The sequence below is a fragment of the Cyclopterus lumpus genome, chromosome 13 (assembly GCF_009769545.1).
Source record: "Cyclopterus lumpus isolate fCycLum1 chromosome 13, fCycLum1.pri, whole genome shotgun sequence".
Lineage (NCBI taxonomy): Eukaryota > Metazoa > Chordata > Actinopteri > Perciformes > Cyclopteridae > Cyclopterus > Cyclopterus lumpus.
The window spans coordinates 7,597,390-7,669,478 of record NC_046978.1 but is presented as its reverse complement, the minus strand read 5'-3'; the positions used below and the strand labels follow the sequence as shown (position 1 = coordinate 7,669,478).

The following is a 72,089-nucleotide window of genomic DNA, read 5'->3' as shown; positions in this document are numbered from 1 at the left end:
CCACTGTGGCGTCATCAGAGAAATTAAACATCATAACAAACTGGGAGTTGGAAACACTGTCCTTTATTCACACTGAGTATAGGAGTGTGGACCCCCCCCCCCCCCCGAATAGTTTTGAGAGTGACCATGTACATGGATTTCCCTCCAAGTATTACCCACAATTCATTAAAGAGCATGAGCAGTTTTGTTTAGAAGGAGTGTTACATAAGTGAATTATTACATGTCAAAAACCAATCCTGAGGGAGCAGCAGTCTCAGCCACTCAACACGTATGAGTTTAAAAAAACCTTGGTTTCTCTGCGAGAAGAATACACACTATGGAAATTACACTATCAATATCTTACAGCAAACAGTTCTTTACTATATAAAAAATGCAGGAACTCACTGCCATTTCATTAGTTTGAGGTGGCCCTAAGAGTTTAAACATGCTTGAGATCTCTTTATAGTCACATTTGGCCATAAATCTGTCACTTACTTCCTCCTAGTAATATAGCTGCTTTTTATGACAGGATTGAATGGTGTTCATCATCCAGCTCTTGTTATCTGGCCTGAAATGTGAGTTTTTAACAAAAGGCTCGTAAGTAAATCAGTTGTTTATGAGCCAAAATGGAGTTATAAGGGATGTAACTGATATGAGCTTTACTTTCCCACCTTGGCTTACAATACACCTGTTATTGTGAGTCACCGTTATCAAATCAGCAGTCGTGACTGGTTTAGCGCATGTTTTCACTTTGAGGAGCACAAGTTTTCAGAGTAAAGGTTTGTGAGGTCACTGGATCCGGTGCAGTGTCTAGAAACGTGTTGCGGTGTTTGGTAGCTGCTCTCCCCGGGATTGTGTTATTTCCTTTTTTGCTTTTATATAGTGAAAACAAGTGAATTACATAAAATAATAAACCAATTAAACTGTGCTTCGGGATCACACAGCTGGTTATGTTGTTGTATTTATTAGCATTTCATTTACTCGTTTTGCCTACATTAAATAATAGAAATGATTTATGTTTGATAGAGTTGTGTTTGAGAACATGATCGCCACTGTGTGTGTTTCTGTCTGTGTTTGGTACGTGCTCCATTGACTGTCCCGGGGTCGCAGTGGGACGCCAGTGATTGAAGGGAACTTGAGAGAGGGGAGAGAGGGGACAGGCGAAGGGGATTGGGGGTGTGTGGACGTGACATCCCCAGCTGGCCTGTGACATCACTCCAGCGGGGACAGGAAGCAGGGGAGTTGAGAGGGTAGGGTACAGTAGGTGACATCAGGGCTCTGTCTGGGTCTCTTAGTCCTCCAGCTGGGTAAACTAGACAGAGAAAGACCCCCGCTCCCACCCACCCATCCGCCGACCGCTCCATCTCCGCCTTTGTCTGCAGCCCAGCACCCTTTCTTCTTGTCTGTGACTTCGTTTATGTTCACAGTCACTACCTGCCTCCTCTGAATCACAGACATATGATGCCATGTGTTTCCTCATGTCGTCTCCCCTTTATTGTGTGTGTGTGTGTGTGTGTATATTTATGTACTTTGTGTGTGTCTGCTTCTCATCCGCTCACTCTGACCTCGCATCTCTGTTGAATGTGATCAAACAAACCTCTTGCTGGCTTACACATAGACACACATATATGCAGTAGGCCTACATGTGCATACACTGGAAGAGTTTTAGTCTTCTTCAAGGACAGAGCTGATCCCCCCCAAGTGAACTAAGCATCTGTTTGGAGCACATATTTTAGATTTGCCTTTTCTTTCTTTTTTCAGGGAGGTGTACAAGAAATATGTTGGATTTGATTTACTTAAACAGCACATTTTGACACCACTTTACCAAATTTGGATTTTGTAAAAAATGTAATTTTACAATACCTACAATAAATAAAAGAGAACCTGGAGGGGTTACCATAACATGTTTGTGTATTATTAAGTTATAGATTACATTTTTTGGGTACTCTATCAACATATTTATATAATGATATATATTAAACAAATGATATATATTAAACAAATAAATCTTTTAACGCCAACACCTCAAGCTGAACTGAATCATTAGTGTCACTGACAGTGCAGTTGAGATACACAGTATGTTCCTTCCTGGTTAAAAGCTACCTAACAGACCATGAAAGCCAAATAAACAATCATGATGCAATGACTGTTTTCTGTTTACAATTTTTTGTACTGTTTTGTACTGAACTGAACGAAACCATTCAAATCAGCAACAGGCTGAACGTATGACTGAAGTCTGTGGTGGAACACAGACTCCAAGCAAGCAGGTTGAATCAGTGGTGCTAGCTTGAAGTTGGTTCAAGCTAGGTTGAATCATTGGTCAATCGATTGACCAAGGATTCTCCCGCAACAAACGACGGTGGTGACGAAGACCAACACCGGATTGGAGTATATCTTTGCTGGGGTAGGGGGGAGACAGGTATCTGATCTTCTAATTTAGCTATACATGGTGTATGTTAAGCTAACGTTCGATAGCTATCGTAAATCAAATGAGACAATTAGTGCCCAAAAAGTATCAGTTACCAGTATCCAGTAATGACTGGGTTGTTACTTTCGGTGGTGCATTAGTATTGATCATATTTTGATATTGGAGTCATTTTGTGGATGATCAGATCGAGTTATGATGGAAGCAGTCGCCCAACTGCAGATTCAGCTTAAGCAAAACCTTTTCCTATTGTGATCAAATCAGGCCCAGAGGAGTTTATAAGGCAGGTGTCTTTTCTCAAAACACTGACCTGATGCATCAAGTTGATATTTATAATGAACACAATATTATGCATTTGTCCTCTACGTCCTCTAATCGGAATGAGCATACTTATAAACACACCGTTACAACTCCTTCATAGTGTCATATTGCTTTTCGGAGAACTATGATGATAAGTTCATAGTAGATGCAAAAGTATTTTTTGCTTTTTTATTCACAGCATTTACTTATACTTGTACTTTCAATACAGTGCATTTAATATCAGAAAATTACTTTTGATACTTAAGTACAGTAAATATCAGATACTTTAAGACTATTATTCAAGTAGTATTCTCATAGGTGACTTTCACTTTTACTGGAGTCCTTTTCCAGTAAGGTATCTTTACTGCTTTTGGGTACTTTATACACCACGGTTAAGAACAATGATGTGTGTTTGAATTGTGATGCACCCAGTTAGCATAAAAAAAGATATAAACAACACTGCCAGTGCGTACAAATCTTTAACTGGACTGAACAAAACAATTGGAAGCAGCAAAGTGATTTGTAATGTTCACCATTACCACCTAGATTGCGTCAGTATACCCCAGCTGGGACCTGATTTTATAATTTTGGCACAGAATTGTGCAGTTTGATCTCATTTTTATGAAAAACTCAAACACTCACATAAAGCTAAAAAAAACCCATACTGCTCTGTAAGTTCATTTCTTTGACTACAGGGAGAGAAAGCAAGTGAGAGAGAGCGGGCTGCCAATCACACTGAGTGGTTGGCCGTTGGTTTGCACATCTCCGCTTTGAATGTGAAACACATGTCAATGTGTGGGTGGGAGTCAAGAGAATAGAGGAGAGGGTATCCATGTCTCAATATGAAAACGCCCTGTCTGTCCATCTGTGGGAACATTTAATAAGACTTGCACACAAGCAGACCTTTTTTCCATCCTCTCTCTCGCCCCATCTCTCCAGCCTCGTGCTCTCGTTATCTTTGATCTCCAAGCTCAGATTCTTTTCTTTGCAAATTAAGGAAACTGAAAAACAAGTGTGTTTCAGTGCCGTTTTTAGGGTTTGCGCCTGTGAAGTGTTTCGCTTTCCACTGTACCTTCTGTGTTTGTTTAGGTGTGTAAATGTTTTGCGTTATGAACTCTGCTATCTGACATGAGATTTCTCCTGTGTGTGCGTGTGTGTCTGTACCATGTATGTTCCACACCATGTGTTTGTTTGAGAGACATGTTATTACAGGGGCTGAATGTGCTCGAGGGGGACTGAGTGCGTGGCAGACCCTGGCCTGCCCCCCTCGGTGCTCTGGTGAGTGTCTCAGGGCTCTGCAGTGGGTTTATGATGTCTGGCACAGAGTGTGGAGAGTGCAGATGGCAGGAGTGAGAGAGAGAAAGAGGAGGGCGGGAGGGAGAGGTGTGTGGTTGCATTAATATGGTCTGCAATTGTCGTTAGCACTAATCAGGGGCTTCCTGTACTGAAAGGAGCATGAGTTCACCTTCCCAAGTACCCCAGAACCACACACACATATACACACATGAGACACATGCATGCACACACAATACACAACAGTAGGGCACTCACATGCACACATATTTGCACACTCCCCTTCAATCCTACGGGCTCCCTCCCATCTCTCACTTCCTACTCACTCTTGCTGAATACTGTAGGCCCATCACTGTGTCTCTGTTTCTGCCCCCTAACTCCGACCATGTAGCCCCCGCTGTTTGTTTAGTTCCTCGTGCTCTGAAACTGGTCATAAAATATGTTGGAAGGAACTGCAAGCAACTGAAAGTGGAGCTTTTTCCATATGCTCAGAGTCACGTGAGACCACAGCAAAGAGTTCACTCTCCCTCAGAAAGGCCCTCGTCCCAACGTGAACTCTGAGGGGTCGTGAACTTCAGCTGGAGTGCCGAGGACTCTGGGACAACTGACAAAGGCAACTAGTTGGCACAAAGGTAGCGCGGATGACATCCTGGAATGTGTAACACAATGACCCACTCGTGAGCAGTAAATCATTTGCTGACATTGGCATATTGCAGAAAATAAGCCCAGAAAACTGACAGGAATCAAGTCATCTGCATGGGCGCAAAGCCTATAATGCCATCTGCGACCGTTTAGCAGCCTGTGTGGCCATGATGGCATGTGGAATCTTTGGGCAATATATTGACCACAGAAACAATAGAAAGGAGATTCCACAATGAATATGTCATAAGTACCCTCGCCCTGTTCCCTCTCCCTCCTCCCATCCCTTCCTCTCTTTTCTCCTGAGTTTAAAAGAGCACTGGGGTAATATACATTAATGTATTTAAGATGTGGAAATCAGATATTGAAATCTTTGCCCTCACCATCCTCCCCCTCCTTCCCCTGCTTCTCCCTAAATCCCCAACCCCCCTTCTCCTTGCGCTGCTGCTCACTTTAATAGAGTTTAATAGTGCACAGGGAGACTGTGATAAATAGACTGAGAAAAACTGAAGAGATTTGGTTCAAACCTTTTTTTTCACAGTGCACATTTTGTGTCAAATCTTTTTTTTTGTTTTCTTTAACTGTGCCCTGGGCTTTGCAATTGATAGCCTCCTCAAAACTCAACCACCACCATCCTCCTCCTCCTTCTCCTCTTTTTCCCTCCACACCTTCCCACCCCACTGAACCCTGGCCAGCCACAGCTGCCTGGCCAGATGTGAAAGAGAAAGAAAAGGAGGAGGAGAAGAAGAGATGGAGGACAAGGAGAGGACAAGGAGAGGCCACCTCCTGCGGGGAATGAGGATTGAAACAGAGAGAGTGAGGAAGGTATGGAGAAAGGGAGGGAGAGGGAAAGTTGCAGGGAGAAATGAGGAGATAGAGAGAATGGGAAAGATGGAATAACATAGCTGTTAATCAAATATGAGAAGCATTCATATAGCATGAATTATTCTTATGTAGACAGTACATGGCCTTGTCATTAAAGACCACCTACCCAGACTACACCAGACCACAGTGTGGTATATATATAGCCAAAACTCAGCTTCACACCTCTTTTCACACTTATAATCATCACTGAAGACCAGCATAACAACAAGACCCTTCAAATCCAAATAGCAGACAACATGTTGCAGCTCAGTCGGTTGGTTAGAGGAGTCCACATGTATCCAGGCTTCTCCATGGGCAGAGCTGATTTATGTAGCAGCTCAGTGCTCTAAGCCCCGAGTCCGCGCTCACATACTCCTGGGGGCTGTCTGATTATAGATGGGGGAGAGAAACCATGCGCTCACACACCCCACCATTTGGTTCTCATTACACACATGGACATGCACACCCAGAACACACACACCCTCACACTTGAGAACTCACACACACACACACACATAAAGATGCAGATGCAAACATGTGCAATCTCAAAGATGTAGTGCCATTCCTAATTTACATGCATATTGTGAAATTGGGAATTGGTAGTTTGGCACTGGATGAAAACAGTAAAAGCAAAAGGAGTGGGAAGGCCAAAAAGAAAAAGTAGGTGCAGTACGATCAAGAAAAAGTCCAACACACTTCTCATAGACTATTTAGGATGCAAATGTAACTAAATAGTGTTCCCCTGATTTTCTTGGCTATACATGACAAGTAACAATGTTCAATTCCACTTTGAACTTGTCACACTTCCTTTTTTCCATCTCCTTCCTTTCTCTTTACAGCCCCTGTCCAACAAAAGCAATAATTTAAGTTAAATTGACCTCCCTACTATCTAATTTCAGTTATTTTCTACATGCTCTGAGAGTTGGGAAGGTGTCATTAAACTGGTGGCGTTAACCTATAACCAAATTCTGTCCAACATTTTTTTTTAAAGAACCTGGTTCAGGATGGTACCCCATGCTGTTTTAACACAAGTGTTAATATGAGAGGACTGTAAACACTCGGCTGTAATCACAGACCACAGCATGCGGTCGCTCTGAGATGAGGAGATGCATATGTTATAGGTAAAAATGAGAACGCTTGAGGGGCGCAAGGCTTTTGAAGCATGTCATTAAAACCTTGATAAATCTGTTCATCAAGCCCCCCAACTGTTAAACATACACTTTCTCCCACCAGGATGGCCTGTCCTGACTCTCAGTCCTGACTCAGGTTCTGCTGTCTCCTTCTCCGAGCTCTCACCTTGCTTCCAGCATCACAGACAGTCTTACGGTTCTCACTCCCACACCGACACCTCACTCCGAGTGACATCAGACTCCAGCAATTTGCGGAAAAACACACAACACACGCAGCTTCAGTGAGCTGTGCCACTCACCTGGTCAGGGACATGGCGCTGGAGCTCTGATGGGTTAACCAGATGCGCACATAGACAAACACACCCATACATACCAGACACACATTATGTTACGTGTTACAATAAAGTACATCACACAGCTGCAGTCCTGATGAATGAGCTCTTAACAGATGTCATGTATGTAATAATCAGGGTTGCAAAATTCCATGAATATGCAAAGTTGGAAACTTTCCACGGGAATTAATGGGAATAAACGGGAATAAACTGGAAATGTTGGGATAATTTAACTGTATGTACCTTGTCATAAGCAGACTTGCATGCAAACATTTATAATACAACTTTTAAAAATGACATTTTTGACTTTTTTAACATTTTGTGAGTAGAACTTTATTCTTTCATCGGACAACAAAAACATGAACGTTGAATAAAAAAGATGTATTCCCTATGATTACCACCCCAACCCACATTTTTGTTTGTGTTTTTCCCTGAATCCTTTCAGTTCCAAATGCTTTCTTCCTGGACCTCATCAACGTCCTCCTCACTGCTGTAGAAAGTTAGTCTACTGTATACAAATAAACTTGGTATTAAAATGAACATGGCTTCAGTTTACCAAGTAATCAATATGCTAGGTAATGACAAACAGTGTTGGGAAAGTTCTACATAGTTCATAATTCAAAATTTTGAACTAAGTTCACAGCTCCAAAAAAATTAACTAGTTCAGTTATTTTTTTCAATATGTTGCGAGCTGTAATTGAAATCTCTATCTGTCTGCAATACCGCTCTTGGCCTCTACTCAACTCAGCGCTCAGACAACACTGACGACAAAGACGTTCAAAAACAACAGAACGTTTTATGTTTATGTTTCTGGCAGAACAATGTTCCCAACCAGCTGCATTCAGGGTCCAGCTGAGCTAGGCGTGCATAGTCTTGTTCTCAACTACATTTAAGTTCCCTGTTATATGCTTTTGCATTCCCAAAATTCCCGAGACAAAATTCCCGTGGAAACTTTCCGGAAATTTACCGGAAACTTTCCGCCCCTTTGCAACCTTAGTAATAATTAATAATATTATTAATAATAATAATAATTCAAGAAATTCGTTCTATTTAGTGACACTTTTAGGTGACCAAATTGTCAATTAGAGCAGCGTAAGATCACCATTTGTGTAACAGCAGACAACAGCTCTGCACCTGGGATTGAGTGTTAATTTAAAAAATATTTTGTGAGAATGTAAATATTAAAAATAATCGAGAATTCATTGTATGAGTACCATGTTTTGTGAATTTATGTACTAATTTGATATGTTAACCCATTTAATTAAATATATTATTGTCATCATCATTACTTTTACTTCTTAATACGACCTCTTCTCACTCAGAAGGCGGCACAGGTCCTGGTCCAGGTTCTGGTCCAGGTTCTGGTCCAGGTTCTGGTCCAGGTTCTGGTCCAGGTTCTGGTCATCTCACGGCTAGACTACTGTAACTCCCTCCTGCCATTCGACCTCTACAGCTCATCCAGAATGCAGCTGCTCGACTGGTCTTCAACCTCCCGAAATTTACCCACACTACTCCGCTCCTCCGCGACCTTCACTGGTTACCGGTGGCCGCCCGCATCCGCTTCAAAACATTGGTACTTGCGTACCGTGCTGCGAACAGATCGGGTCCGGTCTACATTCAGGACATGGTCTAACCTCACACCCCAGCCCGTTCACTTCGCTCGGCTTCTGCCAATCGGCTTGAAGCTCCTTCACTTCGAGCTAAACACTCAACAAAATCACGACTGTTTGCTGTGCTGGCTCCTCATTGGTGGAACGAGCTCCCCATTGACATCAGGACAGCAGAAAGTCTCTACACCTTCCGTCGCAAACTAAAAACATATTTTTCACTATATCTTGAATAAAAAATTTAAAAAACACTTTAGTAGCACTTAAATGTCTCTTACTGATGGCACTTTGTAGTTTGGCTTTCTTGAAGAAATTGTACTTTCTTGATTCTTGTTGTTCGGAGTTTGTACTCATGGTTGAATGCACTTATTGTAAGTCGTTTTGGAAAGAAGCGTCAGCTAAATGACATGTAATGTAATGTAATATTATTTTACTTGGGGAAGAGGGAGAGGGGGCCGGGCCTTGATTTTTCATTAAAGTGGCAATAGACAAGGTTATTGCTTTAACTTATCATTATGAAGTCCAGACATGGACCTGTAACAATAATTGATTATGAATTATTATATTCATGGTATGTTTATACCTTAACCAGTGCAACTATCATAGCCTTAAGAGCACTAGAAACTCACAGATCATTGCATGTAAATCATCTCACGTGATGCTACTCAGTGCAGTCAAATATGTGCATTCTGATAAGCATTGAGACTCGAGTCATGAGTGTGATAGACACGCACACACACACACACACACGGAGGAGACAAGACCAGAGACAGTAGTCAAAGAAATTATTGCGTCAGAGAAAAGTAATTTCAAATGAGAAAGGTAGAAAGCAGAAATAGAGTTTTTAATCCAAATGGTATAACTCCTACATACTAATTCTTCCCACGGGCAGTTCAAAACCATTGTCTTACATGTTCCCAAAACTGTGGCCATTATTTAAAAGCGGCAATGTTAAGTGCCACCAAGAGACAAAGTACAAATCCTTTGAGCCAACTTACCTAATAAACACCGAAAATAAAGGCTCCATACTTCAATATACTTTATATGGCACTGAATCATAACGCAAGATACATTATGATGTTCCGGACCTTTGGATGAGGACATGTTCTCTAACTGGACATCTTTGAATTTATTTGAACACCCCTGCTGTAGATAAATGAAGGCTTGATTTACGACAAAAAGTAAGAACGTCAACCATTGCGCAACTAAAACAGGAAGAGGATAGCGCTTTTGTTTTCCCTGGTAGCTATCAGTAGCCATCCGTTAGCAAACAGTATCAATCTAAGTTCTTTGCAGTTACTGTCCCCAGTAGCAGAACGTGGTGTAGTAACAGGAGAAAACTAAATTATTTGACATTTATTGAATTTATTTACAGAGTCTGAGGATAACGAAAAGCGATCCGGTTGTCCTTGTGCAATTTTCTTTTAAATTATTATAATTTTTTTACTTTTACTTTACAAGTCTGTCAGTAAATCCTGCACACTTACTGTTGGTGTTGCCTCTCTGACAAAGTATGTGTGTTGTTTATGTAAAGATGCACCTGTTTAGGAGGCTGCCGTCTTTTCAGTCGTGGTCCCCGGGGATCATGTTCAAGTGTGAAAAGAACAATGAGGGAGACAGAAGTGGATGAGAGGATTCTACAGGGGACGTAGTGGAGACAGATCAGGCTCGCTTTCCAAGGGGGTGTCGCTGTCTGACAGGAAGTGTAGGTCAGTGCAGGACGTGTGTGTGTGTGTGTGTGTGTGTGTGTGTGTGTGTGTGTATGTTTGGCCACACTAGCAGGTCAAGCCTGTACAGCCAGAAGGAAATGACCTAAAACATGCACATGAAGTATTAACCCCATGTGTACCATGTCGTCTTCTCATCTGAAATTGTCGTCTAGATGATAACTATCATCACTTCTACACTCAGCAGAGAGTTCAATTAAGTATCAAACATGTCTCACAGTTGTCTCTGTTTTTGCAGATATCAAAAGTACAGTGGCTGTTTGAGTGTGTTTGAGGGTAGTATGAATGTATCCAAAGACAATTATTTGAATCAATGATGATCAGCTTGTGGCTGCACAATGATGTAATTAATGGAAGTGGATGAAGTAAGTGTATACGTGAGCATCCAAATACACATAAGAATATTTGGAATACTTGAGCCGAGGTGCTCTAAATTTAGCTTTGACTTTCCCTCGCCTCCTCCCAACACTTCTGCCTTCCAGTCTGAAACAATGGACCCCCTATGTCACTACTCCATCCTCCCCCCACACAGCACACACACACACACGCACGCACACACACACACACACACACACACACACACACACACACACACACACACACACAATAGGGAGAGGTAGAACATTTAATAATGGCACAAGAAGTGTGTGTGTGTGTGTGTGTGTGTGTGTGTGTGTGTGTGTGGGTGTGTGTGTGTGTGTGTGTGTGTCCGTGTGTGTGTGTATGAGAGTGCCTGGAGTCCATCTGGCCTCTGGAGTCCCATAAGGAAGAGCAGAATGTTTAGCGGCTCCTGTGCTCACTTCGCAATGTCGTTTCTGTGGGGATAAGGACACTCTGCCTTGCTGGACAGGAAGTGACTCTTTGGGGTGTAGGAATTCTCAGACGGATAGCTCTGTCTGACGTTATGAGGGTATAAATATGCCATTAGAATCGAGCGCATTATATTTTTAGATTTGGTTATCGCTGCCTATTAGCAGACACGTTTACATCAGTCTTGTCCACCTCTGATTGACGCATTACCTCATCAGGTTATGGAAGCAGCCCTCTGAACCACCAGAGACACTGTGCGTCAGTGTCGTGTGCCTATCTGTGCGTCTTCATCCTGCACCACTCTGCAAGGGCATGATTGTCTACAGTAGCACACAAACAGGAGTCGGTGGGGTGATCTAAGGTCCATCCTGTTTTGGTTGCAACCTTGAAACTTGTAATTTTTCTGGAGTGTCTTGGTAAAAACAGACGGTTGTTGTTATCATCGGGGTTTATGAGGAAGCCTCGCTGGCAGCTCATTAGTTCATCCTTTCTTTTTTCCCTACAGTCCTCTAAGGTTTGACATTTTGGGAAAATGTGCTAATTTGCTTTCTTGCAGAGAATAAGATAGGAAGATTGACATCGTGCTGAATGACACCAGAACCAGCACAAACACTTAAAACAGGGGAAACGTCTAGCCAAAGGTACAAAAATATATTTACTGCACGTCATAATACATCATGTTTGTTTAGTCCGTACAGATACCAAAGTGTACCTAGTAACCATCTTGCAATGGGATCACACCAGCCGTGGCGCTCTTTGGACTCAATGTTCAATTTTGAATGCTACACACCTGTAACATTTTCTTGCCCCTGGAAGTGCTGCTTGCTCATTGACTCCAGGGAAATTAAAAAGACTTTGGCTGGAATGCTATAATAGCCAGCATTAAACAGCAGCGGTGAACTGCAGTTAATGAGCCGCGGCTGCAAGGGCAACATGTTTGCTTGCTAAACTTCAAAGTATATCAATAGCGAATGTGTGCCGTGTTAAAATTGCACCTTTAACATCGTTGTTGGCTCCTCTGCAATACAGCCTTCAAGTGTGAAGTCGATCGGCTGAACAGTTCTCGAGACATGCGAAGGACACACACAGACAGAGCTCTCTGGTCAGATTCTTTCAAAATCTCGCCTGATATATTTTGTAACTTTGGGAACTTAAGGATCTCCCATTGTTATAAAATAAATGTTCACACAGCATGAGTTTGTAATGACTGACTTCTTTTTTAAAGGATGCCCTCCTCTGCACAACCCTCCTTGCATACACTCTCATTCCCTCTCACTTCCTCTTCCTCCATGTTCTGCACTGTACAAATGTGTGCATGTGTGTACGTGTGTCTAAAGCATGTGTGTCTGTGTCCATCTCTCCGTGGCAGCATTCCAGTAAAACTGAGCCAGATAGGGGTCTCTGTCTCACATCCCTCTTCAATCAAACACAAACACACACGTCCGGCCAGCCTGGCCCACGCTATCTTTCCCTGCCTCCTAGTGCCAGATGCACACACCCTGTGCTCTCCCTCTTCTCCTCCTCTTCGAACATTCCTCCTCTGCCTCCTCTCTCTCCTCTGCTTGCTTTTCCTCCCCCCCGTCCTCCCCTCCGGTTCAGAACCCCTGTGCATCACATTGTCTCCCGGCTCTTCATCTTTCTCGACTTCCTGTGTCCTGCTCCGTGTGCCCCTTACACCCCCTCCTCCTTCCTACCCCATTTCTCTGGGCTTCTCTCTCTCTTCGCGACGTGACTTCCAGCACAGACACTGGGGCCGCTGCCAGTAAACTGGGGCAGAACTGGCTGAAGATGTGCACTCGCTCGCTGTGGTGTCCATGTACAAGGCTCACTGTGACATACGCGAGGAGCCACAGAGACGGATGTAGTTCAGAACGATTCAGAGTTGGTGTCTTTGCTTCTGCCATCCCATGTACAGATGGCATGGGAGACAAATTTAAGGAATATGTCAATATTATTCACTTTCTTGCTGAAATACAGATTATTGCTTCTTAGTTTCTTAAGCTTAGCATAAAGACTGGAAACAAGGGGACATAGTGAGCCTGGTTGTCTGAAGGTGGCACAATCTGCATACCAGCACCTCTAAAGCTCACTAAGTAACAAGCTATTTCTTATGTGTTAAACTGAAGAATAAAGGTGGACATGTTCCACACAATTAATAATTAATTAACCTCCTGTAAAAGGTTAGCAGTTCCCCCATGTTTTCTAGCCTTATCCAGTCTTATCCTATCCAGTCTTATACTATCCAGTCTTACTATCCAGTCTTATACTATACAGCCTTATACTATCCAGCCTTATCCTATCCAGTCTTATGTTAAAGCTGCTGTCTGTTTCATAATAAACTGAAACTTTATTTAATTGTCACATACATATAGGGGCATATATAAAATGTGATCTCTGCATTTAATCCATCCTAAGTGCAGTGAACTACTGTAGATCCGGACAGAAACTTGGGGTTCAGTGTCTCACTCAAGGGCACTTCGACATGCAGATTGTAGGAACTGGGGATCAAACTACTAACTTTATGGTTCAGGGACGACCTGCTCTACCAGTGAGCCACAGCCACTCCAGTACATTACATGTGGCACTGATCTTCTTATACTCTGAGAAAGGTAAACAAAATAGTGCATTTCCCAAATTGTCAAACGATGTCTTTGAAGGAAAACCCTTTTTAAATGAGTGGAGAGACAGAATAAATGCAGATGCTTCCCGACAGGCAGAAGTGAGTTACTATGGTTACAGGCATCAGTGTCACCAGGTCAGTTTGTCGATGCTTAATGCTGAACGTTTTGAGCGTTTAAGTCAATGTAATATGTATAATGTTTGAATATGAGCTTAGTCCTGTCAAAATAAATGCAGGTCTCTAAACTGTGTGGGTCTAGAAGGTCAGCGCTGAGTGACACAGGTTACAAGGAGAAATGTACATCACAATTCACAATTTATCTGCAAAGTCCACAACAGTTTTAAGACATATATGTTACGTTGCATTTAATTAAGGTGCCAGAGTGCACAAAAAAGCATTAAATAGAGCTTGTTGATCAAAATAAAATTCCCAAGTGCTTTCGTAATGCTAAATATGTCAGCAAAATCCATCCATCAACTCCAGCTTATTCGGGGCAGCATGCTCCGGAGGGTATTCCCGATGTCTCTCTCTCCAGCAATGTTTTCCAGCTCTTCCTGGGCAACCCTGTGGTTAGCTAAATAAAATATAAACACATTATGCTTACATAACCCAATCTGCTTTCATCGTTCCACAAAAGGTTCACAACACTTCCAAACACGCAATGACCACACCCACTTGAGACAGGTAGTGTATTTCAAACCATTGGCAAAGATTGCGATGCTTCATCTTTGTTATCAAGAATCTTTTCCTAAACCATACTTGGACATGTTATGTTGTTTTTTTCTTTAGGTCTTCCTAATTTGTCCAACAAGCTTCACTGGACAACAACATGCTTTTGCTAATTCATTATATAAATGTATCTGCTTTGTCTTACAGCAGCTGCTTTTAGCTTTACTTACCAACCTAATGAGAGAAGAATACGATTTGCCTGAAGCAAGCAATAGAGGAAAAAAAAAAGACATAAAGAGGAGGGAAGACAAGCTGCAGCTGGTACAGGAAAAAAGAATGATGCCAGTGGAGGGCATGAGAGCAATCCACAGAGCGTTTTCACAAGAGACATCAGAGCTCAGTACACACACACACACACACACACACACACTCGTGGGATGGTGAAGCCTCACTGTCCAGACATGTTTTTGTGTCTGCGTGTGTGTAAGTGTGTGTCTTTTTTTGTGTTATCAGGAGGTTGAAGATGGAGAGAGAAGACGTCGAACCATCCCTCTCACTGTGTTTACACTCAGTCTAAACATCAGACCAGCCACTGAGGCTAATGGGGCTCTAATCTAGAGCTGGATGACACGCATATGTCGTCTTCTGAGCTTCCCAAAACAGACCAAGTAACCTCTCCGTGCCACATGTGCATTTACAACATACTCACTGTACATTTTATACAGTTTACTGTATGCAATGTAGTTAACGTACAGGGGAAATAAATATTTTTCAGTCTTACTTTTTTACACCCACATGGGCAGCAATTTGGTACTTTGTGCCTTGCTCAAGGATATTACTAACTTGTGACAGGAGGAGCCAGGGATTAAACCACCAACTTGAAAAATAGTAGACAACCTACTCAACCATCTGAGCGACAGCTTCCTCCTATTTGTTGCTTGTTTTGTATATATTTATATTTGTGTAAGATTAAATGTTTACACATAAATTTACAGATTCTCTCAAAGATGCACAAACATACAGAAACCTCGCCCTTGCTAACTTCTCACCTTTAAAGTGTTGGTATGTACACCCATCCACTGTGGTCAAATGCATGCATATACACACACACACACAAAGTGAAAGTGATGAAGCACTTGGTAATTTATTACCCTTGTCAAACTGTACAAAATGCTAATGGCCTGCTTTTAAGTGTGTAACTCCACACTAAGAAGGTAATGGGCACCCTGTTTTTCACAGCTCAGTGACTTTCTCTGTTATGTGACACACACACACACACACACACACACACACACACACGCACACACTGTGCCCAGGCTCAGTTTTTGCCTCAGAGTGCGTCACCAAACACAATAGAGTCGAAGTTCCAGCAACTGATCCGGCAGTCTCACCTTCACACTTTGTGTCACACACAGAACACATTCCCTGCCAACACTTTCACATGAAGTCATTCTCAATAAATGAAAGGTCACACAACTCCATAGACCTAACACACAGGGCCTATATGTGTATCTGACAGTAACACACACTCTCCCCTTCTGAACTGCAATGGTTAGCATGCCAGCTCATAACTTTTCCCCCTCCAGGCCTGAAGTATAAAGGCGCTCTCTACCTTCCCATGAATGATAAAGATCTCATTATTACTTCTAATGTTTGGGCTGCCTGAATTTATATGCGTATGTGTGTCACCCAGCCAGGCTGGCCGTCAGCCTCTCTCCCCCAGGGCCACGCAACTTTGTCCAGGCTTGCCTGGCCACTGCACTCCTCTGTGCTGGATTTGCAAACTTTATGGTGTGAAGTCCCTGTTTGTTTGACTGTGTGTGCTTCTCCTTGTTGCTTCCAGCAACCTATGAATGGCACATTTATGAACCTCCAACACCAGCTTCTATTATCACCATATGGGTTGGTATGAAACACCAATTTCTGGAAATTTTAGCTCATAGGTCAGTTTATTGGTGTTTTGGTGTCCTGGTGCTGTGCTGTTTTTACACTTTTATGTATGTTCTGTCTCCATGTATGTAATATTTTATTTGCATTTGTCTTGCCTGATAAAGTATGTGCAGTGTATACGCATTGTGTGAGCTGAAAGAAACAGGATGGGTGGATTTGTCAGGGCAGGTGCCCACATGTTAGTTAATCTGAAGGCAGGAAATTGCACTGGCATAGACACACAAACACACGCATTGGCCGCCATATAAACCCAATTTGTCACCCGGGCCCCTTCAGAAACTGAAGCAATACTTCCTTCTTGTATACCTCTCTTGACCCTGGTCTGCTTCTCACACTGTCAGTTCTCATGAAATCTGATTTCATCTTTGTGACACAGCCGAACCACCCAGCACCATCCAAATCCTCCTAACCACTCACAACAACAACAACAAGGCGCTCTGCAGTTGACTCCACTTGACTAAATTCCAAACTGTATGAGCCAAAATCATATGTGAGTTAACTAATCCTCTAAAGTTTTGGTTGCCAGCTAAGGTGAACCGACACTCCCTCCAGTCAAAAGCCCTCACATATTATAGTCACGTGACCTTTACTCTTTTATTAAGCATGATACTATGTACACTTTGAACTGTGGCCACAATGGCCACAATGGTCACAATAGCAATGGTCAGATGATGATACATTGAATTACCCTTAATTTCTCAAATAAGAGGCGTGTCATAAAATCAGTCATCACAGTTACACAGCAGCATCTTATGTTAGCTAATATTAATTTTGATTTGCTACTGTAAGCTACTGGTCATACCAGTGGGAGACTGACCATCTGTTACTTGGTCTGAACAACTTAGAGCTCAACGCTCTCAAGACAGTGGAGATGGTTGTGGATTTCAGGAAGAACGCAGCGCCACCCGCCCCCATCACCCTGTGTGACTCCCCCGTCGACGCTGTGGAGTCTTTCTGTTTCCTGGGCTCCATCATAACCCAGAACCTCAAGTGGGAGCTGAACATCAGCTCCATCACTAAGAAGGTGCAGCAGAGGATGAGGCAGCTGAAGAAATTCAACCTGCCAAAGACAATGATGGTGCACGTCTACACCTCCGTCATCGAGTCTATCCTCTGCTCCTCCATCACCGTCTGGTACTGCAGCCACTGTCAAGGACCAGGGCAGACTGCAGCGTTTCATTCGCTATGCTTAGAGGGTGATTGGCTGCAATCTGCCGTCCCTTCAGGACCTGTTCGCTTCCAGGTCCCTGAAGCGAGCAAGAAAGATTGTAGCTGACCGCTCTCACCCTGGACACAAACTATTTGAGTCCCTTCCCTCTGGCAGGAGGCTGCGGTCCATCAGGGCCAAGACCTCACACCACACTAACAGTTTCTTCCCGTCGGCAGTCGGTCTCATTAACAAAGCCCGGGTCCCCCACTGACTGACTCTGTCATCCCTAGGACAATTTCCTTCCGGTCACTCCCATGCACATCACTTAATTCTTCACATCACTTAATTCTTTACTTAAATACACGTAACTCTTCACTTTAAATACACTTGTCACTTTATACTTACTTACACTGGTTAAAGTACTGAAAGCTGCCTGTCTTAATTCTCGCACTGTGTTGTTTGTTGTTGATTGTTGTTAATGTTATTGTCTATTGTTGCCGGAGACACAGCTACGGGGAGCAATTCAGGGTTAAGTGTCTTGCTCATGGACACATCGACTAGGGCTAGCACAGCCGGGGATTGAATCCTCTGATTGAAATATTGACCCGCTAACCACTGACCCACAGTCATTGATTATTAGTTTTCATTCAATTTCATTATCCAAACCACTTATCCTATTTAGGGTCGCGGGGGCGCTGGAGCCGATCCCAGCTGACATTGGGTGAAGGTCACAGGTCACATATAGAAACAACCATGCACGCTCACATTCACACCTGCGGGCAGTTTAGAGTCCAATTAACCTGAGCTGCATGTCTTTGGACTGTGGGAGGAAGCCGGAGAACCCGGAGTGCAAACTGTACAAAGAAGGCCCCTCTTGCTCTGAGGTTACAGTGCTACCCACTACACTGCCGAGCAGCCAGATTATTATTTTACACTAATTCAATTAACTTCCCCAAAGTGTTTCGTATCATGTTAACATCTAACAGCAAAACATTTTTTACATTATTTTATTGTTTTCCAGTTAGCAAATCACTCACTTCCAGCCACAGAAGGTAACTGTTTTCAGCCCCCAAAAAGATACATATACTAAACACAGATTAACCCTCTGGCCTCTATTTGTTCAGCACCACAGATTGGTGGCCAAAGACACAGCTCTGCATGAATGCTAGCACTCCATCTCTGCTGGATGTGTACATGCTTGCCAACATATTTACTTTAGAACTGCATAAAGAGAAAATATGTCAATGTTTCCGGCTTGTTACACTGTTGTTATGTGGGCAAAACAATCTTTCAGCTTTAAACTTTAAAATAACGGGAAGATATTGTTTTTGCTTAAAAGCGCCATTGTTTCACTGTGGATACAAGCAGTATTGTTGTATTGCACCGAAACATATCTGCAGAAAAAACTCTACAGGGCAGTTTAATTGGACCTCATAAAATCTTTTTTGTTCCTTAGAAATTCAAACAGTTTTTATGGCTGCTTTTGTCTTGTCCAACAGATGAACAAGGTTGGGTTTGAGGGCAAAGTAATAACTCTAACACATTACTTAACTATATCCATACTTGGCTGTACAACTCAGCTGCATTATATCTCCACGTTTTTCAACTTGTCAAAAGCAGAACGAGCCATAACACCAGAGTGTCACCAGGGAGTAAGGTTGGGAAACAAATCTGCAGAAAGTGGGAGAGAGTACCATATGTGGGTGAGATGTTCTCATGCAGGCTGTTTCTTTTGTTTCAGCTGCGCGGCCCCACCTTAAATGAGGAAAGGGAGCGAGGAAGCACACTGGACAGGGGAGGAGAGGGGAGAGGTAGATGGGAATTCATTGAAGAATTGGGCATAATGTGCTCTGGCAATCGCTGGCCCAGCTGTTTTCCATTCAGTGGGAATCCAAGCAGGGAAATGTTGCTGGAGTGGGATAGACAGGCAGAGGAAGAAGAGGAGGGAGAGTGTAAAACATGGCATGAGACACAACATGTAAAGGTCACGAAGATAGCCTGGTGTGTCCTTTTCTTTCTGTCTATGTTTTCCTCTTACTCTCCCAAACTTAATTGAACTGTGGGCTTGCCCATTGCATCAAAACACACTCCCTTTAAAGGAATGAGTTGTTCTAAATGCTTGTACTTAGCGTATGCTTTTATTGATAACCTACATATTTTTACACATATTAAAGTATTATCATTGTGTAAGATACACACCAATTTGTCTGTGCAGTTTCACCTGCTCCTCTGGGTCCTGTGGCACCCTCTCATCCCAGCCTACATAAAATTATACAAACCCATTGCCTATCAAAATATATACGGTATCTTGTAGTAGTTACATGGTCACATTCATCCAAAAAACTAAAAATGTTGGACATATTGATATATATATATACATATAAATAGGTCAAGTAATGGTCAACAGTAACTATTGTGATAATCATAGAAGTTTTGAAAACCGCAAATTACATCAGCCAAGATAACCAGCCAGCTGCAGATCAAGCTGTGCTCATGAAAGCATCCATTAACACCAATTACATTCACACCATACAACACATGGGGGAAAGTTCTAATTTTCCACATAAATGTACAGTACATTTTGTGTTCACTCATATTGATTTTCACTGTTTTCAGAAAAACACCGTTGTTTGTTGCCCGTGTGAAACAAGGTGTGAACGTTGATTTAGTTGTCACGTAACTTGCGTACTTCAGTAACGACAGTGGACACATGTAACGAGCAGAAATGAACACATGTTGATGGCTTTTTTAGGGGAAACAATCATATGACATCATTTGAACTGTTTTATGAAGATACGTTGCTTTAATGCTTTATTTTCAAAGGCCCCATTTTTTCTGAAGAAATGCAGCAAAGTAATTGTGTAAAATCTATTTGTACTTGGAGAGGAGTTGTTAAAGTACAAATACAGGCACAAAGCTAAATAATGCAGGAATTGTTTCTTTAACAAAGATCCACATGTTTTTTTGACTTAGCGTTTCACACACAGACATAAATGAACAAAACATTCCTGAATCTCTTTCCTGCTGACAGCAGTCACTGCAGGGTGTCCTGTGTGTGCAGACATAAGAATCCGTCAGAGTTGTAATGACTCTGCAGTCAACACTTTTTCCCTTCTCATGTCCCATGTGCTCTACGCACACTTCCAGTCCAGTCCAGTCCTTGAAACCCACTGATTATCTATGTATGTTTTATTAATACCATTCAGGATGAAAAAGGTCTCCCCCAGCATACATGACATCCTGAAAAGTGAATTGCTCCATCCCTGAGCAAACGCAGAGAGACATCACTTAAACTAGTCCACACAGAAAAGTCTAAATGTATTGCTTGCACCCTCCCGGTTACCATCTTTGGCATTACCAGCCTGAACCAGGGCACCCAGTGCCCGACACCAGACACCTCAGACCTTTGCTATTTAATATGTGAGGATTCCGAGTGGCAGAGAGAGTGTAGGCGAGCCTGCTGCCAGACGGTCTACAGCTCTCTCAGTATGAGCAGTGGGCACTAACGTTTCTGACAACTTCCCCTGAATTGAAAATATAAACTGAAAATTCACGTTTATAACACCTTGGATCTTTTAGCCATCGGTTCTATTGGTTTTGTTAAAAATGTACTTGGAGCACAGCGTCATTGCTCCAAAGTCGTAACGAATCTCCAATATTCGTTATAGGGTGAGCAAAGTTACAGTTGTGTTACTCCCACAGTCCCACAGTCCACAGGAAAAAGAGTTGACACACAAAAATGAGATATGGAAACACCTTTGCCAATTCACTTACATGACTGATCAGCTGTTTCTGATGTTGGCATCTTCTCAGATATGCCCTTAACATGTGAGTGCTTGTCTTCGAATCCGGGCAGCATGGAACATGGCCAATACTAGCTTACGTAAAAGAGCAATTAAAATGTTGCAGCAAATTCCTGAAGACCTCTCTCCATTTTTCTCTTATAGAGATGCCCAAGCCGACTTGTTTCCAGTTCACAACCTCTACTTCTTCTTTTCTGTTTACTCTGCCATTCACTACATTGTAGCCGAGTGTATTCGCTCCAAACCAGTTGATGGAAACGGGTCAAATTCTTCTTCTTTTTGCGACATTCTAAAAGTTTGCTAAAAATTAACTTGAGAATTGAATAGAAACACAGATAATGTAACGTATATGAGCCAAGCAAGGCCAGTGAAATAAACACTTTCCCTTATATTCCTTGGGCCGCATACAGCGAAAGGAAACCCGGAAGCTAGAAATGTTTTTTGCCATATGCACAAGTTAAGCAATTCTCATTGAACTGAATGGGCGCCATCTTGGGGTCCAGTATCCAGTTCCTATTATATATCCATGCTTTCAACACATCAATCTGTTACTGAAACTGGACATCCTGGAAAATTATCGGTCTGAACTTTTTGTCTGATCATCTTGTATTTCCTCCTCTATTGGACTTCATTGTACACCTTTGCAATACATTTTGTGTGCACAATGTTCTCATAATCAACAGAAGAGATCATGAAAAGTTCATTCTTGACCTTGGAAACACTTACTAGCTTGAAAGCTCTGTAAAAAGCAAGTTAGTGCACATGAGTCTTGACAATAGATACAGTACAATGGTCACAATTATGAAAATAAAGGCCACTTTGTAATACATTTCACTTATAAACAACTGTTGTGCGTTTCAGGTCTTGGAAACAGAATGAATGTGATGAATGTCGCGCTGTTCCAATTGTTTTCACCCACTGATCAAACTGCATAAAGTGGAAGATGTCTTTCATTACACCTGGCGAATTTGATCTCTCAGGAAGCACCTCTAGTTCATGAATGTTGGTGATTTACGAGAGAAAGAAAATACTAATTTGTTTAATGTCAAGATGTAATTTGTGGCAAGTTGCTTGATTCATATCAAACATCTGGAAAGCACTATGATCTCTTATGTGCTGGTGATAATAAAGTCATTTGTGTGTGTGTGTGTGTGTGTGTGCGTGTGTGTGTGTGTGTGTGTGTGTGTGTGTGTGTGTGTGTGTGTGGGTGGGTGGGTGTGCGTGCGTGCGTGCGTGTGTGCGTGTGTGTGTGTGTGTGTGTGTGTGTGTGTGTCTGCCTGGCTGGTTTTGCTTCTGCTGACAGAGTAATGGATCTGTTCATTGTTGCATGTGGACAGTGTGTGATGTATGAGATTCATTTGAAATTCTCTGTCTTAAATGAGGCACTCACATGTCTCCATATTGGAGAATATGGACATGAATGTGAATGCATTATAGGAAAAAATAAAGAAGTTTTGCGGTCATTATTGCTGTGAAATGGTCTTGATCGTAGTCTTCAAAAACACAAATGGTTGCTGTACTGGTCTTATACATAAGGTTTGATGTGATGTGAATTGGTGTGATTTGAATTAGTGTAAATCTAGTGTAATAACATTTAAGAAGAATATCAATGTAATCATATCTAATAGTTAATGAAACGCTTGTCCAACATAAATGTATATGTATGTATTATTATATATAATTATTTGTTTTGTAATTGAATGTGCAAAAAAACACTACTTACACTAAATGAAATAATGACACATTTCCATCTAAATCCATTATGCAATTCACTTTATTGCCAAGTTGATTTTAAGTATACTAACAAACAAAACAAACATGACATTTTTCACATTGGCTTTTAACAAAATAAAAGCCTTATCAACATGATTTTATCAAGACACCATAATTAAATGAAATTATAAAAACCCACAATAGAAATGTACACATAAAATTCATTATAAAACATTTTGACATGCAATAAATACATTCATTTCTCTAAGCAAAGTAAGATCAATATTGACAATGAAATGCAGAAAATGCAAAAATACTGTTTGGTTAAATGTATTGCTTTGAATTGTTTTCATGGTATAAACTCTTGTAAAACCACAAAATGAAACAATGGACATTATTGATGTTTCATGGACGTTTGCTTCACGCCTGCTGAAATAAGATCCTGTCTTCCACTGAAAAATATAATTTCCATTTTAAATGAGTCATGTATGCTCTGTTGTGTATTTTCTTTTCCATTCATCCCAATGTTACTGCTGTCTGCGTGGCACTCTGTGTTACTGATGAACTTTCTTATGAATCACAACTAGTCATACAACCACCTCGAAACATCACACTGATCTCCATTAGATCAAAATCCATCACTTCTACCCTTCGCCATTTCCCAAAACCAGAATGTTTTGTGTGTGTGTGTGTGTGTGTGTGTGTGTGTGTGTGTGTGTGTGTGTGTGTGTATGTGTGTGTGAGGCCCCTGAGGCTCTGTAACATTTTGGCGCAGGTTTTAGTGTGTGTTGGGTGGAAGCTGTCAGTGGAATCACCTTTTCTTTAATAATGGCTTTTTCTATAAGAAGCGACAGTCCAAACGGAGCAGGGAAACCTAATTAAATCTGATCTAATATGGACTGGAGCAGCAGTCTGCCATGCAGCTGTGTGTGTCCACGTGTGTGTGTGTGTGCGTGCGTGCGTGTGTGCGTGCGTGCGTGCGTGCGTGCGTGCGTGCGTGCGTGCGTGCAAGTGTGTCTGTGTTTGTTGTGTGAAATATATACATTCAAATCTTCTCCTTGACCAACTTTTGCTCTTCCAAATTCCTGCTTGTTTTGTCCTTGCTCTTTGTTTGTCTTTGAATTTAAACTTCTGGAGCAGAAGTTGTACACTGTAAACGAAAAGATTCCAGCCAAAGTCCACTTAGTTTGTCTTGTATGTGTTCAAGGTAGAGACAGAAACAGAGGTCCAAGCTAAACAGATGGAAGACGACACGTTAGCCAGAACCCCCTTTTCTATTCAACTACAAAGAGCCTACTGTGGGTTGTGTACTGATTGGATGATAATTGTTAGGTCTGGAAAAAGGATGACATCTCTGAGGGCACGCTGACATGAACATTAACATTTACAAGAAAAAAAAACCTTGACAATGACCTGCAGCAATAAACAATGAAAAGGCAAAAAACTACATTTCCTCACAAGATAATGTCCAAAAAGAGGGAAATGAAACAGAGTAAACTCACAGAATGAATAGGTGAAGAGACTCACAAAGCAGCCAGCTTTTCCTGGTGATTTACTGAAGGTTGTGACTATCAAGCACGGGCTATTTTTCTCTCCGTTTCTTTTTCCTCTCAACTCCGCTCCCTTACTTGTTCTCTCCATCTCAGTGCATGACTTGGCTGGTGCAGCGGAGGCCCGGCTCAATTGTGCAATTTCATACATGTTTACTTTACTGGCATCTTTCTGAGCATATTTTCCCCCGAACATTTCCCCTCACATTATTCTGCATTTCCTCTACAACGATATGCTGCCTTTAATCTCCCTTTGTAAGCCTTTTCTTGGCTTGAGGATCAGAATATAATAATGATGTCAGACCTTTTTTTTATTTGGCCCGTCATCTCCTGTATTTTAACACATGCCACAAAGTTCGTTTTGGAAATTGATCAGGGTTTAAAGAAAAAGAAAGTAGCTTCTCACATAAACATTTAGACAACTATCTTTTTCAGCATGAAAAACAGCTGGAAGTAAGTGGATCGTGGGAGAGGAGGGAGGCAGCGGGCACTGTGGGTCAACGGTTCGTGTTGAGTGTAAGAAGAGAGAAGGGACAGAGAGCGGTGAGGAGGGAAGTTGTGCTTCGAGGTAACGAGGGCAGTGAGCAAGCATGGCAAAGCTCTGCACAAGGAGGAACAGGAGGAAGGCAAAAGAGAGCTAAGTGCCATGGGAAAGGCAATTGTGGGACTTCTAGGGGATCATAAGAGTAATAAAAAAATCACAATACAATGATTTTTCCAGAAAAGTGCAGTTTGGGGAAATAAATCTAAAGCAGCTGCTTGGAATAAAGACTCTTGAAAGTGTCAAATCTCTCTCTTGTACTTCACTCTGCTCCACTGTGGGAACGACATTCAGACATATAGATGGACAGGTGCACTTTGTGGACACATCAGAACACCGACACACAGGCATACAAGCACACATGCTTACACGAGCAGAATCAATACTTGTTATATTGAAGGCACGATTGTATTGGTTGACTTAAGTTGGAATCAGTTTTTGGTTTCAACACCAAAATAAGGCTTGAATATTAATATAATTTGGCTCTAGCTTACATTTAAAATGAGAAAAAGAAGTATGTACACTGAACCACAGTGGCACGTCTGCGCTGTGCTCTCATGCCACATTAGCCTCATAGAGAACTAATAATAATAAGGAAAAGTCAAAGTTGGTCAGAAGCTTAGCTCGACAATGCAACCCGTGGAAAATATAAAGATCGTCGTTTTGCTTTGAGCATCTGCTTCAGTCCTTTAGGCACACATCGTGAAATATAATAAATGTCAAACAACTATGATTGCAGATCGGGATTATACAGCCTGTCAGAGTCACATCGTGACCTTGAATGCTGCCGCCGGTAGAAAGCTTAAAGGCATACTTTGAATGTTTCAACATTTAACCTAAACCCTTTTTTGGCTACACAGGGCCATTGGAAGTCATCCAGATTTGTACTTCTATAGTGTTAGTGTTCTAAAAGTTACGGCCTGGGATGGTTGCCACAACATTAGAGAGAAATCGAGTGGCCTGAATAATAAAATGTTGGTGGTTTGTATTACTGCACTCTTTTATATTTGCATTCATTAATTTTTATTATATCAATTAATGTAACTAATAAATCGTTTGAAATGCTTAATTTTATTACTTTTAAAACATCTTCATCTAATCCACTTTGGTGGCAATGAGAGGTTTTCTGGGTTGTTGTGTCAAACAAATAACATTAATAATGGGATATGGCATAAAACACCAAGGGGCGGGTGGCAACACCAGTAAATTCAAACAAGAATTTTGTAATTTTTAATAATTGAATCAACCACAGAGCAATACAAATTCTGCCAGCTTTTTTAAAATTGTGATTTAGATTATAGTTTCTAGGCCCTCCATATTGATCAACCCTGCCCCAATTAAAAATATATATTCATCGACATAAATATTTACAAATATTGTGACGTATTCCTGTGACCAAAAGGATGCCAAACCATTTTATCCTCAACATCCTCAAGTTGTAACTAAATGTCTGCTTCGCCGCGCGGCCCTTGAAAGCCCATAATGTCGTATCGGCGTGACACTGAGCAGAGGTCTATTCCCAAAGAGCAAAGAGGGGAAGGAAAAGAGAAGATACAGTTTACTTGTTTTCTGAATGGAGGGTTTCAGAAGTACGAACAGGCTTTCATACTGAGACAATGGCTCGGATCCACCCTGCTGCGCTCTCCCTGCTCCTCTCCCTCCCCATTCTCCGTCTCTCTATCTGCCTCTGAGCAGAAACACACGGCACATCCTGCTCAACACAACACACCAGCCAAAGGTTCACTTCCTGCTCCTCAGCTCTTCTCCTTCACACCGACCCTATTCCCAGGACATGCATTAACGGCCCTCCGTAAGCTTAAATGGCATCGGGACATACAAACAGACAAGCAAACGCTTCCCCTCTCTACAGATACACAACCCCTCCGTCTGGCATACACATTAATGCAATTAGGCACATTTCAAACAGTGCACATCCTACAGAATGTTCTGCCATTATCTTGTTCTTCCCTCCTGCAAAGATTTGGAGTGACTGTGGAAACTTCTTTGTGTTATTTTAATGGTGTAAGGCATGGAAAAGGAGGAGACGGACTTTCATTCAAATAGTGAACGAGAAGGAGTGAGAGGACAGAAATTCCCACGACTGACACTTCCTTCTGCCCCAACATTTTTAGCACGTATGCACAAGCTGTAACTGTTTCATCGAAGCTATCCTTTCTTTTTATTTGTCAAAGAGCTAAACAAAAAAGTCCCAAAACTGGAAGCGGCATCCAAAACAAGCGGACATCTTGTGTGCGTGTCGGACTCCCGTCATTTCACCTCTGGAGAAAAAGGGTCACACAATTTGAGGCTAGTTTTCATAGTCGCCCTGCAAAGCCACTGCTTCTCTGTTTAGGGAAGTACTGGGAATACATTATGTCTTTTGGAGACATTTCAAAGCGCAACACCTGTGACCTAGACCTTGTATGTGTGGTTGAAACCAAAGATTGATGATGCTCACTAAAGTACGGTTCAGAAATTCACAAACAGCCAGTTAAGATACTACCAAAATGACTTTGCCTTATGTTGTAACAATGGAATTGGTCAGACCGGCACAAGCCTCTTTGAGGACAACACAATAGAAAATGTATACCGCATAGTAAAAATAAAAACAAAAAAGGTTAATATCACATGTTATCTCTCCACCATAAAACTGTAACAAGAAATGTATAAACACAGAAATAACCACAGGTTTAACACAGGACAACTGCCCTGTTAATATGAAAATGAAAATAAATCTGTGTGTGAGTGTGTGCATGTGTGTCTGTGTAATTGTGTGTGTTGATAATTCGAAGGTTTAGTAAAGCTTAGCGTCCCCATACTGGGTTCAGTCCTGAGGTAAGCACCAGTTTCACGTGCGCTATTTTCAGTTCAAACCAAAATAAAGGAAAGTAAGTGACAGAAAACAACATGTTTGATATGATCATATGCTACAGAAAAGAGAAGTCCTTAAATTACTTTTTTAAATTTTTTTTTTAACAATCTGAAAAACCAGGCACATTGTCTGTTTTTTTTTGTTTTTTTAAGCCTTTAAGATTCACCACGTCTATCACAGTATATATTTATGGCTTTAGTCTTCACATTCACCCACTGAGGTTGGCATTGGCACTATAGTGATCAGACATTGTTTATCTGAATCAAAGACCAGTAGATGTGGGGAAAAAAGAAAAGAAAAGGCCAGCATGTTCTTTGGAATAAACATTTTAAAGACGACAAATGTGTCGTCAACCCGCAACCTTTAAGTGCTCTTTCGTTTTCAAGCTGGAGGAACTTCTGGTCAGCCAACACAGAAATATGTTTGATACCAGTCCGGGATACATTTGCTCGGCTCGGATATTATGTTAATAAGTGGATCAGAGGGGTAAGAGGGGTAAGATGGCAGGCATGAAATGGGACATCATGCCGGCGAGCAGTGGAAATTGTCCAGGAGAAAGTGAAATTTCACAGGGATTAGTGAGGCACAGCAGCTGGGATGTGCTGTTCACCCGCTGGCTTCCAGGGGAGACCCACAAACCCCTTCTTATGTTCATATCACAGACAGATGAGCAGCTCGCTATGTGTGAGTGTGTGTGTTTGTGTGTGTGGAGGGACGGGGGGTGAAAATATGAGTGTGTTGAAGTGGAGCACATTTCAAGCTAAGGCACTCAGTTTGGCCTGTCAACAGTAGCAGGGGTCCCAGACAACAGACAACAGGGGAGGGAGGTCAAATGAGAGGTCGGACAGCGGAGCAGCATCCGACTACTGCTGCTACACGATGGATCAATGTGCTGCTGTGAATAGTAACTGACAATTATCTTTGCAATTAATTCTGTCTGAGCCTTTCTGTACGACTGCATCCATAATTGCAAATATGTCAGAGGCAAAGCCCAAGCTTCGTCTACACTATGAGATGCAGCTACGCTCATCATGAACAGGGATTAGTGTGTCATCAGTTGGGTATTTGCGATCATGTCCCAGTTATGAGATCTCAGGGCTGTGCTTACTGCATCTTAATAACAACTGAAAGCTAAGGGATGTTAATCAAAATACAAAGGAAGTTTGAGCTCAAGAAGGGTTACATACTAACACAAATGTAAGGCTGATTAAGCTACTATTACTGTCACAAAGTCGGAGCCTTTATCCGCACAAAATATATGGGGGAGTGGGTTACTTTTTTTAAATGTGGAGAAAATAAAACAGAGACTTTACCGAGATCCTGATGCAATTGCTCTTATCGTTTAGTCATTTCATTGCAACTTGGGACGCATGAAGAGAAGCTGAAGAGTAAGATACATAAATTGTCCAGTACCCCCAAAAACAGAAAACAATGAAAACAATATACATCCACCCATTACTTTAAAGTCCAGAAGAGTTGGCTTATTCATTCCTTATGTGCTTTTTTTGAACAAAGATGATACTTATTAGTACACAGGTTTAGGGTCAGATTGCAACATTTCCTTGCAACATTTTCTCTTTGGATTTCACCATACTACAAAAATAAATAAAACAATTTCATTTTGGTTTTCAATTTGTCACTTTGGCTCAATGGCTGTAATTTTTCAATGTTTTTTTGCATACACTCTACATAAATACTGCACTTGTTTGAGGGAGTGTCTCTTGGGCACAGAATAGCACAAAGGTTCTTTATGAAGGAGGACTTTAAGATACATTAGATGCATAGAAAGGCACTTACAGTCTACACATGTTGGTGAACAGACCAATTTCTCTTGGCCTGAGTCTGAGGTGCAGTGGAGATATCGAGTTGAGGTGAATGGCTTTAGAATACTGCAAGTTATGTGTGCACGCACAGACCTATTGGTGAATGCCATTTATACAGGCCTTGTGGTCTTAGCTGGGTGAGTAGCGGTCAATGATGCGGGCGTCGGAGAGGGCCTGTTGGGCAGGGTGAAGGGGTTGGCCCAGGACGTCCATCTTGTCGTGGGAGATACCCAGGTGCTCTGATGCCAGTTTGGACAGCGGGTAGAGGCTTTCCATGACCTTGGCATCAGCAACAAGTTGCTGCTGGGCTTGGATGAGAAGCTCATTGGCCTTCTCCTGCTTCAGCCCCAGATGCTCTGCTGCATATTTACTAAGCGGATAGATGCCCTCAGCAAAGTCCAGCTTCAACTTCCCATCTGTGGTCAGGCCCCCTGCAGTCCCTCCACTGCTGTGCATCTTCATGTGGCTGATGAGGTTGCGCTGCTGCGCGAACTTTCCCCCGCACACCTGACATTCATAGGGCTTCTCCCCGGAGTGGATACGCATGTGCTCGGTGAGGCGGTACTGGCGGGTGAAGCGCATGCCACACGAGTCGCAGGCAAAAGGTTTAAGGCCCAGGTGGCTGCGCATGTGGCGGGTCATGGTGCCCCGCTGCGTGAACTTCTTGCCACAGATGCTGCAGGGGTAAGGCCGGGTCAGCCAGTGGGTCTTCTCATGCTGCCGCAAAGTGGCCGGGTCTTTGTAGGACTTCTCGCAGGAGGAACAGCGGTAGGGTCGCATCATCTCCCCGATGCCCCCTGAACCCAGCCCCTGGCTGGACTTTGTCTCCAGGTGGGACAGACTGTTCAAACTGTTGCTGCTGTTCAGGCTCCCATAACCGTTTGTATTGCTGCTTATGTTTTTGGTGCTGCTGTTATTGCTGTTTCCCATCTCCCCACCAGAGTTGCCATACAGCTCTTCTTCCGTGTGTGTCTCCACATGTGCATTGAGCTGCTCTGAGCTCGGGAAGCCTTTGTCACAGGGGATGCAGACATAGAGATTGTCCCCGAAGCTCTCTGGCTCATAAGGCATGTGGAACCTCCCCATCGGTCCAGAAGGGGACGGGCGGCCTTCACTGCTGCCTGTCTCCTCTGTGCCTGACCCGCTCTTGTCGTCTGCTCCTTCACTCTCCTCCCCGGCCTTGTGGTGGTTATGATGATGGTCTCCATTTTCACCCCCCTCCTCCTCATCCTCATCCTCATCTTCATCTTCAGCTGTGTATGATAGTGGCTCATGTTTCACCCAGCGGTAGATGTTTCCCATATCTCTCCCCGCCTCTCCAGCTTCCGTTGGGGTGTCGGGGCTGGGGGGGCATGGGTAGCGATCTCTGGCCTGGGTGCCTGAGCGGTGCAGGTGGGGGAGGTGTGGTCCAAGAGACTGGTTGAGATGGGGGAAATGTGGAGGAGTGAGGGAGCTTGCATGATCGGTTGAATCCATTTTTTCTGAGGGAAAGGCCCTTCCATTTGTCCCCTGCATGGGACTGATGCGGCCGCTCAGGGTCCCATTTCGCTCCTCATCATTGTGAGTGTTTGCCAGATGGGATCGAGAGGGTGTGTGCTGCGAATGGGAGTTGGGGCTTTTCTTGGAGAGATCAAGGCCGTAGTTGGGGGAGCAGTTCCTCTCAGGGTGGGCTGAGCGCCCAAGCTGGGCGGGCAGAGCTGGCTGCAGGGACGGGAACACCTGAGAGCCCTGGATGGAGGTTGGAGCATACAGCTCCCCAGCATGAATGGCTAGTCGATGGGGAACTAGCTCCTCTAGTGGTGATGCCCGGGTTACATGGCTGTTCAAAATTCCTCCTGGAGGGCAAGATTGAATGACAGGAGTAGAAATTCTATACCTGCCACCACTCCCTAAACCCATGCTGTTGGGCCCCATCTTTGGGTAGGGCAGAAATGCAGGACCTGGGCGGGGAGGGTACTTGCCATTTCTTTTCAGCTTCTTTTTGCACAAAGCCACTAAGTCAAGCAGCTGAAGGTAGCTGGCAGCTGCTAAGACAGCACCTAGATTGGGTTCAGTGGGAGAAGTGGGATCTCCCTCACTAAGGCGGCCTGTGTAGATGTAGTCCAGAATGACCCTGAAGACCCCTGGACTCACCATCTCGTGGTCGAGGTTGATGAGATTGTCATGGACCACCAAAGATTTCAAGTAGAGGCTGCTGGCAGCCAGAATGTTCTTGTGAGCTCTGAAGAGGGCGTTCTGCACCACAATGATAACATCACACAGGAAGCCTTTGGTTCGTTGGCTGTTGAGCTGCAGGAGGAGATCCCTAGCATGACTTGGAACTTCCATGGCACCCAGCATCGTCTTCAGTCCGCCACCTGCAACAACAGATATCTGTAAAACATCATGCAGCAGTCAGTATATATATATATATAGAGAGATATATATATATATATATATATATATATATATATATATATATATATATATATATATATATATATATATATAGAGAGAGAGAGAGAGAGAGAGAGAGATATATATAGATATATATCTATAGTCAATACACAAAAGCACAATAAATGTGTCATTTTTTGCACCACAAAAATGATTGTTGATGCATTGACTGAAAATAATCTATGAAATCTATGATTTATACATCAGACTATATTAAAATATATCTGAGCAGTTTGAATGCCAAAAGGTTTTATTGCCTTCAGAAGAGTAAAATAAATTCTCAAAAATGTGGAAACAAAATATGCATATACGCATACATCTATGGGGATTAATAGAGACAAATTAATTAATAACAGACTTCCTTTTGCAACATGACACATCACTTAATTAAATTCCATTTGAATGCAAAGTCATAGATAGCTAGAGTTTACACAATCATGTTTAATTCATTGATTCCACTCAATGGAACATGCACAAAAGCAGAACTTTGTGAAGGTGCACATGGATGCTACTTAGTAGAAGTGAACTTTTGCTAAATGTGAGCAGTTGCAATGGTTTTCTCATTATCAGAAATTCAAGTCTACACATTCACTTCCTCTGCAGTGAGCAAGAAGAAAAGAAAATCCAAAATTCTAAAAATGGCAGTTCTATATTTTGTAACTGTGGCTGCCTGATAAATTATTCCAGAAGTGGTGTGCATGGTTTTAGGTAAATAAAGCAAGGGATTAATGTTTCACAAGTATGATAAACAGCAGGTATAAACCTGTGAGGGACGCACACATCCAAAAAAAGATGGATCTTTCGGCTCCCCTTTCTGCCCAGTCATATAAGGAACACCTAACGCACGCGATGTAAATCACAATTACACGGTTCAATTTCTTAGATATATCATTTGAAATGAGCTCCAGGAATGTAATGCACACACACACTTAGATCCCCCCCGCCCCAGCCCCTCACACACACACACATACACACACACACACACACACACACAAACACTCAAACAGCCACACTAATTGTTCCATCAAGCCTAAAATAAACTATATCAGCTGCATGCATGAAACACCATGTATTGTTCAACCAGTGGCATCTGAGGATAGTTTACATATCAGATTAAACGTCTCGAACCGTCCCTAAGGGTTTAGTCTCACTGATGGGAAACAAGCTACTAAATAAATATCATGTCATCCGTCTGATTATGGGGTTCCTGACTCCAGCTCATTCACTTCTTGTTTATTTCATTCAGTGTACACACTCAGCACAAGAATAAGGAAGTATGAAATTGGTAAAAATACATCCGGACAAATTAGTTACAAAGGAATTCTGGAGAATCCTGAAAAAAAAGTGATATGACTAATATCTTCTCTCACAATAAAAATAAATCTCAAATTTAACCAATTTAAAAGACACTGTCTCCTCCGAAACCTCAAGGTCACTCGTAAATACAATTGTCGCTGTGTATTTTGATAAACGCATGTTCAGCATCAGGCGTATAACATCGGAAGGAAACACTGATTTCATCAGTGATGAAATGGAAAATTAAAAGTCAGAACAATCATGATATCCAGCTAGTTTTTGGTTCTCTCCTCATATCTATACTTAGACTTGTATGCTTTTTATTATTTATTATTTGGTAAATATATTTTTAAAAATGTAAAAAGATGGGTAAGACAGATTTAGATAGGTTTACTCTCCATCATGTCCCCAGTTGTCATCTAAAGTATTTCCACTTCTGGTTTCTGTCTGGCTTTGATTACTCAACAGTCATATTTTACTATAAATGTAATTGTCGGTCAGATCAAACTTGTTTAGAAATGAGAGTGATATGAGGAATAGACCAAGTACTTTCCACAACATGCTGAACTTTTGCAGTCTCCATTGCATTAAGGGGTGTTTAGCTTACTGTTACTGTTACTGTGACTGGTTACTGCGTGGAGCGTGGTGACACGTTGTGTACTCACACACACACACAATCAGTGTACATTCTCGTCTGCATGCGGTCTACTGAGCCGTATTACGCAAAATTGCATCACAGAGCATAACAGAAAGTTCAGTCTTCTTTATACGCTGATTTATTATGTCAGATTTTTGTAATTTTTTTACAGAGCTTTTAAATCCACTTTTTTGTTTTCGTTCAAATTTTGTACAATATTTCGTGATGCAATAAAAAAGAAATCTCATGCACAAAGCAACATTTAAGTCCACTTGCAATGTGCTGTGCATACAACAAATTAGTTTTGCTAACAACAGTCAAGGTAGCTGTGGTTTATTGAAAAGCTATAACTTAAAATATATGAAAATATCTGAGCTCACTGTTCGGATGTAAAACATGTTTTATATAAACTCTTGATCTGGAGGGCATGTGTCATCCTATAGGAAGCCATCTATGATCGCAATGATCTGTAGTCAGAGAACACATCTTAGAGCAAGCTATAATGTTCTTGGACGCACATACAAAGTCTTCCCTTTGCATGTATGCTGTTTCCATCTGATAGCATTCCTTTTAACGACCCGTCAAAATGATGGAAACTTAGATGATGGAGATGTAGTTTGTATCAATGGCATTCAGTTATTTGCATTAGATTAATATTAATTGCCCCTGTGTTTTCTCTGTTTTGTCACTTTTGTGGTTTGGGGTGAAGCGTGAGACTACACTTCCTACCTCTACATGCAGCCCCAGTCACATAAACACTGGAGACATCTGCTTAAAACATTGTGTTGACATTTTGTTTTCTTTCATGTCAATTTGCTGCCCATGCTCATGCCTCCTTGTTTATTTTACAGCCCATTTTACCATGTTCAATTTATGAGGCAACACAAATAGCAACAATATATATCTCACTGTCGTTTTATACTACTTTAACCCAACTCGTTTATTTTTTGTCATTTTTTGTGTAACCCACAAGAGGCAAATAACAGCTTGAGTTTCACATTTTGGGGAGAACAACTGCATCTGCAAGCGCAGATCGAGCAGCAGCATCCACGATAACTGAATACGTCGAGTTTTAGTCTGGTCATCAAACACACCATGCAGCATAAGAGTCAGTTTCCTGTGTTATTTCTGTAATCGCGCATCTAAAAACCATCACACATTTATAACATATTGTCGGAAGTATGACAGCGTCCTAATCTTGATAGGAACCGAGTCAACCGTTGGTTGAGCAGATAACGCATAATCACGTGAATGTGATAATGTTATAATCAACAACTGCAGCAGATTATTCAATCTTATGAACGTTACTCGCAATTATTATTTGTAATAACTTCTCCAGATCGATAGACATAAACATTTATTTTAAAATGACATTAAATCCAAGCTGTGAAAGTTGCATATGCCTGTGTCGATCAGCACGATGTGAAGTTCACTGCTTAACGACATTTTGAGGACTGCTCGTCAAGTTGCCGGCTGACTGTGTGTCGCGCGCCTCCTCGCAGTGTCTCCAATCTGCTTAACTTTACTCTTCCCATGTTGTCACGAGTGGCTGACTGCATCTCTGAGCTGCATCGCCTCGTCCTCTCAAGCGTCACCGTATCTCCGCCTAATCACCTCCAGAAACAGACCTGTTTTCAGCTCATTTAAGGCGTCTTCAGGGAGAATCAGAGAACCAGACAGCTGTTTCTTCTTCAGTGCTGTCCCCAGCGCTCGAGTTTCTTTCATAGGCTACACGTATATTAAACACTGGCTTTTATACAGGAAACCAGAAATTCATAAACTTAAATATTCCCCCCCAAATATCCCTATACTATTCGTTGGAGTGTATGTGTTCGGCTAAACGTATTACACATAGTGCTGGCCTGATTTATATTGTCTAAGAGACATGGTCATGATTTTACAGTTGCTTCCTTCTTAAATGTATTACTGAAGAAGTTAAAGTTCCCTTTTAACAGAGGTCGATGTTCCCTTTAACTTTTGCATTAGAGTTTTTTTAAACATTTAAAAATAATTTAACTTGAAGGTGAAAGTGAAATCTTAAATTCGGAGATTTTTTAAAGCATATTGTAATCACAATTCTTCATTACATTTGACTGATCCGGAATGATTTTAGTAATTAATTGAGTGCTTTGTGTTGAATTAATTATTGGAAAGAAATACAGATTTTTAACCGACTCCAATTAAATGCGGTAAAAAAGAATAAGCGCAGTCGATATTAAAATCATACTGGAATAAAAACGAAGTAAAACGCGACATGATATCAAATACAAATGTGTAAACGATTCATTAAAAAAAAACATATGAACTCTCTGGAACCATGCACTGAACAGTTTAATGGATAAAACCCAACATATCGAGCTTCCCCTGTTCTGGTTTGGAGGCCTGCTCGTGTACAGCATATCAGCTCTTACCTGCATGCCCGATGTCTTCTGCCATCCGATCTAAGTCTCCCTTAATGATCATCTCAGCAGTCTAGGAGTCATATCTGACGTTTCAGCTTTGAACTGCCAGCCTCCAAAAAACCATGCCAGTTTTCCGAGCGCGTCTGCCAGCTCTTTTTTTTATGATTATTAATTGATATGAATTTCTTGTCGCTCCTTAGGCCCGTCCTCCCACCCACTTTCCTCCCTCTCCCTCTTTCTGCGTGTCTCTGCCCCCTCCTCTCCCCTCTTTCTCATCTCCTCCTATAAAAAAATACGTGCTTTGACCAGCATCAGTTTCCTCTTATTTTTTTCTAGTAATTTCCTTAGCTATTTTTGAGCAATAACGCGCACCGGGATGATAATGGACCCTCTATGCGCCTTAAGTGTTTTAGCGCCCCGTGTGATGTCAGTCTATAATAAAACTAAAAGGTAAAATCGAGGGCAGGAACTTCAAGTGACCCCGACTTGAACTTCTCAACACATCGTCTTAAAGAGACAGGCAGCCATTGTATACGCACGTATGTTGCATATTTATGATCAGGCAGCCCACTTAATCTTTGGAGAGAACTTTAATGATGAATATAACCGGTTTCATCAAGAGTTGTTCGAGCTTTATATGTCAAGGACCTTCAAGGAATTAGATCCCCCCCCCCCCACACACACACACACACACCATCATATTTAATATCAGTCTGTCCCTGAGGCCAAATTAAAGTCAAAACTGATCACAATGCCTGCTGCTTTATTGTCAACATTTTGACAATTCATTCAGAATTTTTCATTCATTGTTTTCTTTTTAATTAAGTAAAATGAATAAAAGAAGGTGTGTCTCACCTGCAGACCTCCCCTGAGAACAGCCCCCGAGTACTCGTTTTTGGAGTCAAAACATTCTTATGATAAGCAATCAAGGCACAGCTCTATGCCATACCATAGAGCCCACTACTGGTTTATATATCTTAAGCCTACATCGTATGCTGGAAATCTCCTCCACACGACCAAATGTATATATAATTTAAATATGTCAAGTTAAAAAACTGAGAAATACAAAATGAGTATATGACTGTAAATCCGATCCGCGTGAGGCCCGACGCGCTCATATGATCCAGATGCGTTGACGCTGTAACGTCACTGAAGGCTTCATCAGGACCATCGGCTCAAAACCAAAAGACATATACAGTACCAACTTGGATAAACTCATCAGAGTAGTCTCTTAAAACAAGCTGCTCAGAGAGTCACAGTGTCACTCACGCGTCTGCGTGAATGCCATCAATGCCTCTCGGCCGTATCACAGTCTTACCTCGGACTCATGTCTGGTGCTCTGGCCGTATGTCTGCGCTCCTTTTCGGCATTCCCTCATTAGGACCTCCGCAGTTTCTGCCGAGTCCAACTCTCTCTCAAAAGCTGTCTTCTGCCTAATTGTGCAGCCCTCCGTCTCCCGGTTTCCCCCCCCCCCCCCCCCCTCTTTTCACTCTCTTCCGTACACTGCTATCTCACGTGTTAACAAGACAATCTGACACTTCAGACGATCCGGGGTCCGGACAGACCAAACCTGCTGGAGGAGACTTCACGCGCACAGCGACACCCAATGGGGGAGCTTGGTGGTAGCGAGTCCTATTGGTCTTATCACGGAGATCATGCTGTGTGTGTGGGGTGGGGGTGGGGTGGGGGGGTGGGGGGGGGCACCATATGAAACAACACACAGTAACCTATAAGGCTACAATGTTACATTATTGTATCTTTATTGTTAATGCATTTACATGTCAGCTGTGTGTTTCAGATACACTGCATGGTATAGTTTAATCATATCATATAGGCCGATTATATGTATGTGTGTAAAATTATAATTTGCTTTAAACTAAACAGTTGAACAAAAGCCATTGGATAGATGTAGTGGAGTATTATATTTCCCTCAGACATGTAATGGAGTAGAGTAGCATGCAATGTTTTACTAAATTACAAACACATAAATAAAATAGTCTAAGTGTAAACATTTTTTAAAAAGTCTAACAAAGTTGTAGCCTAATAAAAAGGACTGTCTTTAAATAAATTGCACTCCAACCTTTCATGCAAAAGAAACAATGCCCTTTGATATTATATGTATGACAGTTTGTGGGTTTTTTCTTGTTGTCTTTTGGTTATTACCATCACTTAAGGCTTGATTGTTTCAATTTATTTAACGCTGAGTCTGTATATTGCTACAAAGACTTCAGTGTCTCCAAAAAAGTAAATGTCAATGATTTTTTCCCCCCGTACACTATCGCAGGAGTCATTAACTTTCTATAAACATTCATTCTAACACATATTTAATCGGCTGTATTTGGACGGATTGTGTCTGTTGTTATCCATTCATGTCTTTTCTGAGACATCCTGAGGTGTTTGAAAGACCGCAGATTGAAATTGATGAAACTACTTATTTCACCATCGCTTAGGTCATTAACAGACAGCCGATGTGCTCCAGTGAAAACACTGAACTGACTGAGGCCTATTTATGTTTGTTTTGATCACAACAGCAGCTGACAATCTCATAAAGCATGTCGGGTCTCTTCCTCCTGAAACTATCCAAGTTTAAGGTGCTGGTGTAACACTGAAATGATCCGAGCCACCCCAAGAGTGGAGGAAGGTATTGTCTCTCACTTCCATGTTCCCTTGATGAACTGCTGATAACCTCCCAGACAGAGGTAAGCAGAGCTGTGCGGGAGAATGGATACGTTCTATCAAGGATGTGACAACGTGTTTCAATTCATGGTCCGAAATAGTTGTTTCCCTTAAGGGAACACACAGTGAAATCATTATGCTACGTGTCAGGTTATGTCTTAACATAGGTTGATTTCTTTCTGTTTTAATTGCCACACCTCTAAAAACATTATAATTGCGACTGGTGATCAACGACGGCTGCCTCCTGCCAAATATTGCATTTTCATGCTACTTGTATTTACAGTATATGATTATTATATCTGATGGGAATAATTGCATTCAAGATATATAAATGATTAGACCTATTCAGGCTTGAGGTTTGTCTCTAAAGTTTGCATTTTATAAAGATAATAGCTCATCATGAAATAAAGATCCCAAAATCTGTGAAATCTGTGAGGTTTTTGGTGTAATTGGCATTATGCCCCTGCAATAACATCATAATAACAGGGGAAAGAAAATGTATTAAATGCGACAACATGCCTTTATTCAGGTTTTACTCAAGTCAAACAATGTCACATGGCATTCTGACTTCATAGGGGTCAAGGGTCAAAACCTAGACTGAGTAGTTTAGAAAAGCATCTTCACCAATAAATAAATAACGTTTAGGCCACACGTTGATTGGAACTCCACAACAACACGAAACAAGGGTTAGAGCCAAGAATGGTACCAAACATATTGACGTGGTGTTTGAAGCAAAGACAGCACACAGCTCGGGTAGATATGTATCGGTTAATAGTTTTGATATGTCAATTTTATATAGTTTATGTTATTTTATTTTAAAGTAGGATACAATAAAAACTTCATATCAGTTTCCTTGTGTTTCTCTGTGTACAGCTGTTGTCTTCCCAGACAAACTTTATCTCACTAATCAATCAGCCAGTCCAGAGGCCTGCGCTGGACATTAAACTCCAGCCTGTCAAAACACAATTATTTAACATGTCGTAATCTGGAGCGCAGCAAACCTGAAATGCTGAACTTTTAATGAACTGAAAAAAAGCCTCCAAATTGCTGGTTGTAAGCAATGATTCAATTAAAGCTGCAAGAGCTGCGCTCCAAACACAGCCCAGGGAGCCCATCCCAGAGACGTGTCTACTTCCCCAAAGACCAACACTCAGTGAGGAACCAGAGCTGGAGATAAGGCAGGCTGGACCACTAAATCCCTTAACAGTCGGCTGTCACCCTCTAAATCACACACCTTTCCCACCTTTTCTCCAAGTGTGACTATTGCAGGTTTTACATGTGATATATGTCTTGCAGAGGCTTTGTATGTCGGATATGGAAACACAATGAGGCGGTGAATATTCTGAATGACTGTAGCCAACTTTTTCCAACGTCTGTGCGCAGAAATGCTGCAGGGTCACCATGCCTCCAAGGCCACAAGCACCTCTTTTCAATTTAGGTTTTGAGTGACGAGTATTGCAATCACCTTAGTATTGCTTTGTTTCTGTCTGCCAGCACAGAGATAGAGCGAGACTGGACAATAGACAGGACAGTCGAAAAGTAATCTTAGCACCTCGAAACAGACCCGCTGGCTGTAATGTCCCACACTTTTTCTATACTACTCACACAAGGCCTTTTGCTCTCCTCTCTTTCTTTCATTCTCTTCAATCATCCCTCTCTATTTTCTTTGTGTCTTCCCTTCCAGTGGACATGGCCACACATATCCAGATGCTTGCCGTGACCGCCCCACCATACCAGACGCACACCCCTCCAGCTTCGGATTCACATCACCACCTAACGTTGAACTGTAGGCTCAACATTTACACACAGGCCTCTCTTAATTCATTGTAATGAGTAGTTTTGCGACAGCTTTAGAGCACAGGCGTGCAAGGCATGTCATTTGAACGTGCAGAGCTGTAGTGTGCGTTCAGTCGCTATTCTCGTTCGCCCATCTGCTGGTGATTGACATTTATCGTGCCATGATTAGAGCCAGATAAGAATAACTTGATTTCTTATTTTACAAAGGCCCGTATGTATGAATGCAACATAGATTCTGGTTTTGAGAACACTCGTGCCCAAGTTAAGCAACTTGTTTAATTCGGATGATATGAAATGAAATACATTGTCATATTTGAAACGAGAAGTGAAATTAAATGTTGTGTCAACTGTTGTTTCCAAGGTCCAAATGAACTTTTAACTTTGACTATAACAAACTCCTGATTATAAGAAGCTGTCAACACAACAACGACTGATATTATCACCTTTTGAGTTCATATGGCGAACTGGAGTCATGTTACTGGCCACCTGGTGAATGTAAGTCCAATATTCCCTCTCTTTCCATATGCGGTTTGATCTCCATCACCTCCTGAGAGAAATATCTGGCTCATCAGCCGCTAAACGCTCCACTATGTTCACAAGCTAGTCGTCAACTCTGTCTGTGTACTGTTTGGTGCTGTGCAGGGAGCCTATAGTTGATTTGTAGAGCTTTTTTGTTGAAACAAATCTGGTGAGAGCAAAACATCGAGTTGAAAGATGCTCAAAAGATTTGTAAAGCGGCAGAGAGTCAGGCGATAACTCTCTGTTGGTTTATCCTTTGTTTATATGGAAACATTGCTTATAGCCGCTTTATGTTTTTGGCAACTGATCGCAGCTCAAATATCTGCATGACATGAAATGAGACAACAATTCTGTCTCTAGCAAGTAGAACATTTTATGGATGTTTAATCAGAATCAAGCAATGCACAGCACACGTCAACCGTATTTACCAGCACGGCCTTGTTAGCTTAGTCCTCCTTTCTCTTGCACCAAGGTGGGACTCTGTTTAAATGTGTATAGGCCCGTCCAGCAGGCGTCTGTGCAGCACATGGCTGTCCAATGCACGGTCTCTGCTCCCTGGTCTCTCCTCATTAGCCTCACACAGAGCAGCCATTCCCCTCTCGCCCCCTCGCCTCCCTCTCTACCTTCCACTCACAGTACACACAAGGGGAAGAGCGAAAGCTTTTGTTTTCTGTGTCCGACCTGCACCCCGTTCCAGCCCTCCTCCTTTTCTCTCCTTTTCTCTCCTTTTCCTTTCCACTGACTAAATCTCTTTTCCGGCTTGATACTGCTGAAAACCATATGGTGTGTGACATCACCAGGGCAGGAAGCAGGGAGAGGGGAATGGTAGAGCAGGGGAGAGATTGGCTTGCCAGGTCTCTGTGCAGTGATGTCAGCAGAAAAGCACTCTGGGAGGCCCGTTGGGGGGTGAGAGCAGAGCAGGTTGGAAATTAGTTTTTTATAATATCTCATTCCCACCTGGATAATGAGGGGCTAAAGGTGGACAAGTAGAGAGGAAGAACACAGCTTGAAGCAAACCTTGATGCAATTTGTTACATGTCAAGTCATGAACTTTCCATTGTGCTTAGTTGACACTTGTGTGCAGGTGCCGTTGCAACCCCTTTTTCCAAAAATGTCAGATCAGATGGATTTCAGTAAGTTGCGAATAAGGTTTGGGCCACCTTTAGATGTCCTGGTCTCATCCTGTGATGCTAAAAAAACTTCTTCAGCTCATCTGTCTACTTCTTCGTTTTAGTCACTGGCAGTCCCAATCTGCTCACCAGGCTTTATGTCTGTCAACCTCCCTCCCTCCATCCCGCCTGCTTTTGTTCTCTGGGTGAACTCTGCAGCTTTGTGTGAGATCCTGGTCTCCATACCATCACTACCGACCCATCCAGCTCTATAAGCACAAGCAGAGATACACATAAATACTCAGCCACTCACACAGTCAGCATCTCTGTCCTTTACACACAAACGCACATTCACCAAAATACCCATCTCCTCTGATTAATGGCAGAGCTGGGGAGGGTGCCAGGCCAAAGAGGGAAGGCATTAGAGGAGAGGAGAATAGGAGAGAGGAGAGGAGAGGCTGCTGCAGCTGTGGTTTTGGAGCCGGTCTCTGCACCCCCTTGCTGCCCCCTCTCTCCATCTCCTCTCTGGCTCCTCCAGGGACACACGCCTTGGCCAGGCCCCAGGAACCAGGGAGTCAGGACCAGGCTAAGGGGGAGAGAAGGGGGAACAAGAGAGGGAAGGAAGGATATCACAAAAGAAAGAGAAAAACAGAGCTGACCTAATGAGAACGTACTGTCAGGCAGCACCTACATAAATAGGAGAGTGCATGGGATGTTCCTTTAAAGGTTTTTATGGGCAAAACAGTACAAAGTGTCATTTTTCCAGAAACACTTGAGCCTGTTAAAGTTTGTTTTACAATATGATACCGGTGCTGTCATTGGGTTTAATGTTGCAACAAAACAAATAGTTTTCTGAAAAAGAGGTTGAAAAGAAACTCAAGTACCACACTTAACTGCATTTTTGAGATTGTAGTATTTGACTCAAGTATTTCCATTTTGAATTCATTAATATTTCAGTCACATGAATACAATTGTATCCTACTTTATATATGCAAAGTGCTGCATCGAACTAATTTGGAACAAGCTCTTTTTGTGCATGCCAATATGTGTCACATACAGGAAAGGAAAGTCATAACAGTAGAAATTGAGATCTTATCTGATCTGATAGACATGTCAGTGTGCTCCCCTACAGACTAGTCAAGTAGAAACTGTTACAATTTAAATAGTCACACCTGCAAGCATTGAGTTGTACAACTGCATTGTTTGTGCAGGAAATTCTACTTCAATTACCTTTAAACAAACAAACAAAAAGTATATACTTTTCATTGTGTGCATGATGCCAGATTGTGGATGCTGGTCAGCACCAATGGCACTTTAAGAAATATGATTGGAAGCAGAAGTTTGGCTATTCAAATCCCTTTGTGCGCAGACATTGTGAACAACACTCTCAACTCTGTCAACAATCAAACACTTACTGCCCTCTGAGCAGTCAACTGCAAATTGCTGCAGTGAATTGTTAATCCAGCATCAGAACACTACCATTGCACTGGCTATTAAATGGGAAAGAAAGAGATTTCCTCAGAGGATGTATGGAGTCTGTGCGTTTGCCCGAGAGCATTTCTGGTAACTTTATTCAACACATTCATTGTTATTTCCCAATGAATATGTGGAATAATGTGAATAGAAAGAGTACAGACAACATTTTTGCTTCACACATGGCCGGCTTTCTTCTCTCTTGTAATCTTATCAAAGGCACAAAATTCAGGATTTATGCACACAGAGGGGGGAAAAGTCCTTATAACAGTGAAGATGGTGTGATTTTTCCTGGTTGGAGGAGGTGTCTACAAAGGGTTCATCCATTTTAAATATGAGATAAGCTCATCAGCTCTCCACTTAACATGTATGCATTGAGCTATGGCTTTTATCTGTAGCCTGGCTCAACATATGCAGGGTGCTTGGGTAGGCCTGTGCGTGCTTGAATCAAAAGTGTGATCTGCTCACCCTCACTGCCCTGCAGTCCCGGGTTAGGGTGTGTTTGAGGCCTATTCTCTCTCTCCTCTCCCCCACTACTCTTAGTGTTTTATGGGCTGTGTGCTGCGGTGCAGTGACCTCCCCCTCACCCCGGTGCCACCCAGCCGGTGCAGGATTCAGGCGCGCATGGCCCCTGCCAAAACCCCATAGCGCCACATCTGCAATCCATAAACGCCAGCCACTCTTGCTCTCCTATTCCCTCGCCCACACCGCCTTCAACTCTCACACTCCTCCATTTCACTCCGTCTCTCTCTCACCCACTAACTTTTTACTTTAATTTCCAAATTCTATGCATCCCCCTTTTTACATTCCTTTGACTGACTTCCTCCCACCACTTCTGGTATTATTCATGCTCAACATCAACTGGCTCTTCCCTTATCTCTCTCTCCCTCACTGCCCCCTTTTCTCTCCTTCCGTTTCTTTATCCACATCCAACGGAAAAACCTCTCAACCATTATATCTTCAGTGGGAGCCAACTAAGTGGGGTGGCAGTGAACTGGGAACCACAAGACATTCCTGATCCAACCAGCACTAAGTCACCAGTCTTCTGACGGTGGCCTGTGCCAAAAACACACTTCACTTATGGGCTGGATTCAGCCTTACCACGTCGCAGTTGGTCCCCAAACAGCAACATGTTTATTTGTTTCAAATTGGTAGTGTCAAGGGAAAAATTGTTTGTGTGCGCATCTAAACTGTTTTGTACATGTTTTACTTTAGGACATTCTCCTTCAAGGGGGTATTGAATTCCCCCTCCCCTTGCCATGAACTGCTGGCCAGCAGAACACCCCTCCCCTCAGCCTTAACAAGATGTGTTCAACACATCAGTTACTGTGCCCTTGCCTTAATACATAATGAAAAAAATAGTAAAGTCGGAAATAAATTGAGTGTTACCACAAAACTGTCCAGAGCTCTCAGCTTGCCCCCCATGGGCAATAGAGACATTAGTCTTTCTCGATTGTATTATCTTTTTTCTTCGACTTTTGCACACAGTGAACTTTTGCTCTCCGTTTCTTGGATCATGTTCTCCTCAACATCCCGAAGTCTTCACCTTCAGGTCTCCCAGACATATTGGCATGCCTCTGTGCTGCAGTCCCAACACAGCCTAAGGATGAATCATGTTGCTGCAAGCATGCAAGAGCTCAGTTTTATGATAAATACTGCAATTCATAAATCTGTGTTTTCCTACGCAAGGAAGCATGGGGCAGGAAAGGACCCAAATCATTTCAACTTCAGTTTGAAAGCAACAGAGAGGTCATGGTCTGTGTGTGTGTGTGTCCCGAGACTGGTGAGACATTCGTTGTTTTCTTCATTTTGTCCTGAGGTATGTTTGTGATAAAAGATTATATAAATAAATGTTTTTCTTTCCACGATGAAAAGGGAACCTGACCTAACTTAAGACTTCCAATATGTTATTTCATAGGAAAGTCCAATCAATATCTGTGAACATGAAATACTTTCTCTCAAACCAGAGAAGTGTCTCAAACGTGGATATCATAGACTATGAAGTCGTAAAGTTGTAAAGAAAGCCCCCCTGGGTGCTCTGTGTCATCTTTAACATCTTTTCCAATTAAGTGTCGCTGAAGCAGTTCCACACTTCATACTTAACCTCACCAATTTGAGTTTTTAGTTGTTTAATATTTTTGGACGGTCTTTGAACACAGGAATAACATGTACACATTTTGAAAAAGGCCATCGTTGTCCTCCCAGATATTTATTCCAGTGACTGCATTTTACTGACTGCAGGCGTTAGCCACATCTGCATGACTTCAAAGAGTTGCCATTGCAATGAGCACGGTACATGACTAATGTAAAAACTAGCAACACATTTAATTATAAAGTACTCAACACATTCACAGCCATTTGTTCCGTGGCCGTCACTCATATTCGTCACTCATTCGTTTTAAACAAATATGAGAGTTGCTCAACAAATTAGTGAAGTAGCTGTACGGATACTTATTCATTGCTGCCATCTAGTGGCCGAAACAGACTCAGCAGCAAGATAGAGGCTTCATAGCTTAGTGCAATAGCATGGCTCAGGATGTACAACAATTATCAAGGAGACATTTTGGATCAAAATAGTTAAGTTTAATTACACTTTTTGAAAAGGTAATTTGATCACACAGATCAGATTTGTGTAAATACATGTCAGGTGTCTTTCTTGTGTTGTCATGTCTCCACTACTCCATGTCCAAGTCGTTCATATCCACAGTGACCTCTCTCTTGACCCAGGGTAAAGACAAGGGCACATAGGGGTCATATGTCCAGCGAGGATACACTCTCTTGTACAAATTCATGAGGACAGTGTCCTGTGATCGCAGCTGATTGTCAATGACACACTTCATGTGACCGTGTGTTCCTGAGAAGATAGAACATGGCAGTCAGAATCATACAGATAAAACACACACACACACACACACACACACACACACACACACACACACACACACACACACACACACACACACACACACACACACACACACACACACACACACACACACACACACACACACACACACACACACACACACACACACACACACACACACACACACACACACACACACACACACACACACACACACACACACACACACACACACACACACACACACACACACACACACACACACACACACACACACACACACACACACACACACACACACACACACACACACACACACACACACACACACACACACACACACACACACACACACACACACACACACACACACAGAGTTTTGTTTTTATATTTCCTCACCCAAAGCCTCCTTGATGTGGCCTCTTCGACCCCACTTTGTGCGCAGCTCCACCGGCTTGAACCACATGATATCATCTGTCACAGAAAGAAACAAAAAGGAGAGTAAACTATGAAGATTAAAAGCCACAGAAAAGTCAAGTCACAGAATATTCTGTTGTCATAGTAAAATAAAAAGTATGTGAACATTCCCTTACCCCGGTTGAAGAACATGTAACGGACAACTGCCGAGCGTTGGTTAATTTTGAATGGGTGTCCGCTGAGCACTATCCTCTTCAGCATAACACGCTGAGGGTCACAACTGAGCAGGCTGCCTGTAGCCACCAGGTCCTGGATGCCTAGAGACACAGGAACAGGAACACAACACCAAAATTAGCTCAAGTGGATACCCAAATAAAAACAAGACAGCAGGACGGATAGTCAAGGCAGCCGAACCACAAATGGCATCAACTTATTTTCAAGTATAGACACAACTTCTCATCTCACCATCATTATTTTGTTTGAAGAGCAGGACTCCTGCGGGGGGAAAGGTAATGGGAGCGTACACCGACACCACGGTGGGGGCATCTGGCACGAGGAAGCGCTCCATCTTATGCTTGTCAGCTAGAGAAGAGCACACCGGAGTTCAACACTCAAAAATTCATTTACTACTGTATATCCAGCATATACATCTGACTGTGTGCTGTTTTGGAAAAAGGGCAACACTAAATTTCTATTACACCAAAATCATGTTTATCACCCCTAGGTTCTTGGGGGTTTGGTGTCCTATTCAAATGGAAATCCTTACAATTAAAATGTTTAAACTCAGTCACAACAGCAAAATTAGTGTTTTTGGTACAAAATGTAACGGTAATATTTGTTAATGCTGGTTTGAGTGAACCCTTAATGTGTCGTAGTCAGTCATTTCTTAATTTACTTTAGCTCTCAATTCTGCTAATGCATGTTTCAAAGCAATTTTAAAATATATTGTTTTATTAATAAGAGACTACGGTTTAAATTGGAGTATGTTCGAGGGCATATTGGCTCAATTGACAGGTGTTGTACCTGAAGTGTGCTGCGAGAAGATAGGCGATGCCCTGAACCTCCGAAATCCACAGTGGAACACCAGCTCCTCTTTAGATTTGATCGGCTCTGTATTGCTCGGGTGTCTCCTCACCAAGAGGTGCATCACGGACATCTGTGCACAGAATGGGGAATTTATGAGGACAGAAAAATCAATAACAAGTGTGCTGTTGTGACTTTGTTTTAAATGGGCAGTTACAAATTCAGACAGAGAGTCTTTCAGATGTTAAAACTGGGGATCAGACCTTTTGTTCATGGGGCAAGAGAGACACCATCATCAGAGGTCTGCCTGACTGGACGCTCTCCATCACAGAAAAAGGCACATCGTTGATGTGCAGCGTAACATACCAGCCAACCTGAAACAGAAGTGCCTCAGAGTCAGTGAAGCCACAAATCTAAGATCAACAAAAGAGCATTTACAAATGAAGACAACCCCATTGGATTTTGAATGTTTTACCATGGCTCCCTCTTCCTCAGATGCAGCCTCGGCCAGTATGCGGCGACGAGTGCGATCAAAACTCTGAAACTGGAAGATGCGCGAGTAGTTGAGTGGCAAGTTCTCCATGGGGTCCCAGGGCGAGGAGCGGAAACTTTTGAGGCCTCTATAGCGCTGGAACCTAGACAGAGGACAGAATGCTGTGAGATCAGACTGCAGTAAAGACAAATACTGGCAGAATTAGTTTCCCTTCTAAGCTAAACTCACAATACTTAAATATCTAGTGGTCGGAACTGACCTGATTCTAGCTGCCATGTCAAGGGGCGTGTCCACCTCGTCTGGAAACAATTCATTGGCTCGAGCCTCACGGTAGCGTTTCAGGCCTTCTTCTTCTGCAGCCTCATCAATGTGCTCATCGTAGCGTTGATCTGCTCCAGTTCGCTCTGTGGAGCACAACTCTTCCTCTTCCTCTTCTTCCTCTTCTGAGGCACAGCCTAAACCTGACTCCTGAAAAGAGTTTTATAAAAGAGAGCATGGTCATAACCTTATGTTTTGGGGTGGCGGCAGTCTTCTCAGAGCTACAGTGACTAGGAGAGGTTGAGACTTCAACCTGTTAAAACTATGAGCCATTACATCAAAGACTTCAATGTTCAATCCATTTGAACATACTTAGATGAACAGGTTTCTCTACTATTCTCTTGCTGTTCTGTATCAGTAATACTGTTGTTCTTGTTGTTGTTGTTGCTGCTGCACATATTTTTATACACACGCAACTTTGCTCGAACTTATCAAGGCAGCTTTTTGCCTTCCAACTTTCTAAACTGCAGTCATAATACTTTATAAACAATGACCAGACGCACATGTTGGGAACACAAGTGCAGTCAAAGAGATTCTAAGTATAGCAATTGTATTATAGCCAAACACAAACAAGGCTCACCCAGCTACAATAAGAACAGGGTTGTGAGTCGGAATGTGTGAATGTGATAAGGAGTTGCCAGAATTCAAACTATGGGAACCCCTGGTTTGCATATATTTAAATGCTGTGCCTTCCCAGTGTGCCTACAAACAACAGTCTACAGTTTTTCCAGACATTGAATCTTAAAATATCTAGAAACTCAACTTCCGTTGACAATATTTTTGTATGAGGAAATTAATCATCAAAGAGGACATGGACGTGCTCCTTCAACTGGCAAATTACAGGCAAAGCCAGACACATGAGAGAAAAGCACTCAGCATGGGGTTTATTCACAGCCGTTCCAACATCCATGCTGCAAAAATAATCATGATAATTTGAAGTACCCATTGGCCTATTGTTCCCCTCTCCTAATTACATATCCTTGTATGTTAACTGTGACATCAAACCCATGCTAATAAAAATCACAGATCGTAATGAAACCTTTGCATAAGGAGAGTTTCCCCGACTTTTTTTCAAGCAGAGCTGGAAAAAAATAAATGGTCGACCGACCCCCTCCCCCTCGTCCAGACAGGAAGTTCTGTTCACAGGACAGGAAGACAGGAGGCTTCTCTCGGGACTCCTGCTCCAAACACTATTGTTGTGGTGAGCAGCCTGGCACTGCAGGCCAGAGACAGACACTGAGAAAACAAACAGTGGCTCTCAGTTACAAGGTGCACTGATCGTGGCTCACGTATGCACCGCTTCAGCCCAGAACCGCTGACACTCAGACTTCTCCACACAGATTACTGCGCTCATCATCCTGCATGTCTGACTGCAGCTGGCCAAACTAAAACTCTTGTGCTGAAACTATTAATTGATAAAAATGAAAATGTACATGTAATCCACAATCATTTTTATAATAAAGTAATATTTTTTTTACAAAATACACTGTCAAACCTTTGTAGACTTCAGCTTCTACAAGGTTTGAGCATTATTTTCTAACTCATAATTATAGACTAAATCCTTATCGTTTAAGAAAGAGAAAAATTTGGTAATTTGAAAATGCCTCCGTGACATCTGTGCCGGGGCGTATTCGGGTTGTCCTTCCGTCCCTCCATCTGGTCCATTCTCATGAACGTGGCAGCTCAAAAGGAAATTTCTTCAAATTTGTCGTCTACTTGGTCTCAAGGATAAATTGAATGGAAATTGGTGGCCAAAGGTCACTGTGACCTCACAAAAAATGGGTTGGGCCATAACTCAAGAATGTATATGCAAATAACAACAATTTTGCACATATGTCTAAAGTGACAAAGAGATGACATTTTGGACAACGACATACAACAACCGCGAGGTAGAAATTTAGTTTTTTGTCTTTACATTAATGGACAAAACAGTAAACTGATCAATTTGAAAGGTAGTTGCCGGCCCAGACTGAACACTAAGTTTTCACCTCACTTTGTTAAAATGTATTTGAGCATGGCACTGCACAATCATACTGAACATTATTCAAACTATAGATATAGATTATGCCAATGAAATAATATTTCATAATAATGGCGCATAAGCTTCTTGTATCTGTAGGCGACTCATGGCTGAGCGGTTAAGAGACCGACCGGAAACCTCACATCCCCAATTCAAGTGCAACCTGTGGAGACCTTTGTAGCATCGCTCTCCTCCGTTGCCAGTCAACTCTCCACTGTGCGTGACAAAGGCTTAAAATGCTAACGAGTAAATAAGTACCTGAGAGTTCATGTCGTCATCCTCTCCATCCATGGCCTCGTCCAACATGTCGTCATCATCGTCATCCTCTTCACTGCTTTCTTCGTCGATCTCTCCATTCTCCTCCTCGTCTTCATCAACAATCCACGAGGCCTGGTAGTCTGATGTTCCTTTAGGGACCTTGATCACACGTTTGTTCTTACTGGCCTCTAAACAGCAAAGAGAAACATCAAAGAAACGTTTAGAGACCCGCCTTATTGTGGCAGGTTGGATTGTATGTGAAAACTAACCACATTTTAATCAAGAAACTCATGTTAGTACACAAGTTATTTCTGGTTGCCAAAAATCATCTTATAACTTGTGTCAGGTACTAGTAAAATATTGCAATGTACAGTTTGACTTTGCTTTCTGGTCCCTTGAAGGCTGCCAGGGTGACGTCTCTTTCAGTTATAATTTTATGTTGAGCCCAGTGCAACAGGAATGCTCCAACTCCAGCCGATGAGACCTCAACACCTATACTTACAATATCTAATCCTCGTCTTACCAATTGTATCGTCTCAAAATGCTATCATGTGTACCTTCAGCTTCCAAAAGCTCAGTCTCTGTTGGCCACGTCTGCTCTCCATCCATGGGGTCCACCTCGGCTTCTGCCAGCAGACTCTCCCTGCAGGATGGGTTTGCTTTCATGAGCACCCTCACTGGAGCCTCATCTTCCCCTCCATCCTGTGGGAAACAAAGATGACTGAGGTAAATGGGAAAGTTAAGATTAAACTAAATGCACAAACAATCTAAACACATTTGTAAAAGTCAGCTTGTCCAATCAAGGACCAGTGTTTTCTGCATGTTCCATCACGCAGAGCGTTCTCCATTCTTGGATTGTTCCAGTCTGCCACTATTTTCATTCATTTAACAAATTTTAAAAACTGATATCCTCAAGTAGACTGATTTAAATGTTGTCAAATTACATTTGTGCCACATAGTAAGTACTCCAATATTATGCAACTGAAAGAAACAGATACAAATTGTTATGGGATCCCATATTCACTGGGATGTTTCAAGCCTCTTCACCTACCTGCATGTCAACATCTCCTTTCTTGCCTGGCTTTGCTGGTCTGGCTGTTGTTAAGTTGAGGGGAAGAGGGTCTGATGGAGCATCAATCTGACTGAGCTGAAAGTCTCCATGTCCGCTGATGTGCACCAGTCTGTCAACTTGTAGAGGACGGCCACGGACGTACCCTGAGACGCAGAGGGTGCCCAGGCCAGTGGGCGCACCACCTGTCCCCTCAGGGCTGTTGGCTGCAAAAGTGACATGCTGAGCCAAAACATGGGAACGCCTGGAGCGGAAACCAAGCTTTCTCTGTCTCTGAGTGCCGAGGTGTCTGAGAAGCAGAGTGGCATCCTGCTCCGAATCCAGGGGGAAGAGACGGGCATCAGGGAAACGGATCTCTGTGATCTTTGACAAAGCTTTCTTGGACTCAACCTTCTTCTTCACAGGAAGATCAGACACACCCTGACACACCAGTGCTACAAGGGGGAAATTAGCAACAGAGAGACAAGCGCTTATAAAATCTCCTGCAACAACAATCAATCCTAATGTGTGAATGGAGGAGTCTAAAAGCTCCAGCAGTGTGTTCAGGTTTGTACCCACCATGGCTGGGGAGGCCCTGGGCAAAGAGGCAGGATAGACAGTAGTCGCCATAGCTGTCCCAACCTTCAGCAGAGTCCAGCGCAAATACAAGGCTATCTGCAATCTTTGCCACATCCAGCAGGGAGTGTATGTCAGCTGTCCAAAGAAACCATGAGAGAAGCTCAAGAATGGGACAACATGTAACAATCTATAAATACTTGTTTTAAATTGGTGCGAGTGCTTTTTTTGTTTTATATTATTTAAAAGACTAATTAAAACAATAATTAAAAAACGGTTGAAAACAATATTATTATAAAAATCAACTGCATTTAACTCAATTTATTCCACTTTTCAAAGCAACTGTTCGGCATCACTCAATACATACCCGTGCTGTGGCTTAGAAAGGTGAACCTCTGCTTAAAACGAGGCATAAGCAGCCCAAAACTGTCACTGACGCCACTGACGCACCGCTCCTGATGTATGACACCCCCAGCACCCTCCTGGCGTAGCAGTTTGGTAACAGCACCGGCATCCACTCCGGCATGGAGTGACACCACAGCGACCAAATGCGGAGGACCGTCCCTGGTGCCGAGACGTCGCTTCTCTGTCAGGACCTAAAAGGACAAGAGGCATGGGAACTCTGCAGCACAAATCAGGAATTCAAAGACTATTCTTCATGTGAAGAAAAACAATTACCATGTCTTTCTTATTCCTGCGAAGCTGGTTGGCTTTGTGCCTTCTGTCCATCCTCTTTTCCTCCTTCCTCTGCTTCTTGGTAAGGGCCGTCACTGACACTCTCCCTAAGAGACAGGTCAACACATGGATGTATCATTATGTTGTGGAAGATCTCAAATCAAGTCATAAATATACATGTAGGTGCACACTTTTCAAAAGCTGATTTGGATATTGAGAAAACGTCATAGTATTTGCACTGTATGAAAAACAAGTGTAAAAAACATTGCTTTAAAAGCTTTAAAAAAGACTTTCTCGTACAATATATTGCCATCCTGCTCCTGACGTCGGGCATGAGGCACCACCCTGCTGCAGCACATTAATGCATGTGTGTAAAAACAGGTGTTGGTTTGTGTCAAAATCATTATGTTGAACATTTAGAGTTTCGTAGTTTTAGAACTCAAGATTTGTACTGCTGTTGGGTTTCAAGTGTCCTTTCGATAAATGTAATTATAAGCAGCCATTACATCTGCAGTGGATATCAGAACAGTGTTTGAAGAAGATATTCACATGGCTGTCTGTCGACTATTGAAGTTCTGACTGATCATTTCTTTGCTGCTAGATGGACAACATTTAAAAATCTGTTTGTTGCAGATCTGTTGTCTTGGACTTTGTGACGTTGCCTATAATGTTAACTTTTCAGAAAAGTATTGATAAGATGATTTTCCTCAAAGATTACCAGAGAGATCAATCAACACTTCTCTTATCTAGTAGTTCTAAACATGTAACAGGAGATGGGATATTTCATATTGTCAGTGTGTTACTCGAATCCCTGTGTTGAAAACAACTACAAAACTATTCCTTTGAGCTATAACTTTAATTGTGAACGTTGTTTTATGATACAACCACTTAAATAGTGGTGTGTTTTTTTTGCAGTGCGACTGTACATTAATATTAATACAATGCATTGTATTAATAGCCCAACGTTACAATGTTGCAGTTTTAATGAATGTTAATCTAAATCATGCGATAATACAAATACATGAACGTAAAGTAGTGCCGATTAATAGAGTAAGACAGCTGCTGTGCTGCGATATCTGGGGGCCTGATTGGTCCCCTGCGCTTTAAAAAAGGGTCATGGTTCAACTAAAGATGGCTGTACGCTCGTGACTACCAACGTCATGTAGTCGGGCGTTTATACGCAATTTCTTACTAAGACGTGTATGAATCAAGAAATTGATTTACATTTAGCTAACCATGTTCTACTCTACTGACGTCATCCAAAATCCGCTGGAAACCACGTGTTTGCAGAGATCTGGCCACAGCCACAAGCCAAACGTAGCAGTTACCCAGTATAACTGAAGATTGCTTACCTTTGTTTTCTCTCTCAATTTCACCTTTCGTCCGGTGCTTGCCATGTTTGTGACCTTTATTTTTCTGTTTAAATACGCCGGGTCTGTGGCCCTGTTGTTTTTCCTCATTCGCAGCCATTTTCACCATGTGGGAAAGTCAGGCCACAGTCACTTCCGCACTCGCACAGGCGTCATGACAGAGGCGTGTCCTCAGACTCTCCGGGGAGATTATCTTTTCAAAACAAAAGCCGAGGTCATGATGATGTAAACATAAGGTTTGTGGGATGCATTTCCTACATACAGTTCAATGAATTAGTACTGCAATTGTATTACTGTATACAATCTGTACAAAGTTAAACGAGGCCGTAACATAGTCTATATATAAATTACAATATATTACAAAAAGTAATAAATCTGCTGCAGCTTCCATTCACAGTGTAAGTGTTGATGTGGTTACAGGAAGACGTTGTTCTAGATAAGAAGAATGGTTATTGCATCTACTGAATTCAGGAGGTCACTGTCTCATGACCTGTGTAGCTGTAAAACCTGTCAATCATCCTAACTATGGGGGTAGGTTAGCACACATGAACGCACCTGGGATTGGCAGAGGGAGTGAGATGGGATGTTGTTGTTTGTGTTACTAGTTGTTGAAAGTTTGTCTATGACCGGGAGCAGATGGTGAAGCATGTGAGAGAACGTTTAACGGTGTTGACTGTTGTGTTGGCGTAGGTAGGCTATGACCCACAGTAGCCTGTGCACTGCCCTCTAATAAACCGCAACAAGCAAGATAACGTCAAAATCAAAAAAGTTTCTATTCTTAGTACGATCTATAAAAATGTAAATAAACATGATCACAAATACTATAGGCTGCCCACTACTACTATTACTACTACTACTACTACTACTACTACTACTAACTATAACTACTGTAGATAGATTTATGAGCTCAAACCACTAAAAGGATGTATGCCCTCTCTCTGTCATCATCCTCTGATATTCAGTCCTCTTTCCTGTCACTCATTACAGGCACACCGTTTGAGAAATTGATTTGCATAATTATCATGGAAGATAATACTTATATTACGTTGGTTAAAATTGTGTAACGGTTTCACAGATTCAATAGATGTTTAACAGTGGGGGAAAGAGATTAATTTACTTAAGTACTGTAATTTACTCAAACACAATTTTGAGGTTATTTTTGCTACTGTTTAGCTGGAGAAAGTTGTTGCTCAAGACAGGCGGTGAGACATGAAATGGCTGCAGAGGGGCTTGGGGCAGTTTTGATGTAAAGCTGTGTGTCGTCAGCGTAGCAGTGGAAGGACATCCTATGTTTGCTGATGACACGACCGAGGGGGATGTAAATAATGAAGAGGATGGGGCCGAGGACCGACCCTTGCGGAACACCACAGGAGACAGGGAGCAGTCTGGACTTGCATCTTCCCAGTGAGACATATTCAGTTCTGCCAGAAAGGTAGGACTGAAACCACTTGAGTGCAGAGTCTGATAGTCCGACAGCAGTGTAGAGGCGCTCTAGGAGGAGAGTGTGAACCACTGTGTCAAACGCAGCAGTCAGGTCCAGGAGGATGAGGAGTGAGGGTGATCCTGCATCGGCTGTCATCAGCAGGTAATTCGTAAACCCTGAGCAAAGCCGTTTCAGTGCTGAAACTTTTTTTCAACAAGTTGTTATGTTTGAGGTGGTCCTGAAGTTGAGAAGCGACTACCTTCTCTAACACCTTGGACAGGAAGGCAAGGTTGGAGATAGGCCTGTAATTGGCTAGAACCTCCGGGTCCAGCAAGAATCAACTTTTCAATTAATCGTTGCATTCTTTAATGCAACTCAGTTCCTAATATAGTTTAATCAAAGTAATATGTGTGTAGAGTTTTTATATATATATATATTTCCACCTCATTGTGCTGTTTCTTGAGTGAACACAGAGACGCAGAGTAAAGCGTTTACCTTCCTACCACTAGATGGCAGTATACGTGTATGTAAACCATACATTTAGTTAAATTGACCTGTGTCTTTGTAGGTTATTGATACAGATGTATTTAATGCCGTTTATTTCCTCTGATATTTAATGTTCATGGTTAATTTGCAACACAGTTCCTAATATAGTTCAATCAAAGTAATGTGTGTGTGTGTGTGTGTGTGTGTAGAGTTGTTGCTGTTAGCATCATATGTATATGTCCACCTCATTGTGCTGTTTCTTGAGCAGAGCCTGTATGAGGTGATGCAGAGTAAAGGGTTTACCTTCCTACCAGTAGATGGCAGTATACCATACCTCGTTGATTGATTTGTCACTTAAATTCTGCATTGAATGGTACAGAGTCAAAGGGCCAAGATGAGAAGATATAATGTTGGTCAAATGCTGTGGTCCAAATGCCATTGAGATACAAAAAGTTTGACCAAATCTCACAAGAGCACAAACCAGATGAATTGGTTCTATTTTGTTATTTGCTACCATGTTACCGTCTCGTGACCTCTCAGAGTGACCTCTGGAGCTGTAGGGGGATGCAGACCGTCAGGCTGGACTTGGGTTGGGAACCAATGCAACAGATTATCAGCTCTTTAGCATGTTGGACAAACCAGCATGGCACTGTCTCATAAACATGAAGTTCCCATCCCATAACACTGGTATGCAGAAACCTGCTTTTGGAGGGGGGCTGTTTAAAACTGTTAAACTGTGACTGTAACCTGAGAGGAAAAAACATGTCGCTGAAATGTAGTAGAGATTGTTTAGTGACATTGGAATGCCATTTTTGTGGGAGATGGGAATGTTTCAACGGGTTATAGTGAAAGAGAGACGTCATCATCTTGAAATACAATATTAGTTTCCTCTTTTGGCATACATTTGATTAATTTGACCTATCATCGCAAAAGGTCAAAGGTCACATTTAGCCTGAGTACACTATTTTGGCCTTCATAGGGGCTTAAATGATCAGATCCCTTCCAGGTAGCAGGTGCTTGTGATTCTATACAGGCAGTAGGACACGTCTCCTTTGATTAAAGTGAGCAAAGTCAAATGGACTTCTGTTGGGGCTTCATGAGTCTTCATGCACCGAAGAGAGGAAAGCTACAAACAAATACTTGGAGAGCACTATTGGGGTCTCCAAACTAGCTAACGATAATATACTTTTTTCTTCTTTTTTCCTCTAACATGTAAGATTTCTCCAGAGCAGTTGGGGGCAACACCCCTCGCTCTAATACCTCAGTGAAGTGGAATTTTAAGTGGTGCTTATGTAACTTTCAAGTCAGTCAAGTAATAAAGGAAAAACTACGTTTTGGTAGTGTAACCACAAATATGAACCATACCTGATGTGATTGATCTTGTTGTGATTGATCTACATTCATGAATAACACTGCAGTCGAGCAGTTTCACAGGACAAAGCAGATTTGCGTAATTTTCAGAATCAGTCCTCCAACCAGTCAGTCAGAGCTATGTGTGTTATAACAACCAACGTTTTAGTCAGTCACAAGAATAAACAAAGGACTCTAAAGTAAATGTAGGGCAAGTTATGGTCAAATTCAAAAACATTTATTACAATTTTAACATATAAACAATAAACAAAGAACTCAAATAGAACAACGAACAAAAAACAGAACCATGTATGAAAAAAAATGTTTTATTGCGGATGGTGTCCCTCAACATGTCGATAACCTCCCCCATCCCTGTTATGCAAAATTGATTGCCTTCAAAGGCCTCGTCCCTGCACTTGGGGCAGTGACTGTTGGTGGCGGTCCATCGGTCCACACAGACCCGGCACCCAATGAGGCTGTGGCGGCATTGTGCCACCACCGGGTAGTCCATGACATCTGCAAAATAAACAATTTTAGATAATTTATGGAATGAAAGTAAACAAGATCTATATCTGTTAACGCTACTATGTGAAACATTGATGTTTTCCCATCTACTGTTTTAACTGGGAATATGCTGAAATATTGGGTAGTCGGTTTTCAAAAAGGCAAACATGTTATTTTGACAATTCTTTCCCCTTATTATTCTTATTTGCATGATACCAATATTATCTGACTTACTCCCATTTGAATATATTGACACATATCGTGTCTGCTGGTTGCAGCCTCATTGAAGCCCCGTCACACTTGTATTGAATAAAACATTCAAAGTCAAGACGCCGTCATGTTACGGCTGCAGCATCTCACAGAAACCATCGAAATGTCTTTAATACACATGTATTGTAATAAAGCCGGACATACGTGTTATCTTCTGAAACTATGGAATCTGCACTAGAATCAAAATGTTCAAAAAGAAATCTGAACAAAGCTCTGCAGTGCGGTGTTGGTTTGTAATAATGAACCCACTAATGGGACTGGGCAGTTTGAAGAGGGTAAAGCAATTACTTTAATTGAATGCTGCAGAATATGGCTTGTTCATACAGAAATTATATAAAAGTCACTAACTTCGACAGATGAGGCACTGAAAAGTGGCCCTTACGGTGGTCACCTGGGGGTCCGTCAGGGCCACCGTGTCGACTATTTGCTCGAGCGTATTGCCCGAGCTCCTTGAGTGACTGAGTAATTGCTGGCAGTGCTTCTGCTGCCAGCAACAGCTCCTCCACCCTCTCAACTGTTGCATCATCTATGCGACTGGGGAGTGGGGGGATGAGAGGATGAGGGAGATACGTATATAAAAACAGAGTTTAGAAAATACAAAGTTCAAGTAGGTCATCCCCGCTTCACAAAAATATATTTCTCATAATTTATCCCATTGATGTGTATTCAGCACGGGTTATCATTACGTCTTCAGACTGATTCATATGACTTCTATGTGAAACACTAGCCTTGCTAGAATATTAGCAACTATGAATGTAGAGGTCTCTGTCAATGTGCTTGTGTTGGCTCTGAGTCAAGTGGTGTTCAAAAGGACACGGTGACTTCAAAATAGTTCATTCTACATTTGGAGACTCTATGATCTGTGTATTTACATGTCACTCTTCAGAGCCTATTGGGGCACAATAACTGGGTCATTCAGAAATTGCACTAAACACTGGTCTTGTTACCCTGTCCTCCGCCTCTTTTTCTGCATCAGCTCCCTGTAGGAGCTGTCTCGCAGGGCAATAATGCGACGGGCATTCTGCCTCCAGAACCCCAGACCTAAAGAAAAAATAATGGAGTTCAAATTTCAATTTCAAATGTATTACTTTGTAAATGATTAGGTTATACATAATCATTAGATGTCATCAGAAATAATGTTATAGAATGAAAAGTCAAATGAATTCAAGGAATTAGCTAATTAGACAAGAATCAAACAAGAATTGACATACAAGATACACTTAAGTAGGAAGGAAGTTTTTACAATACCAGTGGTCCCCGGCCCATCCAGCAAACGGTTCCCCTGGCCGTCACAGAGTATTACCTCTTCCTCCGTGCCAAGGTCATTTTTTATTTTCGCCCCAATCTCTTGTAAATTGGCCTCATGCTCTTTAAAAATTATATAAAGGGTACCCCCATCAGCCCGAAGGGTACCCCCATCCACACTCCCTATGGATATGTTCCTGTTTAGAGAGAAAACCAATGTAAAGAGAGACATTAAGCAAGTTGTTTTTCTTTTTCAGCCTGTAAACATGCAATGTTTTTTATTTTTTCAAGAATAATCAGAAGGCTGCCCTCAGTGCATTGTAATTAGAAATGCTCAGCTCTATATTTGTTTTAGGTCTAAACAAACCTGGAAAAACTTCGTCCAACTTGGGCAGGTGCAGCATGTCCTGGATGGCCAGCGAACACCACAGGCCTGCCTCCAAAACAGAAGAGGTTTGGTTGGGTTGGCTGCTGGCTTGCTGTGGCCGTTGAGGCAGGGGTTTCTTCCCCACACACTTCATACCGTCCACCGACAGTAATATCCCCAAAGTACCCAGTTGAGCACCAGGACAACACCCGTATTGTCAATTATAAAAATTGTCCTGGGCGTCAGCTGCAAACACAGAGATTACAAAATCTTTATGTCAGTTATTTTTACTATACTGCTCTCTCATGCACACAAGAGTATGTATGCGTGCGTGCGTGCGTGCGTGCGTGCGTGCGTGCGTGCGTGCGTGCGTGCGTGCGTGCGTGCGTGCGTGCGCTAAAATTGACCGAATGATCTGCTATACTTCATTTGAGCTGGTAAAGTTAAAGAAGATGTGCTGAATAAATTAATGTCACTAGGTTTTCCGGTCTAAATACCCACTTTGTGGTGCAATATTGTAAATGTGTACTAACCTTAAATATTATGGCAACGTTATCCAGGGTTATGTCAATTTCCCGCATTTGCAGTTGTCGAAGTCCTCTCCAAAGAGTCACTTTATCCTCCATGTTCTTTGGTAACTGTTAATTAACTGCAATGTGCTCTGGTCACCCTGTTGGTTAACCCTCTTGTTATGTTATACACACACACGCACACACACGCACACACACACACGCACACACACGAACACACACACACACACACACCTGTTCACAGCCCCATATATAAAGTTGTACACATTTCAAACTTCAAACAAAGAAATCAATGTTTCTTATCTTCTCACTTTCCCCCTAAATACACTTTTATTGGACATGAAACACTATTATTATTAGTTCATGTCTCTCCTAATGAATATGGTGCTATAGGATTTCTAAAGACTGACTAACAGAGTGACACACGCCCTATTTCATCCCAATCTCAGACGCACACACTCTCTTTCTAACGACACCACCTGTGCGAGAAATACAAATACTATTTTGACGGGAACCTTTACCCACTGTCTTTACACTCGCCACTGCTGCACACGCTTTTGCACTGAAGCACGCAGTATGGACTTCAGCCTGTTACACTATTTAGACATTGTACAAACAATGAGGCATAGGGGCTGTACTTACGTGGACATACAACACCACTTGATTTTTGAATGTGGTTTGAGTAGAGGAGCGTCCATGAGCAATATTCGGAGGTTTTGTAAAGTCCACGGGCTAAAAAGACAGCGAGTGACGGACCAACAACTTGAAGCTGCGGTCTTCAATTCAATAAAAGAGGTAAGGTGCAGTTAATTTATTTTAACGACAAAATACATACAACGAAACTATACATGTGTTAATGTTATACTTAGTTATAAGGTAGGTTATACTTTAAGTTATGCGTGTGTAAGTGTAACTCCGTAATAGTTATTGTATTTAGTAGTTATTAGTTATTGTAACACGGTCGGAAAACTGTGCGGCTCCACAGCCGCGAATACCTGTCATAAAGTGTGATCCGTGTCAGTTTGTATCTTGCTTGTATTTATTACAATAACAAATGATAACGACATCTTTGTAATATTCAAGTTAACTAAATATTGTACTGAATTTAATTTGGCTCTTACAAGTATTAAAATGTATCGAGTAAAACATGTTTAACCTGCAACTGGTTTTCATAATCATCTACAATTCAACGCGTTTAACAATTAATAGTCATTTAATTGTTTACACTGTGGAAGTTGACATTTCATGGATTAACATTACAATGCAACATGTATTCCTTTCTTTGCCTTAAGACTGGCAGGACTTATGGCAGGAAGATGATGACTGAGTATCTTGCAGCTGCGGGTGTCTTTGCAGCGGAGGGTCGTGTTGGAGCTGTTTTGCGCAACATTCACGCACATAAGGCACGATGCCAGTTATAGGTTTTTTTTCTCAAATTAGAGTATTGTTGTGTTATGTAATGAGTTCATGATGTTATTTTTTGTCGGTCTTTAAGGGAGCAAGGAACCTCAACCCTGGTCAATATCACGGAGGCTATGTGGGTCACAAAATCCACATAGACCAAAATGAAAAAATGGTCACGTTTGGAGTGACTCATGTGCTGGCAATCGATGACTTCTCCAGCAAAATTGTTGGACGAGCTACTATGCCGGTAAAAAACAACCTCACCATCTACAGTGACGTTTACAGGTACATGAAAACACTGTTGTCCTTGCACCTCATTTCATAAGGTGTTTTAACAGGGTTTATGTGGGTCCTTAAAAACTAAAAAATGCAATTAAAACAGAATATCTTTATTTGATTATGAAGAAATGCACAATTTCGAAAGTGGATTTAAATTCAATATAGATTGTTATTGTATTTTGGGGAGCACTTTGTATTTCGCACAATGTAACAAAAGTACAAAATGAAACCAACATGAAGGAAATGTTCAATTTAAGTATTTCAAGGGATTAGTCGCATGAGAAAACCTTCATAATGTACATTTTTCTAGTTTGGACTTAATCAAAGTATTAAATTGCATTCATAATGGACTAAAATAGGACTTAAATTGAACTTATTGAAAACTACAGAAACCCTTTTTAAGCAGCAAGTTAAACATCATCTCACCTCATCAGTACCTGACAACACAAGACCTACTACACATTTTCTAAAGGTATCTGACACCATTAGCCTTACCTTCCATACTGCTGTCTGGCAATGTTATGTTTTCTCGCAGGAGTGCAGTAATGGAATATGGGATGTGGGACCAGGTCAGAGTGGATCATGGAAAGGAGTTCTACCTAACTCTTTTCATGCAGGAGAAGTTGGCCGACCACCGCCACAACACTGAAACGCCACCATATCAGCAAACACCATCGACAAAGGTGATTCAGTTCGAAATATCGACGTGCAATGGTTTTGCTGATTATAAAGTCAATCAACATGTAATTCAATAATTAATATACACTTTTATTAATTATTCAATATGGATAACTGAAGATATTGAAATTTGTGCAAGTAAGTTAGTCTGGGGGGGAATCTGAAAATGTCTGTATTTTGCAATGACAGAATCACACAATCGAGAGAATCTGGCAAGAAGTAAACAACCGGGTTAACTACCCATTGGAAGCGGCATTGGTCCAACTGGTGGATCAGGAGGAGCTGGACATGGAGGACAGGATAACCAGATTCTGTGTGTCATCTTTGACATGCCAGCTGGCCCAGCTCGGTGTTAGCCGAACAGTGGAAGCATGGAATGCACACAGGATTCCAGGTATGTGTTCGGGTTGGTCTTTCAAGCCTTTTTTAATGTGAATCATTTTTTTCGCTATGTTTTGCTATTGAATGTTTCTGAAACATGTTTAATCAAACACTAGAGGAAGCATGTTGCAATGAATGGCATGGTTGTGATTGCAGAAATAGTCAGCCTTAAATTATCACTGATTGTGTTCATTTTCGTTCCACCTCCAAGGCAGATTTTAGGTCAATTTCTCAAATGCACAGAGGGGCCACATAATTACAACTATTTAATTTCAAAGAGAAAGCCACTATTAAACATTCAATTCTTATTATAGGGAAGGGGATCCCGAGTTACTTGGCCAGAGATGGATGCCCAAAGAAGCTGTCCCCAGACTATTTGCCGGCTGCATCAGTGGCTGCAGACTGGTACGACCAAGAGGTGGGCTCACTGACACAAGTGTCACACTTTGGCACAAACCCATTTGAAAGTGCACAGGACCAGGAAGCTGCAGAGATGGAATTTGCTCTGCAGTGCCCAGATACGGATGTACTGCTGGACAATGCAGTCAATAATCTGCCGCAACCTTTTAAAGATGGACTCAAAGGCCTCATCGACATCACAAGGAGACATAGTCAACACTACTGATGTTTTTGGGGGGGGTTTTTATGTCTAAGTTCTTCTTGTTTGTGCTGTTAATTGGTTCAACTGTCAGTGTCAGGATCTGGAGTTTTTGTGTCTTGTTTCCTGTTTTATTTTGAAGTCCCCGTCTCTTGTGTCCTCTGTTTCCCTGCACTTCCTGTCCCTGTGATTGTCTGCCCTGTCCCAGATTGTTTCCTCCTGTGTCTAATCACCTGCACCATCCCTGTGTATTTAAACCCTGTTTGTGTCATGCCCCAGTGTTGGTTCGTCCTGGTTAGATCCCTAGTGATCACTTGGTGTAGACCTGTTGTTTTTTGTGATTCCTCAATTTAAGTAATTCCACTGGTTACGTGAAGAATAAAGTTTCTTTTTCAAAGTTGTCGGAGTTTGAGTCCTGTCTCTCGGTGGCTACACGTGACAGTCGGGATGTTTTTGTTTTATTGGTTTTTTACATGTTGGAGGTTTAAAGGGAGAAAATATATTTTTTATATGTCACTCAAATGTTTATAGTTTTATTTTAAAGAAAGTAATAAACTTCATGTCTTCACCCAATGTAAAGGTCCACCACTGAAGGAGGAACCCCGTGTGGTTTATGAAGGACAGCTTCAGGACTCTGGCCCTGACACCCTCAATGTAGATGCCAATCTATCCCCCATTGCTTCACGAAAAACACAGCTAATGTTTTGAGCACTATAATCACACAGCAAGAACAAACATCAATGATAAACAATCTGAGCCAACCAAGTTAGTAAATCACATAATAGTAAACACCATTTTAACCTTAGCTTGTAGCAGGTATAAAGTTTTAGTGGAAGCTCGGTCAGGACGTTTCATACATCTGCCATTCACTTTTCATGCAAGCTCACTCGTCGTGTCATTGCTCAGGCTGTCGATCATGATATCAGCCGTCTCCTCTATCCAATAAGTTCAACGAAACAATGACACGGTTAGCCTATCATCTTGCTGCTGTCTGTTCTGTTAATAATAAACAATCATCTTTTCTTCTTTTGACTCTCGTTTGAACTGTCAGCCTCTCATAGGGGAAGATCTCTCTTACATTTATGAGACTACAAAGGCACTCTTAGATGAGCAAGACTGGACTTTGGTCGGAATATACAAACACAAACCAGTTTTATTTATTTTTTGCAATATGAAGAACAAACGTTTATAGAAATGGATAAAGTCAAAATAAGTCAAAGAAAAGACAAAATGTCAAAAGACCTTCACAATCTGCCTTCTAAGGCAGATAGCTCAACAAATAGTTGTTATGACTTGTGACAGTTTGTTGAAGAAAAGGAAATATACTTAAAATGAGAATGGATCGGTCCTCTCTCCGACCGTGGACACTTTACTGATGACAATCATTTGTGGACAGACGAGTCATGTGATTTGGAACAGCTCTAAGCCAAAACTGTGATGATGTAAATCATGCGAGCAGATTAACTGCAGACGGAATAATCAGAAGAATTGAGATACAGCAAATACAGTCAAATACAGGAATGTAATCACAATGCAATGCCACCACTAATTCTGAAGGTTTCTGCTTTTAGGGAAGTATTTCACTTGTGCTTGACATATAGAAATATGCTAATCTAGAAGTGTGCAGATGTCATTGGATCAGATAGAAGTACATGCGAGCTACTGCCCTGAGCTAAGGAAGGTCATAAGCTGCTGCTCTGAGGTAAGGAAGGTCATACGCTGCTCATGTAAATGTGTTAGTGACTGACATGTAACCTGGGGAACCCAATGGCCCTATTGCTCAGTTTTACAGGAACAGCAAACTACCTCAATTAATATATTGTTATTTATATAATCAGAATCAGCTTTAAGTGTGTACACATACAATGATTCTGACGTATCTAAATGTATATGCACAGATATAGACATACGGCTACAAACAATCATTTACATTACATTACATTACATGTCATTTAGCTGACGCTTTTATCCAAAGCGACTTACAATAAGTGCATTAAACCATGAGTCCAAACTCAGAACAACAAGAATCAAGCAAGTACAATTTCTTCAATAACGTTAAACTACAAAGTGCCATCAGTAAGAGCCATTTAAGTGCTACTAAAGTGTTAAACTACAAAGTGCTATCAGTAAGAGACATTTAAGTGCTACTAAAGTGCTACTACGGCTCTACCTTCCCTATTCAAGTTATAGTCGAAAAATATGTGTTTTTAGTTTGCGACGGAAGGTGTAGAGACTTTCAGCTGTCCTGATGTCAATGGAGAGCTCGTTCCACCAATGAGGAGCCAGCACAGCAAACAGTCGTGATTTTGTTGAGTGTTTAGCTCGACGTGAAGGAGCTACAAGCCGATTGGCAGAAGCCGAGTGAAGTGAACGAGCTGGGGTGTGAGGTTAGACCATGTCCTGGATGTAGACCAGACCCGATCTGTTCGCAGCACGGTATGCAAGTACCAATGTTTTGAAGCGGATGAAAGCAGCCCCCGGTAACCAGTGAAGGTCGCGGAGGAGCGGAGTAGTGTGGGTACATTTCGGGAGGTTGAAGACCAGTCGAGCAGCTGCATTCAGGATGAGCTGTAGAGGTCGAATGACATTAGCAGGTAGACCTGCCAGGAGGGAGTTACAATAGTCCAGCCGTGAGATGACCAGAGCCTGGACCAGAACCTGTGCCGCCTTCTGAGTGAGAAGAGGTCGTATTCTCCTGATGTTGTACAGCATGTACCTACAGGAGCGTGTTATTGCGGTAATGTTGGCAGTCAGGGAGAGTTGACTGTCGAGCGTCACACCGAGGTTCCTGGCAGTCGGAGTCGGAGCCAACACTGAGTTGTTAAAATTAATAGTCAGGTCATGGGTGGGAGAGCCTTTTCCTGGAAGGAGGAGAAGTTCAGTCTTGTCCGGGATAATTTTCAGGTGGTGTGCGGACATCCACTGAGAGATGTCAGTCAGAGAGATTTGTGCTGCTACCTGTGTTTCAGATTGCGGAAACGAGAGGATCAGTTGGGTGTCGTCAGCATAGCTGTGGTAGGTGAAGCCATGCGAGCGAATGACAGAGCCGAGAAAGTTGGTGTATAGAGAGAAGAGAAGAGGACCAAGGACTGAGCCCTGAGGGACCCCAGTAGTCAGAGGACAAGGCTCAGACACAGATCCTCTCCAGGTTACCCGGTAAGTGAGGTCGGTGAGATAGGATGAGAAGAGTGAGAGTGCGGTGCCTGATTTAACTACTATAAACTATGTAGACATGTTATAAATGTGAGAGTAGTTTGCCACACTTGTCAGAACTACAGAACGGGCTGCTTCTGCACATCTTATTTTACAATTGTTTTACCTAAGAAAATATGTTATATCTTTTGAAAAGATAACTGCACATAATATTTGAACATTACTTCTCATTGACATCCAGTACAGGTGGGATGGTGGAGATGCGTTGACAAAGTAGAAGACATGGCCTTTATTGGTTTGACCCTCCTTGCAGGGGGGACACAAGCTAGGATGTGTCCCTGCAGGAGTTGTTACTGGATCCACTGCAAAGTCCAATGGACAAGCTCATTGAGAAGAACCTGAAAATTGTGGGGAACAAGCCGGACATACGCCTGTCATGAAGCCATCCAAATCGAGGGAGAAGCATAGCTCCAAATTTGGATTCAGTGGCAACATGACCGTGGTGACCTATGTGCCGAAAAAGAATGTGTTGTCCTCCTGAGCACCATGCATGACAGAGCAGTGGATGAAAACAGTATGAAGAAGAAACCAGAAGTGATCCAGTACTATAAACAAACAAAATCAGGAGTGGACACAACGGATCAGATGGTTCACACCTACACATGCAAGCAGAGAACATGGAGGTGGCCCATGGTGCTCTGGCACAATGTGCTGGATGTGGCCACCCTCAATGCCTACACCAACTGGTGTGACCAATGCACTGCGGCTATTCATCAAGGTTCTTGTCATGCCACATATGAAGAGGCGCATGGAGGGCACGCCCCACCTCCAAACGCCATATTATAGAGGCAATGAGAAGATGTGGGTTAAAAAATAAACGCTACTACCACCCAGCCAGATGAGGACATCAGACAGGAGGGCCAATGTTGTATTGTGTACGGTTGTGTGAGTGTGCCAAATGGACAAATAAACATTTCAAATATTAAATGTGTAATTATTTGGTTCAAATCACTGCAAAAACAATATAACAAAGAAACACTCAGCCGTGCGTGAAATAACATTGTAGGTCAATACGGGTCATTTTTGACCCATGTTGTGCCTTAGAAGGGGTTTGCATAGCTTGTGTATCAACGGGTTATTAAGAATAAACCAACTGTCTCTTTACTTTTCAATTGTCAATATTTATTGCCTCGTGATCAACACATGCTCACTCTTCCATGTAGGAATGGTTGGTTCTAAAATGAAACAGATATAACAAGTAAATACATGATGTATACAACTAAGCTGCAAATAAACTATGAACATTAAATATCAGAGGAAATAAACGGCATTAAATACATCTGTATCAATAACCTAGTTAATTAACAAAGACACAGGTCAATTTAACTAAATGTATTGTTTAAATACACGTATACTGCCATCTAGTGGTAGGAAGGTAAACGCTTTACTCTGCGTCTCTGTTCACTCAAGAAACAGCACTATATACATATATATATATATATATATATATATATAAACTCTACACACGTTACTTTGATTAAACTATATTAGGAACTGAGTTGCATTAAAGAATGCAACGATTAATTAAAAAGTTGCTGTGTACATATATGGGAATGAATATTAGCGTTCTGGGTTCGTGTGTGAGGTGCACTTATAACATGTTAACAAACGGAGTCGGGAGATCAGACAGGTCATTCAGCCCACGGCTTCACTCTTTATTTATTTGTTTCCCCAAGTCCAGTTACTTTTTCCTCTCTTTTATTTTGACATTCATTTTAAGCACTTCCGTTTTCCCGTTTTTGGTTTCAAACAGAAAACGAAGAAACCACGGTATTTTCGTATTTTCGAATGAACCATAAAACAAACGAAAAAAAACGTACACGGACCCCAGTAGAGCAGGTAGGCTCTATTAATCCAAAGTTTAAAAGTCACATAAATCACAAAAGCGGTAACAAAGTGTCACGAGGAGCGGCAGCCAGCTAGCGCCAGCGTAGGGCCTACCCTCTTACACTGATGACTCACATGAAAGTCACATTTGTGATTTCCAGAGCTAGGAATCAGAAGATGTTGTATCAGTGTGTATGGACAGTTTGAAACTCATTATGTGTCCTTGTCATAAGTCAATGAGTTCATAACATGGAACATATAACTATGACAGGGTAGTGTAGGCGTGTGTGTTGTTGTGTATAAGGGAACAACTCCCTGTAGTGACCCTCCAACCTGTATGTTAATATCTTGAAGGGAAAAACACACTATTGGGCTACCTGCTGGTCTGTTTTCAAAACAAAATCCTAATCACTTTTAAGGATTTAAGTTGATTTTGTGTTTGGGGTGTTTGTAATAAAGTCAAAATGCAACATTATCTATCAGAACAAAATATATCTCGAACAAGGAAACTCAACACAATGTTTAGTGTCAATACTATGGAAACCATGATAACCAATTTCATCTTAATTTGTTAATTCATTATAGATTTGTCCCGTAACCCAACACCTAAAACAAAACCTATACCCTTGTGTTCAATTCAATTCAGTTTATTTTGTATAGCCCAATATCACAAATGACTAATTTGCCTCAGGGGGCTTTACAATCTGTACACATACGACATCCCTGACCTTTGACCTCACATCGGATCAGGAAAACTTTCACAGGGAAAAAAGGGAAGAAACCTTCAGGAGAGCAACAGAGGAGGATCCCTCTCCCCGGATGGACAGAAGCAATAGATGTCATGAGTACAGATGAACAGAGTTACAGAGTTACATAAACACATTACATGAGTATGACAATGTATGAATGGACCTCCACAGTCCATGAAACAGAAGGAGGTAGAGAGGAGGAGGGGCGGGGCGATCAGCAGGGCCATGGCATGGTCCATGTATAGATGAGAGAAAATAAAGTATCCAGTCGGCACAAATTGACCTTAATTGGTACATTAGACAGCTTGAGAACATAGCAGTAAATGGTGGAGGTGTGGATTGTTCTTGTATGGTCCTGCATTGTCTCTGCAGCTTTTACATGGCCAAATTTCTTTAGAACGGGTCGGCAGGCATGAGCATAAGTATGGAGGAGAGTTTTCTTTTGAAATGTTGAAGTGCCCCCTCATGCACTAATGACCTCTTTCAGCCATTAGCAGCTGAACAGCCTGTCGATCAGGTGAGTTTGGTATGTTTCCTTTGTTGTTGGTACGTAGTGAGTCATAGGTTGAAGCCTTGGAGCACTGACCAAGTGGAAGTTTCTGATGCCCTGAGGTGATAATGTCTGGAACTTCATATCAAAAGATTTTTCCGACCCCATCTTTAGAAGGTCTTTTAACCCTAAATAGAGCATTTGGTTGTTGCATTGTCCACATGAAGAAATTAAATTAAAATAAATTCAAGTATTACAATGTTTGTGTGTCCATGTTTGTGTGATAATAACAATTTTGAAGATGAGTTGGATATTTCATTGCCAGAAATACAATTTTGTAAAATATAAATGAAAACAACCCATCAAGGAACGTTGCATGTACATGCTTTCATTAGATATGTATGGAGTATCGAAGCTATTTCTCCTGTTGATTGTCTCCAATCCAACTTCCGGTGAATGATCACGACTGTAATTTCTGCAACAATGTAGCAACAATAAAGTGTTTTGAGGATATATTTTGCTGAAATTGCTTCCAGAGCAGAATGTCACTCAATACCAGACTCACTCAAACATGACTACAGGCCATCCCCCATACTCGCTGATTGTTGTTAATTGAACTGCCATTAACCGCAAGGCAGACTTCATCTCTGGCTTCGCTATCAAGCAATCGCTGGACTTCCTGGCTCTCACTGAGACTTGGATCACACCAGACAACACATCAACCCCTGCTGCTCTCTCCTCGGCCTTCTCCTTCAGCCACACACCCAGACCCTCTGGTCGGGGTGGTGGCACAGGTCTACTCATCTCACCCAAATGGAGTTTTGCTCTCTACCCGCTTCCATTATTTACCCCACTGTCTTTTGAGTTTCATGCAGTGACTCATCCGGTTCATCTAATCATTGTTGTTCTCTACCGTCCACCTGGCTCCTTGGGAGACTTCTTGGAAGAACTAGACGTCCTCCTATCAAACTTCCCAGAAAACGCCCCCCCGCTCATCCTTCTGGGCGACTTTAACATCCAGAGAAGTCATCTGACCTGCTACTCTTACTGTCTTCCTTTGCTCTCTCGCTCAGCCCATCCCCTCCTACT

The 72,089-nt window shown here is 42.0% G+C and overlaps 3 protein-coding genes across 6 annotated transcripts; 1 reads left to right on the top strand and 2 right to left on the bottom strand.

Moving 5' to 3' along the window:
• Positions 1-23,066: 23,066 nt before the first annotated feature.
• Positions 23,067-38,104, bottom strand: hic1 (hypermethylated in cancer 1). Of its 4 annotated transcripts, none has more exons than XM_034549118.1 (2): positions 37,887-38,104; positions 23,067-32,154 (listed from the first exon to the last, which is right to left on the bottom strand). In XM_034549118.1, the coding sequence occupies exon 2, from the start codon at positions 32,135-32,137 to the stop codon at positions 29,927-29,929; it is 2,211 nt and encodes a 736-aa protein (XP_034405009.1). In that variant the 5' UTR covers positions 32,138-32,154; positions 37,887-38,104; the 3' UTR covers positions 23,067-29,926. The 4 variants fall into 4 exon arrangements, with proteins under 4 accessions (XP_034405009.1, XP_034405006.1, XP_034405008.1 ...); XM_034549115.1 differs by having other exon boundaries at positions 23,067-32,170; positions 37,887-38,020; XM_034549117.1 differs by lacking the exon at positions 37,887-38,104 and adding an exon at positions 36,578-36,731 and having other exon boundaries at positions 23,067-32,170.
• Positions 38,105-46,703: 8,599 nt separating this feature from the next.
• Positions 46,704-55,367, bottom strand: tsr1 (TSR1 ribosome maturation factor). Its single transcript, XM_034548934.1, has 15 exons — positions 55,189-55,367; positions 53,840-53,943; positions 53,529-53,757; positions 53,165-53,299; positions 52,589-53,040; positions 52,095-52,239; positions 51,538-51,725; positions 49,201-49,409; positions 48,924-49,083; positions 48,712-48,822; positions 48,449-48,581; positions 47,891-48,007; positions 47,602-47,742; positions 47,408-47,482; positions 46,704-46,996 (listed from the first exon to the last, which is right to left on the bottom strand). Exons 1-15 carry the CDS (start codon positions 55,313-55,315, stop codon positions 46,818-46,820), a joined length of 2,505 nt encoding a protein of 834 aa, XP_034404825.1. The 5' UTR covers positions 55,316-55,367; the 3' UTR covers positions 46,704-46,817.
• Positions 55,368-62,889: 7,522 nt separating this feature from the next.
• LOC117741770 lies at positions 62,890-64,748 on the top strand. The gene is made up of 4 exons (XM_034548995.1): positions 62,890-63,070; positions 63,600-63,747; positions 63,932-64,136; positions 64,438-64,748. The coding sequence occupies exons 1-4, from the start codon at positions 62,955-62,957 to the stop codon at positions 64,746-64,748; spliced, it is 780 nt and encodes a 259-aa protein (XP_034404886.1). The 5' UTR covers positions 62,890-62,954.
• Positions 64,749-72,089: the final 7,341 nt, after the last annotated feature.

Excerpts from the sequence above, each read along its gene's own strand:
- hic1 (XM_034549115.1), bottom strand. The coding sequence starts at position 37,946 with ATGAGGGAATGCCGAAAAGGAGCGCAGACATACGGCCAGAGCACCAGA. Across the intron at positions 32,171-37,886 it reads GCACCAGACATGAGTCCGAG|ATATCTGTTGTTGCAGGTGG; the intron begins GTAAGACTGTGA and ends GATGTTTTACAG.
- tsr1 (XM_034548934.1), bottom strand. The coding sequence starts at position 55,315 with ATGGTGAAAATGGCTGCGAATGAGGAAAAACAACAGGGCCACAGACCC. Across the intron at positions 53,300-53,528 it reads CTTTCTAAGCCACAGCACGG|CTGACATACACTCCCTGCTG; the intron begins GTATGTATTGAG and ends TTCTTTGGACAG. Across the intron at positions 48,008-48,448 it reads CTTCTCGCAGCACACTTCAG|CTGACAAGCATAAGATGGAG; the intron begins GTACAACACCTG and ends GCTCTTCTCTAG.
- LOC117741770 (XM_034548995.1), top strand. The coding sequence starts at position 62,955 with ATGGTCACGTTTGGAGTGACTCATGTGCTGGCAATCGATGACTTCTCC. Across the intron at positions 63,748-63,931 it reads AGCAAACACCATCGACAAAG|AATCACACAATCGAGAGAAT; the intron begins GTGATTCAGTTC and ends TTGCAATGACAG. Across the intron at positions 64,137-64,437 it reads GAATGCACACAGGATTCCAG|GGAAGGGGATCCCGAGTTAC; the intron begins GTATGTGTTCGG and ends TTCTTATTATAG.